Here is a 72,089-nt window from a genome sequence, read left to right as displayed (position 1 = left end):
AAGTCATTACTACTGTGCTCTTGGGGAATGCCAACACCTGTTGATGCTTTATTTTTCGTTAATTTAGCCACTATATTGAATAAATACCGGGGGTTATGTTTGTTTTCTTCTAGAAGAGATGAAAAGTAATCAGATCTAGCAGTTTGTAATGCTTTTCTGTAGGATAGGGTATTTTCCCGCCTGTATCTAAAGTGCTAGAAAAGAGAGAGTCCATAGTTTCTGTTACATCAAGTTTTTCTGCGCTGTTGGATATGCTGAGGAATTGAGATAAATCAGGAAGATTACTTACAAAGCAGTCTGTTAGAGGTGATGGTTCTACCATACTTGTAACAAGGAGTAGAATTTACAGTTTTAGCTATATGGAGTTTACACAAGACTAGATAATGATCTGAGACATCATTGCTTTGCTGCAGAATTTCAACACCACTAACATCAATTCCATATGACAGTATTAAATCTAGAGTATGATTTCGACAATGAGTAGGTCCTGAAACGTGTTGTCTAACCACAATAGAGTTCAGAATGTCTATGAATGCTGATCCTAATGCATCTTTTTCATTATCGACATGGATATTAAAATCACCAACAATTAAGACTTTATCTGCAGCCAGTACTACCTCAGATAGAAAATCAGCAAATTCTTTAATAAAGTCTGTATGGTGCCCTGGTGGCCTGTATACAGTAGCCAGTACAAACATCACTGGGGATTTATCACTAACACGTGTTTCTCTAGATAATGTTATACGCAGCACCATAACTTCAAACGAGTTATGCTTAAAACCTGTCCTCTGAGAAATACTGAGAATATTGCTATAAATTGTAGCAACACCTCCCCCTTTACCTTTTGGACGTGGCTCATTTTTATAGCTGTAATCTTGGGGGGGTGGACTCATTTAAAGTAATGTACTCATCTGGTTTTAGCCATGTTTCTGTCAAACAGAGCAAATCTAGATTATTATCATTGATCAAATAATTTACAAAAAGTGCTTTTGTAGAAAGGGACCTGATATTCAGTAAGCCAAGTTTTATAAATTGTTTCTCTGTATTGTAAGCATTTTTTATTTGTTGAACATCAAGTGGATTGTTTCTCTTACTTTGGTTTGGATGTTTTCTGTATTTTATAGTTCGGGGAACAGACACAGTCTCTATAGTGTGATATCTGGGTGAAGGAGTCTCTATGTGCTGAGAATTAACTGACTTCTGTGACGTGAGGCGGCTAGCAGACGGTTGGTTTAGCCAGTCTGTCTGCTTCCTGACCTGGGCCCCAGTTAGTCAAGTACAAACTCTAAGACTATGTGCCATATTTCTAGAGAGAAGAGCGGCACCACCCCAAGAGGGATGAAGACCATCTCTTTTCAACAGGACAGGTCTGCCCCAAAAACTCGCCCAATTGTCTATGAAACCTATGTTATTCTGCGGGCACCACTTAGACATCCAGCCATTGAGTGACAGCAGTCTGCTATGAATCTCATCACCCCGGTAAGCAGGGAGCAGATCAGAGCATATTACAGTGTCTGACATCGTACTTGCAAGTTCACACACCTCTTTAACATTATTTTTAGTGATCTCCGACTGGCGAAGTCGAACATCATTAGCGCCGACGTGAATAATCTTACTGAATTTACGTTTAGCATTAGTCAGCACTTTTAAATTTGCCAAGATGTCAGGCGCTCTGGCTCCCGGTAAACAATAGACTATGGTGGCTGGTGTCTCTATTTTCACGTTCCGTACAATAGAATCGCCAATAACCAGAGCACTTTCATCAGGTTTCTCAGTGGGTGCATCACTGAGTGGGGAGAACCTGTTTGATGGTTTGATCGGGAACGGAAGAGCGGTGTTTTAACCCATGACTATGCCGCCTCACAGTCACCCAGATGCCCTGCTGCCGAGGCGCTGAAACCGGAACCGAACAATGTACAGGACTCCCTGGGCTAGTCGCATCCAAAGCAGTATCTACAGCCCTCACTTTCTTACTATCCTCAACTAAAGTTTGGATGCGTGTCTCTAGTTCTAAAATCTACTCTGTCAGCCTAACTATATCCCTGCATTTATCACATGTGAATCCCTCGCAGCTGACAAAGAGAGATAAACTATACATGTGACATGAAGTGCAAATAACAAGAGAAGGAGAAGCCATTACTCACCGTGATAGAGGAATGATTTACTTACCACTGTTGTTTGATGAACTTGTGAGTTCAAACGGAGCGAGAGAGAGATGAAAAGGAGCGAGAAAAAAGAAAACAATAATAGTCGCGAATAGAAACGCGAGTGGAAACGCGAATCACAAGCTAACCGGCTAACGAATGCTAATGCATGGCACACGCGTTGCATTTGCGGTTTTAGATTAAAAGCAAACAATCAAATTAGTCAGATTAGTTTGATAGATAATATCAGAAATATGGAGGGAATTAAGTTATATTTTATCACTTTAAACAACAGAGAGTGAAAGTAAAATTCAGCAGAAAGCGAAGCTACACGGAGCTACAATCGCAAACCTCTCAGCAGAACGGTAGACAGGAGCCAATCCATGTTAAATAAAATCTATATTCACATTATAACCACTTTATTTGTTAAAAATGTTATATTGTTGCAATTACATTCCATGATACCTATGCAAATTTTTTTTTACGAATGCAATCTCTTAAACTCAATTAAATATGTATTTAAAAAAATGTAAATATTAATAGTGAACAGAATGAAAGGTGTAGAACAAGCTTTGGGTGGAGTAGTAAAATATATGCAGAAAAAAATACAAGTAAATAACATCAAGATGAGCCCAATTCCTGAAGTTGTTATTCAGGAATATGAACCATGGGTGTATGTAATGTCTCAAATAGATTTGCATCTGTTAGAGGTTAAAAAAACAGAAAGAGAAGCTAACTTGACTTCTATATTTTCAATATATACGAGAACTCAATACCCCCGGCATATACAAGTGTATACAGATGGATCAAAAGATCGTCAAATAACTGGGGCTGCTTTTTTAGTCCAAAACAGTGGTTACCAGGGGATCAGTGGAGTAAAGCGAACTTCTAATCATTTGTCAGTTTATACTGTAGAAATGATAGGAATGCTGTTGGCATTGCAGTGGGTAGAGGAACATAAACCTGGGAATGTTTTAATTTGCTCTGACTCAGTTACAGTCTTAAAGAGTTTGAGATCTTTTAAATCAAGTCACCAAGATATTCTCTTTGGTATGCTACAAATACATTCAATAATTGTTCTAAATGATACATCAGTCAGTTTTATATGGGTCCCAGCACATATAGGAATAAGGGGACATGAAGAAGTGGATAAATTAGCAATGCAAGCATTACAGAGAGAAACAATAGAGACACAAGTAAATCAGAGATTAAGGTTTTAATCTGGAATAAAGTGAATAAAGAATAGCAAATTAAGTGGAACAATAGGGAAAAGGGTAGATTCTTTTATAGTTCAATAAATAAAGTAAATCAAAATATAAAATGTATAGGAAAGTCAAGGAAAGTGGTCATCTTTAACAGAATATTATTAGGGCAGTCAAATTTAAATAGCAGGGAAACATCCAAATGGATTATGTGAATACTGTAATGTTATAGAAACAATACCTCATGTATTTATTGAATGTAGGAAGTATGAACAAGGATTAGGGAAAAATGGAATTCAGGATATACATTTTAAAGTTTTAATAAAATGGTCAAGTGAAGTAAATAATAAAGCCTTCTATGATTTTATTAGAGAGACGGGATTGATAAATAGAATATAAAACTCTATTCCACACTTCGGAGCAGAAGGTGGCGGCAATGCACCTATTTACGTTGGTTGCCAGCCACTAGTGATGGGCGATACCACTTATTTTATTTTCGATTTCGATTTTCGACATTTATGCTGCAGCGCCCGGGGAGCAGTTGGGGGTTCGGTGTCTTGCTCAAGGGCACCTCTGTCGTGGTATTGAGGGTGGAGAGAGCGCTGCATTCACTCCCCCACCTACAATCCCTGCCGGCCGGAGACTCGAACCTTTGGATTACGAGTCCGACTCTCTAACCATTAGGCCACGACTTCCCCAAATGGCACAACTTAAATCTAATATATTTAATATGTCTAATGTACAGAGCTGATTTCTCATCACAACTCTGTATCCAGCACAACACTGGGCTAATGTCTCTTACAAACTTCCACTTTATGTCCTCTCGGCACTCCTGTTAAAAATACAGAATGCGCGTGTGTTGGTCCACTAAATATTTGTCATACTAAATAGTATTTACCTCATCATTTTGCATACAAGAATATTTATGATTTTAAACCACAGAAATCAATCACTACAGTATCTAGAGAAATGCTCCCACCGTTCCTCCAGACCTTTCTTTACTGTTGAAACAGCAGCAGGACCCCCTCGTCCCAGCAGAACTGCTCTCCCACATGGAAAGAACCTATATGAGGATATATGCGCATATATGAAACCTATATGCAGTATATATGCACATATATGATAACATATATGCTGCATATATGCGTATATATGCCACATATAGGCAAAATATGTGCATATATGTGCAAATAAAGGCCATATAGGTCTCCTGTATTGCTTCTTTATATCCACATATAAGCCCTATATGTACATGTAAATTTCGACATTTTGGGCTTTTATTTATGTTGTCTAGCAGCTATGGATTTTAATAATTTTACTAATATATAGGTAAACATATAGGTGCATATATGCACACATATATATACATGCATATATGTATGCATATATGGGTACATATATGTGCATATATGCACATATATTATAGGAAAACAGCCAATTTTATATATGTCACATATATTAAAAACATATATCAAAACCTATATTAAAACATATATGTTTATATAGGTTATTTCCGTGTGGGCTGCATCAGGCTACGAACAAAAATACATAGAATGCTGCAAAACATGACAAACAAAGATTGACAATAATTATGTGATCTTTCCATTAATATAGAATAATACAAAGATAATTTGTCACAAACACAGAGTTGTCCAGCAATTCATAGTGAAATGATGTGGTTGCTCAACCAAGTTACTTTGCAAGGGTGCTGTGATCAGTGTATATCATTAAAAATATCATATGTGTGTGTGTGTGTGTGTGTGTGTGCGTGTGTGTGTGTGGGGGGGGGGTGGTAAGTACATATGTGTGAGTCGGTGAGATGAGTGTTAAAAAAATTGCACATTCAGTCAACATTCATTATATGTTGTAAGAATCAGTGCACTAATAAATATATAGTGAATGTGCAATTTTTTTAATAACCCTTTTTTTAATAATAGCTACATAACACTCTTACCTACTCGTATACACACTCTATCCCTCTCACATATGTATTTACTTCTCCACACACACATGATATTTTTAATGACACTGATCACAGAACCCTTGCACAGTATCTTGGTTGAGGAACCACATCATTTCACTGTCTTGCTGGATAACACACACACACACACACACAAACAAACATGCATACATATTTATATGTTAGTGATATCTAAGTAATAACGTGTCTGTGTACAGTTCAAAACACATAAGCATGCTGAACAGTTATTTACACTGTTGTTTGTTTTACTTACCAACACAGCAAACTTCTTTTTAACGGTTTGCAAACAATTAGACTTATCATCTTATCAATGCGTTTTCCTGTTTCAAAATAATAAGAATGTGATGTATTTGGACACAGACGTGGCTTGTATTTCTCTGCATCCAGATCATTATACTTATCACGAAGTTCGACGTTGTCTTTCTCCAGTCTTACGATTTTCTTTTCCAGTTCCTCAGTTTTTCATTCAAATTCTTCATCTGTTCACCGTGGAATTCGAGGGAGCTGATTATAGATTTTAATAGAGTTTGAATTTTCAAGTACCGGTTTTTCAACTCCTTGAATTCGGCGCAAAGTTTCTTCGTGCATGGCCTCCATTCTCTGCATGAATCTCATTAGCATGGCATCACTTACTGAAGGACTGTTGGAACTCGGTTTACTTTTTTTTGCAGGGTTCGGTTCAGGTGTATCGGGTAAAAGCGCGAACTCAGACTGTCCAACAACTGCATCCAATTCACAAGTCAACACAGCAATTTATAGCAAAAGCACGTGGATTATTATTAAGGACAATATATTACATATGGACAAAGATGGCGGCGCGAACACATCGCGAGGCTCAGCGTCTTACCAGATTTTGGAAAATAGTGTTAATTTACCTGGTTATTTCATTCGTGTTCTCGCGATCCAGTTATGCGAACTACAACTATAGTAAACAGTCACTTTTGGACATCAACAAACAGTGTTCCAACATAGTTTTAGATCATCCTTTTGACTTCAGCGAACTCCCGCCGGAGCTACTGAGATCACCGCGGACAAGCGGATCACTCGTACCGACCGGAAGTGCTCGGCGTCGGCGTCGAGACCGTAAACAAAGACGGGGAAAGCGTGGAGGGCTGCGTGCTAAGCTAAGGCTAAACCCACATCGACCAGCTCTGCCCAGCATCTTCCTTGCCAATGTACGGTCTCTGATGAACAAGATGGACGAACTAAAGATCTGGACCCTCACACAGAAACGGCTTATGGACTGTAATGTTATGTTCTTCACTGAAACATGGCTCTGCAACGATGTCCCAAACAGCGTGGTGCATATGGATGGACGCTCTCTCTTCAGGGCTGACAGAGTAGCAGCAACCTCTGGTAAAAACAAGGGTGGTGGAGTATGTATTTATGTAAATAAATCATGGTGTAAAGACTCTGTCATTGTTGATACTTACTGCTCTGCTGAGCTGGAGTTCCTGATTATCAAGTGCAGGCCATTCTATCTACCACGTGAGTTCACTTGCATTGTTGCTGCTGCAGTTTATGTACCTCCGGACGCTAATGCTAACGTGGCTATGAAAGAACTCTGTGCTGCTATTAGCAAATTACAAACCCTGCACCCGGATGGAGCCTTTATTGTTGCTGGGGACTTCAATCACTGCACTCTTAGATCTGTTCTCCCTAAATTTAATCAAAATGTCTCCTGCACTACAAGGGGACATAAAACATTGGACCACGTTTATACTAATGTGAGTGATGCCTACAAAGTCACACCCCTCCCCCACCTGGGTCAGTCTGATCACCTCTCTTTGTTCCTGCTCCCCAAGTATACCCCGGTCATCAAACGTGTGAAACCTACAACAAGGACTGTTAAAATCTGGCTGGAAGGTGCTGACTCCACTCTTCAACATCAATTCCAGCACACAGAATGGAGTGAGTTTGCTGCCCAGGCCACCACAAACTCTCAGATTAACATTGACACTTACACCAACTCTGTCATGGAGCACATCAACAGATGTGTGAGCAGAGTGACTACACAAAAAAAAAAAAAAATCTTCCCCAATCAGAAGCCCTGGATGAACAGAGAGGTTCGCCTCCTGCTCAAAGCAAGAGATGCAGCCTTCAGGTCTGGAGACCAGGAGGCTTACAGCTCAGCCAGAGCCAACCCGAGGAAGGGTATCTGCCAGGCCAAACTCACACACAAACAGAAGATTGAAGAACACTTCAACTCTTCAGACCCCCGGCGTATGTGGCAAGGCATACAATCTATCACAGGTTACAAACCACCTAACTCTGTGCCCCCCTTCAGCTCTGCCTCCCTCCTAGACGAGCTCAATCACTTTTATGCTCGTTTTGATCAAAATAATGAGATCTCACTCAAAGCTGAGCATCAACCCAGTGATCTGCCTCTCACTCTCTCCACATCAGATGTTTACTCCACTCTGCGTAAGGTGAATGCACGGAAGGCAGCTGGCCCTGACGGAATACCTGGTCGTGTGCTTAAAGCCTGTGCGGAGCAGCTAGCTGAGGTCTTCACGGACATTTTCAATCTGTCCCTGGCCCAAACAACTGTCCCCACTATCTTCAAAACCTCCACCATCGTACCAGTACCGAAACACTCCACTGCCTCGGTCCCTAATGACTTCCGTCCTGTTGCACTCACCCCCATCATTGCCAAGTGTTTTGAGAAACTGGTTGCATCCCACCTAAAATCCTGTCTCCCTGCTACACTGGACCCATTCCAATTTGCCTATCGCCACAATAGGTCAACAGAGGACGCCATCTCAACAGCGCTTCACTCTGCCCTCACCCACCTGGACAGTCAAAACACACATGTGAGAATGCTGTTCATAGATTTCAGTTCTGCATTCAATACTGTAATCCCCTCCAAGCTGATCTCCAAGCTCAGCCATCTTGGAATCAGCACACCCATCTGCAATTGGATTCTAGATTTTCTGACTAACAGACCTCAGTCCGTCAAGTTAGATAACCTCTCCTCCTCCATCATCACCCTGAACACCGGCGTGCCACAGGGCTGCATACTGAGCCCTCTCTTGTACTCCCTCTTCACCCATGACTGTGTTCCTGTTTATGGCTCCAACACCATCATCAAATTTGCAGATGACACCACGGTGGTAGGTCTGATCAAGGATGACGATGAGTCAGCCTACAGGGATGAGGTGCAGCACCTGGCTGTGTGGTGTGCCACCAATAATCTACAACTAAACACCCAGAAGACAAAGGAGATCATTGTGGACTTCAGGCGGACTAGGAGTCATGCACACACACCCATCTACATCAACGGAGCTGTAGTGGAGCGTGTGTCGAGTTTCAAGTTCCTTGGCATCCACATCTCTGATGACCTCACCTGGTCCCATAACACCTCCACTCTGGTCAAAAAGGCACAGCAGCGCCTTTACTTCTTAAGGAGCCTTAAGAAAGTTCACCTGAATCCCAGGATCCTTGTGGAATTCTACCGCTGTACCATTGAAAGCATACTCACGAACTGCATCTCAGTATGGTACAGCAATAGCTCCGCATCTGACCGCAAAGCACTCCAGCGGGTGGTGAAAACTGCTCAACGGATCACCGGCACCCAGTTAACTTCCATTGAGAACATTTATCATAAGCGCTGTCTGGGCAGGGCAAGAAACATCATCAAGGATGCCTCTCACCCTAACCATGGACTTTTCACCCTCCTTCCATCCGGCAGGCGTTACAGGTGCCTACGCTCTCGCACTAGTAGGCTCAGGAAGAGCTTCTTCCCCGAGGCTGTAACACTTCTGAACGCCACACCACCAATCTAACCTGCACCTGCTTATTACTGCACTGGTCACAGTACTTTACACACATGCATTTGCACTACTCGTATTTTGCACAGACTGCACATTGTCAAAGTTATTACACTATAAACTGTCTAAAGTTGTTACTGTACAAGCACAGTAAACTATTTCTATAAAATATTGCACTACTGCTATTTTGCATAGAATACATTGTTCTATCAATACTTTGCACACTCATCCAGCTGTATTTATTTATTACCACTGTTCTCACGTTTCTGCTGTTCATAATGTGTATATATAATCTGTAATCTATATAATCTACATTGCTCTGTTCATAATGTACATACAATCCCTACATTGCATTCCTATTTATATTCTGTATATACTCTGCTCAATACTGTATATAGCAATTCCACTGTACATTCTGTAAATCATATCTTCACTTACTCTGCACTTATATGTATATAAAACACTATATTCTTGCACTTCTGGTTAGATGCTAACTGCATTTCATTAGCTCTGTACTTGTACTCTGCATAAATGACAATAAAGTTGAATCTAATCTAATCTAATCTAATTATTAGCGACTAGCTGGCAAAAGCGTCTTCAGTAGAGCTCAAATAGCAAAACTATGCAAAGGAAAAAAAGATAATTAAAGGAGGCTACTTAACTCATAAACTGTATCTTCCAGTTAGTTCTGAACATGAACTGTTTTAAAAAACCCGGGATCTGAGCAAAGTTTTTAAGAGCTCCAGCAAACCTGTCTTGCTACGACGCCATCTTGGCCACCCCTTCGTCCATCAATTATGATCATTTGCATTCAGCCGCAAACATGAGGTGCGAGCGGTCACGGATGCGGGAATGGCGCGTCAAGTTTTTTTTCAACTGGGATGGTGCCCTCCCCCCGGGAGTTGGTGCCCTACGCAAACTGCGTACTCTGCGTATAGGGAGCGGCGGTACTGGCCTTAATGAAAACCCAGTCCAGAGCATTCAGAACCTCAGACTGGGCAGAAGGTTCACCTTCCAATAGTGACCCTAAGCACACAGCAAGAGTGGCTTATACACAACGCTGTGAATGTCTTTGAGTGGCCCAGCCACAGCCTGGACTTGAACCCAATCAAATATTTCTGGAGAAACCTGAAAATGTGTGTCTGCCCCCATACAACCTGAAAGAGCTTGAGAGGTGAAGAGGTGAGGAGACAAATGGCAGATAATTGCCTAATGCTGATGAGCAAAGCTTGTTGCATCAAACAAAAAAAGATACTTATGCAATATACTTATTTCATTTTTTTTTAAATAATTTTACGAAGTTGTGACAATTCTGTTTTTGCTTTGTCAATATGGTGCATGGAGTGTAGATTGATGTGGAAAAAAAAGTAATTTAAAGGGGACCTATTATGGAAAAATCACTTTTATAAGATGTTTGAACACAGTTGTGTGGCCGCAGTATGTGAAAACAACCAGCCTATAATGCTACAAATCCACCAACTCATTTTTTAAAAAAACCAATAAATCATGAACAGTCTCTCCAAACGAGTTGTTTCAGATTCCCGCTCTGTTCACGTCACCGAGGGGAAAAAGTCCCACCCATTTGTGACACTCTCTGCCCTATTAGCATAAACGCAGCCCTGAGTGAGAAGCTGCAGTCCACCATTACTGGAGATATATACAATGTCAAGTGTTGTGTTTTGGGATGCACTAATGAACATACGAGTCGCCATAATCTCCACTCATCTAAGCCAAGGACACTGTGGTTAAATTTCACTTTCGAAGGAAATATCCCGGAAAAAAATGGGTAACGTCCCCTGTATGTTTAGGAATTAATACCAATGCTTCGTGCACGAACATCAGCTCCAGACAAAGTAAGTATCATGCGTTTTTTTTTCCAAATTGCCTTTCTGAAAGAGCTTCTTGGCACTCTGTAAGGCTAATTGCTAAAGCTATCATTGTCTCTGCCTGTTTTCACTGATGCTGCCTTCAAGTGCTGCAAGAATGATCGCGAATAGGAATGATAGTTAAAAGTTGCGTATGAAAGCAATGTGAGTTGATCGTTTGCAGTTGTCGAGCTCATGATCAGAAGTGGGACTTATAAAGTTTGTGATAGCATGAGACCAGCTATGTTGTTATTTTTATCCCGCCGTGCTTCCCGTCTGTGTAATTCATAACTGCGAATTTATTATGCACAGTATAATCAGATGACTGACTTTGAAACCGAGTAGTTTTCTGTAACGATAACAGGCCTGTATTAATAGTGGAATGTTTATTAGCAAAGGCTAGCACTGATAATGCAAAGCTTGAGCTCTTGAAGCTCTCTGGGAGCAACAACTCACTCGCATTTAAAGCAACATACTCAAAACAGCGCGTTTTGGCTCATACCCTAAAAGTGGCAATTTTAACAAGCTGTACAAATTTATCTGTGGGGTATTTTGAGCTAAAACTTCACATATACGCTCTGCGGACATCAGAGACTTATTTTACTTCTTGTAAAAAGGGGCATAATATGTCCCCGTAAAAGCAGTTTAACATAAGGCAGAAACATAACAAAACGTGAAAAAAATGAAAAGGTATTGTGGCGGGGTGGAAGAATCACGCAACAAGGAGAGCTCAAATTAAAGGCCCCGAAGGGTGGCTTTATTGACACACGTGCTCGTAGTGGTGTGAAGGGGTGGCTGAGGTGTGGCGGTGCTCCTCTGGTGTGTGATTCGGGCCCTGGTGCGGTGCGTCTGTGGGGTGCTCCTGGCAGGGCAGGTTCGGTCACTCGCTGGGCTCTGGGAATCAAAGAGAGAGAGAGATCGGCACATTAGTCCTCAGCTTCTCGGGAGAATCAGTCTCCCTGTTCTGCAGCCTCTCCTGGCTTATCTGGCCTGGGGCTGATGAGCCTCAGCTGTGGCCGATCCGGCCATAACGAGCAGGTGCAGGTGTGGCTCCTCCGTTTCCAGGGCAACGCTGATGAGTAAGCGGGATGCCCGTCACACTCCCCCCCCCCTAAGCGTTGTCCTGGTCCTGGTGGAAACATAAGACGAGATTAAGGGGGAAATTGGGGGTGGGCGGGGAGTGACCCCTGACAGACCTGTAGAGGCTGACCAGATCCGAGAGAGCCCGTCGGCGTTGGCGTTGGAGGCTCCGGCTTGATGTTGGACGGTGAAGCAAAAATCCTGGAGCGCGAGGAACCACCGCGTCACCCTGGCGTTGGTGTCTTTCGCCTTTGCCATCCACTGGAGGGGCGCGTGGTCGGTGAGCAGGGTGAATTTCCTGCCCAACAGGTAGTAGCGCAGCTCCAGGACTGCCCACTTGATTGCCAGAGCCTCTTTCTCCACGGTGGCGTAGTTTCTCTCGGCCTTGGTCAGCTTCCTGCTGATATACAAGACAGGGTGTTCCTCACCTTCCTGGACTTGGGACAGGACGGCTCCCAACCCTGTCTCGGATGCATCCGTTTGGAGCAGGAAGGGGCAGCCAAAGTCCGGGGCCCGGAGGACTGGCTCTTCTGTCAAGGCGCGCTTGATCCGGTGGAACGCCTCCTCCGCCTCTGGAGTCCAGGCGACGCGTTCGGGCTGCCCCTTCCTGGTAAGGTCTGTCAGAGGGGCGGCTACGGAGGAAAAGTTAGGGATGAAGCAGCGATAATATCCCGCCAACCCTAAGAACGCTCGTACCTGGGACTTGGTGGCCGGTCTGGGGGCGGCCTGGACGGCCTCCACCTTCGGTTGTTGCGGCTTGATGAGGCCCCGTCCGACCCGGAATCCCAGGTACTTGGCCTCGAACAGCGCCAGATGACATTTGTGAGGGTTGGCGGTGAGTCCAGCCCGTCGAAGCTCCATCAGCACCCTCCGCAGACGGACTAGATGGTCCTCCCAACGCTCCGAGTGGATGACCACATCGTCTAAATAGGCGGCCGCATATTGCTGGTGGGGCCGCAAAATGACATCCATTAGCCGCTGGAAGGTGGCCGGTGCCCCATGAAGGCCAAAGGGAAGGGTCCGGTACTGCCAGTGGCCACCTGGCGTGGAGAAGGCCGTTTTCGGCTTCGCACTGTCAGTGAGAGGTACCTGCCAGTACCCTTTTGTGAGGTCCAGAGTCGAAATGTACCGGGCCCTTCCCAAGCGGTCCAACAGTTCATCCACTCGGGGCATTGGGTAGCCGTCAAACTCTGAGACCTCGTTGAGTCGCCGGAAATCGTTGCAGAAGCGGAGGGTGCCATCGGGCTTCGGGACCAGGACAATTGGGCTGGACCACGGGCTGCGGGATGGTTCGATCACCCCTAACCTCAGCATCTGCTGGATTTCCTCCTCAATAGCCTGCCGACGGGCCTCTGGGATGCGGTAGGGCCGTTGCCTCACAATGACTTCTGGCGGCGTTTTGATGTCGTGGTGGATGACCTGGGTTTTCCCGGGGACAGGGGAGAACACATCCGAGAACTGACCGATCAGGTGTCGCAGCTCAGCCTTCTGTGCCGCCGACAGTTCGGGGTTGGTGTCGATCACGACGGGTTCTGTTGTGGCGAGGGCGACGGTTTGTCTCTGGTCCCCCACCCACTTCTTCAGGAGGTTAATGTGGTATATCTGCAAGGGGCTCCGTCTTCCGGGCTGTCGTACACGGTAGGTGACGGGGCCCACTTTCTCGACCACCGTGTACGGGCCCTGCCACGTGGCCAAGAACTTGCAAGCGGAGGTGGGGACCAGCACCATGACCTGGTCGCCCGTCTGGAACTCCCGAGGCTGAGCTGCGCGATCATAGTGGCGTTGTTGGGCCTTCTGGGCTTGAACCAGGTGCTCCCGGACTAAAGGCATGACTCGGTCAATCCGCTCCCGCATCTCGGAGACGTGCTCGACGATGGACCGGTGCGGGGTGGGTTGCTGGTTTTCCCAAGCCTCCTTAGCGATGTCGAGCAGTCCCCGAGGCTGACGACCGAAGAGGAGCTCGAAGGGGGTAAAGCCGGTGGAAGCCTGCGGAACCTCCCGTATACCAAACAGGACGTAGGGGAGCATTTGGTCCCAATCCCTCCGGTCTTCTGCTGCCACCCGCCGCAGCATCCGCTTCAGGGTTTGGTTGAACCTCTCTACGAGCCCGTCGGTCTGGGGATGGTATACGGAGGTCCGCAGTTGCTGTACCCGGAGCAGCCGGCAGAGGTCAGCCATTAGCCGGGACATGAATGGTGTTCCCTGATCGGTCAGGATCTCCGTCGGGATGCCAACCCGGCTGAACAGCAGAAACAGCTCGTGGGCGATGGATTTGGCCGTGGCTTTTCTGAGGGGGATGGCTTCCGGGTAGCGGGTGGCGTAGTCTACCACGACGAGGATGTGCTCATGTCCCCGGGCCGACTTCGGCAACGGCCCCACCAGATCCATCCCGATGCGCTCGAAGGGCACCTCGATGATGGGCAGCGGTATGAGCGGTGAGGGGGGAGGGGTTTTAGGTGACGTCTTCTGGCACGTGGGGCACGCCTGGCAGTAGCGCCTTACCTCGGCCTCCAGGCCGGGCCAGTGAAAGCGGTCCCGGATGCGCTGGGTGGTATTAGCTGCGCCTAGGTGTCCTGCCAGCGGGTCAGCGTGCGCCAAGTGCAGGACCGACTCCGTCTTCTGGCGCGGAACCACCAGCAACTTCTTCACCTCCCCCCTTCGCTCGGCGACACAATAGAGAAGGCCGTTCCCCACGACAAAGTGGGGGAGTGGATGTGGCTTCGGCCGGGCGTCTTTCCCTTCCAAGACACGCACCTGGGCCCAGCAGTGCTTCAGTCGGTAGTCCTCTCGCTGGGCCCGGCCGAACGAGCCCCCTCCCGAGACCTGCTGATACACATCATAGAAGAGATTAGGATTTTGGGAGGGGGACTCACCTTCTCTCCCACTGTCGGAGGCCAGGAGAACGGGGCGGCGCTTGGGTCGTTGAGCCGGCTGCCGTCCACGGCGGCCCCCTTTTGGGTTGGCAGGCTGTGTGGCGGCACTCAACAGGGCGTTAAACCCGGGCCAATCTCGTCCCAAGAGGACGGCCACAGGCAAGCTTTTCACAAGGCCCACTTCGACAGGCCAGGTTCCGACGGTTGCGGCGATCGTGACGCGCCGTAGGGGGACCTCTCGTGTATCTCCGTGGGCGCAGGTAATGGGCAGGACCCCTTTTGTCTCGCCGCGAGGAGGGAGCATCCCAGCCCTGACGAAGCTGACGGCACTGCCCGTGTCGAGTACCACCTTGAAGGGACGGCCGTTGATCTCGACATGGACGGTAGGGGCTCCCTTCGTTGGGTCCTGGTGTAGAACACAGCCTGCCACCCACGGCCGGGCCTTAGGAGGTGATGATGCGGTCGGCATGGACTCATCCTGGGGTTCGGGGGCCGCCGTCCTTTCTACCGGCCGCAAGGTGCCCTCCGGCGCCAGTTGCCCTGGTGCCACCCTTCGGGGAAACGGTGGCACTCGCTCCCCAGCTTCGCGCCGCTGGGCGGCCTCGGCCAGCTCGATCGCCTCCACGACTTCCAGAACGGTGGTAGGGTTCCTCATACCGACGGCCTGTCGGTACATGCGGGGCAGGGCGCGGAGGAGGCGATCGGTAATGACGCGTTCCGTTACCTGAGCCGCTGTAGGAGAGCCTACCATCAGCCAGTGCTGGGCGAGCCGAGAGAGCTCCGCTGCTTGGGCGCGCGCGGGCCGCCGGGGCTGGTACGTCCAGTCATTAAACTGCTGCGCTGCACAGACGGGTGAGAGCCCCACTCGGGCCAGGATTTCTCTCTTCGCCTCGGCGTAGTCCGCCGCCGTGGCCGTAGGCAACCCGAAGAAGGCCCGTTGGGGCTCGCCGGTGAGAAGGGGCGCCAGCACTCGCGTCCAGTCATCCGGGTCCCAGCCCTCGGCGGTGTTTTCGAACATTTGCAGGAAAAGCTCGACATCGTCCTGGACCGTCATTTTTGGTAGTAACTGGACGGCTCGGGCTCTCGGATCTGGCAACGGAACGCGTCGGGCGGCGGCGGTGCGAAGCTCGGCGATCTCTTGGTCAGCCATGCCCTGTCGAGTGGCCAGGTGCTCGACTATTTGCTGCTGGCGTAGGCTGACCTCAGTAAGTTGGCGTAGCAGCTCTTCCATCGTTGGGGGAGGAGTGCGCACCTTTCTGGGGAAAAACAGAAAACTGTGTAACGTGAGGGCGAAGGAGATCACTTGTTGGGGATATCTTCCAACCACCTGCCCGCATTCTCCACCACTGTGGCGGGGTGGAAGAATCACGCAACAAGGAGAGCTCAAATTAAAGGCCCCGAAGGGTGGCTTTATTGACACACGTGCTCGTAGTGGTGTGAAGGGGTGGCTGAGGTGTGGCGGTGCTCCTCTGGTGTGTGATTCGGGCCCTGGTGCGGTGCGTCTGTGGGGTGCTCCTGGCAGGGCAGGTTCGGTCACTCGCTGGGCTCTGGGAATCAAAGAGAGAGAGAGATCGGCACATTAGTCCTCAGCTTCTCGGGAGAATCAGTCTCCCTGTTCTGCAGCCTCTCCTGGCTTATCTGGCCTGGGGCTGATGAGCCTCAGCTGTGGCCGATCCGGCCATAACGAGCAGGTGCAGGTGTGGCTCCTCCGTTTCCAGGGCAACGCTGATGAGTAAGCGGGATGCCCGTCACAGTATGAATACATTTGCAAGGCACTGTATACCCGTGTTGCGGGGTGGAGCACGAGTTCATCTCAACATGCATTGGCTCGTTTAGTTTACACTTGAAGATGATAGGAATCTCAGGTGAGAACCCAATTCATTGGTGTGTTCTGACGTGATGTCTCCGTTCCCTCATTCAGGGAAGGGCTTTCATAAGTAACTGTGATGCTTTCACCTCTGATATTATAACAGTGATTAAGAAATAAAGTTACGCGTTGACCATTGATCATAGTCATCATGGTGCACGCACTAAACTCAGTCAACCTCAGTGGATTGAACTAACTCAATTCAGCTGTTCTGAAACCAGAAACTCAGAGTTTCATCTAAGTCAGGGTAAGTCAACTCAGAGTTCAAGTTTGAATTCAGAGTTGGGTAAACCTCCTTATAGAAACAGACGAGTGCACTACCACTGTCGTGAGAATTTGTGCTCTGCATTTAACCCATCCAAGTGCACACATACAGCAGTGAGTAGTGAACAAACACCTGGAACAGTGGGCATTTGCTGCAGCACCCAGGGAGCAACTGTGGGGTCGCAAACATCAAAGCATGTATAATCCTTAATTAAACTTCTTAATGTTCAATTAAAAAGAAATGTATACCTGTATGATATTATGCTGTACCCATATTGGACAAGCGGTTAATGCATGGATGGAAGATTCAGATGCAGACGAGGGATTTAATTCGGCACAACCCTCACAGGGCATTTAGAATAGGTTCTAGCCGTTGAGTGCACATCTGCTGTACACTTGTTATTGCGGTGCATTATGGGATTGAATAAGTGCACTTGCTAATGTCCACTCTGGTTTCAGGCAGCGCTACAAATGGCTGTTCCCTCAAATAGTGCCCTATATAAGGGTACAAGGGGCAATTTCAGACACAGCCAAGGTGTTATTATTGGGATACGAGGGCCCTTGGCTCTACCATCGGAGAAAGCATAACAGTCAACTTGGACCATTTGTGCCTTGATAACTAATTATGTTACAGCCTTGACGCCTTTGAATTTCACTCAGAATTGTGCGACAGTCAGCGGCTGTTTACGGATAGCATAGGAATGAATGAGAAGTGTCGTAAACTGAATCCTATCTGCCACAAAAAGTCAATTGTTTCATGCCAAACATGTTGAAGATTAGCAGTCAATTCTTGAAATGATGTGAGGAAACTCATACAGGTTTGGAACAACTTGAGGAACTTGAGGATGAATAAATAGAGACATTTTTGGGTGAAGTATCCCTTTCATTTTGCCTCCTCCATTTAATTTAGATTACAGCTCAATCCAGACCAACAGAGGGCAACTTTGTTCTTTTGTTTGCAATTCTGAGAATAAAAACAGAGAAATGTTACTGTTTTTGTTTTTTTATAATTCTCAATAAAATTTGGTCTAAGAACCTCTAAATCTAGAAAGACATCAGACCAGTTTAATTAAGTCTACAAATTCCACAATTACACAGTTTTAGTTCAAAAGCATTGTCATTAGTCGTGTTATAACATTTTAAATTGAATACATTTTGACGAGATGTGGTTCTAAGTGCAATGAGTACTGCTAACTGGATCCATTCATTCACAAACCGAACATCGTTTAAAGGGATCCTGAGAAACCAATGATACTATAAACACATCCTGTACGTTTCACTGCAACTCAAAACCTTCTCAGTCTAAAAACAGGGCAGAAAATAGCCTATTACTTCTCAATTGTTTTGTGATGTAAAAATCTTGATAACATTATAAGTGGACCTCAGAGAACAGTACAAAATAAAAATACCCAGTTCATAACCCCTTTAAGCACTTTTATTTATTTTTTTGTTCATTACTACAAAATATGCATTATATTTCCAGACTTCAATACTGTTAGGAGCCAGCAGCTGGAGATCCTCTTCTTACTCGCTCAGGGACAGGCTCGCTTCATTTCTCTGTTTCTACTACATCCTGTTAGATGTATTCGTTTCGACTCGTTTGTGGAGGTTCTTTGAGTTATAAGTATATATGGTTATAAACGAACGTTTAGGGGCATATAACATTACGTCTGATTGTGTTTTGTTTTTTCACTTTACCTGAATAAGCCACATCATTTGAGCTACTGTAGCACAACCCTGCGCAGTTTGATAATCGCAATAATAAAATAAATAATAATAAATTAGAGATTTTTTTTTATATATATATATATATATATATAAATTAGAGATGTGCACTGAACTCAACGGAGACCTCCACGTCACACGAGCTTCCGGTGTCCACACTCTCAAACCGCAGTGAATCACGGGATACGAGTTTTTGCCCCGTTCCTGACACAACACAAGGCGTTGGATTAAACTACATCTCCCACAAAAGCCTCTCCTCATTCCAAGGAAAGCCCCGTTCTGGCAGCTCCTTCAGTGAATACAGCCGCTCCTCCGCTCCATGTTACTGAGAGAGGAGCGGAGCGGAGGGGAATACAGCACACGCTCCTCTAGCCCTGCACAGAAATCACACCCCGGCAGGAGTCTATTAGCGACGGCGGAGGAGAGCGCGATCATGCGGTGCGCGGACACCAGAATCTGAGCGCGTCTGCCGTTAAAGATGATGAGCGCGGAGCAGCAGCGCGACTGGACGCGGGCGGAGGTGCAGCGGCTGTCCCAGGAGCTGGCGGAGACCACGCGGGAGAAGATCCAGGCGGCGGAGTACGGGCTCGCGGTGCTGGAGGAGAAGCAGCAGCTGAAGCAGCAGTACGACGAGCTGGATGCAGAATACGAGAGCGTCCGCCAGGAGCTGGAGCAGCTGCGAGAGGTAACTGCGACACCGACGCGGCGCGATCATCGCGCGTCGAAATGCTGTCATTCTGTCGAAACCGTGGCTGAAATGTGATGAAATGACGCCATTGTGTGGCTGATATGATGAATGAGCTCGTGCTGTTCAAATACTGGATGAGACACAAAGCTGGGAAATACTGTCCCAATCCGAAGATTCCTTCATCCGGTCCAGTTCTTCAGAAATGTGTCACTTTCTTATGATGGACCACGGCTCTGTGCCTGCGGCGGTCGCTGGGAAGAAAAATAAATGTTTTCTGATGGTCTTAAATTCATAAATCCGATTCAGTTTCTAGTAGTAAGCTTTGTAGTGCTCTCTCTCTCTCTCTCTCTCTCTATATATATATATATATATATATATAAACCCTGGAGCACAAAACCAGTCATCAGTAGCACAGTTTTGCCAAAAATCATTAGCATATTAAGATCATGTTCCATGAAGATATTTTGTAAATTAGTAATATGCATTGCTAAGAACTTCATTTGACCAACTTTAAAGGAGATTTTCTCGATATTTAAATTTTTTTGCATACATCAATGGAAAGTTTATCTATTCAGTTTCAGATGATATCAGATGAAAAATTGACCCTTATCACTGGTTTTGTGGTCCAGGGTCTGGCATATTTTTTTTGGGTTATGACTATTTTCTTAGACGTGATGTTATAGGGTCCTTTGGAAATCTGTAACCCTGATAGCACACGTACATCACAGAGATGTCTATTTGACGTTTGTTCATCTGCAATAACGCAAAAGGACGTTTTCAAGCAGGTGTCAATTAGACATCTATTAGATGTCTTTAAGATGTTTCTGATTTGTAAAACTGGTATCTTCCAGACGTCTGTCAGATGTTTGTACCCAGCAGATGAAGCACCTTGCATATGTTCGTGTGCGCTCTGGGTTTTATTGACAGGGAAGCAGTCATTGTGTAGCTGCTGTAGTGTTCATGCAGTGAAATGAGCTCATAGTACTTCATTGTTATTATTTCACACAGGCCATCAATGGTTTAATTTGTAGACTGTAATTTTTGCAGCTCATGAGAGAGAGGCCTGCTTTTGAATTTTTTGCGGGAGTCTCTGTCCCCGCCTTAACGGCCAAGCAAGTTACGACCTAAAGAGGAATGTGGAGAACGTCTGTCTCTCATCAAACAGAGTTTGCCTGAGAATAACACTTGATGTCAGCTCTGTGTAGTAAATGCTGCTCCGTCTGAAAGCACGTGAAAATGTCATGTTTTTACTCCAAACTCACTTCATAACGTCAGTCGAGTGTTTGAAATAAATCCCTCTGTGAGATGATGTGGTTTCTTACACAGAATAAGGCACACAACATATTTCAAAGTGTTCTAAGCAGTGATAAAGGCATTGCATTATTATATACCTTATTATAATGAAAATAATAATAATGAGAACTCAGATAAATTATATATTGTCGTAGTCGTGTGTATTAGTCACGCTGGATCAATGAAAGCAGTTAAATCTGTTTATTCAGCTAGCTCTATAGGGATCTCTTGGGGTGTATTTGGAGTTTCTCTGGCCTTCAGTTGGAGATTTACTACTGATCACAGAACCCTGCTTCACTGACAAGATGCGCATCACAATCACAGCTTCTGCCTAATCACGATTGTGATTTCATTTTGATTTATCGTGCAGCCCTACACTGAGATATAGGTTAGACTACTGTGCGCGCTCATTTAGAGTTCACGCTTTCCCTGCATGATTTAGTCTATTAAAATGCATTCACAATTCCCCCAAAATTGAAGATAAGGGGCAAAAATGCCCCCATATGACTTGTCTTATGTTTACATCATCTGAAAGGCTATAGCACAGGATCAGTGCTGTTTTTCTCCAAATATAAGCACTAAATGTGATATCGATTTTGTATAACAGTTCAATAAATTAATATTAAGTGACTTAAATTTTAGACAATACAGCTCCTATTTCTGTTGCTTTTCACCAACGAAAACAGTTTTTTTTAAACAAAGCCATAGATGTGTTTTGCGTCTCGGAGGCACACCCAACAGTGTTTCGTTCCTGAATGAATCAGCCGTTTGAGTGAACGACTCATGCAGTGATTTGGCGCCACCTACTGGCCAATTTAAGTTTTATATTTAAAGTATATCCCCCTCCCCAAATCATTTAAAACGGTGCTATTGAATGTTTTGTTTTTAAAAACATCAAAACATTATGTATTTGTAGCTGCAGGTTAGCTGCACTCATGTCCTGCATTGAACAGTGTGTAAATGCATCTAAACGACTCTTCAGATGCAGATTCTGCCACCTCTGCAAACACATTTTATTGATACTGATTTCATTTGATTGGTAGCAGTTCTATAATATCTTACTATTTGAACTGAATTTATTGATAAGAATTTGAGACAAAAGTTGATGCATACATTTAAAAAAGTTAGAAAAACTGGTGTCCTTATAAAGGTAAAAATGCTCATAAAAGGTAAAAATCAGTTTATGCTTATTGGAAAAGTCACAAACTAACCATGGCACAGAATATGAGGAATATCAAAAGCTTTGCCTAACCTGCCAAGATACCAGCACAATAACACGCTCCGCAAAATATCGTTTAATTATCAACAAAATTTGAGAAAATGTTGAGATATAATTTTTTGTCATTATCGCTCACCTCTAGGCTGTTTGTGATTTTTGGGACATCAACATTTGGGCACCTATTCAGTAAACAGCCAGCATAAGTCAGCAGTGAGATGACTTGGTCAGCCTGTTAAAGTTTAACAGCTGAGAAGCAGGCTCACAAGCTCCCACTCCAACCTTGTTTTGAATGCACATGATGAAAATCAGTGGAAACAGGTTAGTGGGGCTTTAGTGCTGGCAGTGCTACACTTGGCAAGCCAGCTATCCCACCCTATAGCAGAACAACAGGACCGCGGTCGCTAAGAGCGTTCTCTTCAGGCTCTTTCATACAGCGTGTCTGTTTCTTGAGGGTGCAATCGAAAACAAATCTGCTTAATTAGTCATTGTGTTGAACAACTCAGGATTGGTCCTGTTGCTAGCAGGTGTCCCACATGGCAAACAGGTTGTCCGTCAGTGTGGGAGGTTTATAGACCGTTTGTTTGGAGCTAACAGCTGTTAAAGCACTAGTTGATATTCTGGGGAACACTGTGCATCCATACCAGCCCTTTGCCCTTGTTGGAAACGTTTCCTTTGTCAAAGCAGAGACCAGGAGACGTTGGGATATCTTTCTGCAGAAGTTACTCTTTATTGAGAACTCGCTGTGCGTCGCTGTAGTCATCCAAATCTGACTCAAACAGTATACATTGTAGTTTATATACATTTCAAGGGGGAGGGATACATAAAGGTGAAGACACTCTGAACAAAGCATGTAAATTAAATACATGAGTCAGCTCGTTTCTTGATCTCATCAGCATAACAGTGCCATTCAAATGCATAGGTGCTAATCCAATCAACCTGACAGTATCGCCCATACCTTCACCTTAATTTGGGACAATGACACTGTTCAGGAGGTGCATAAAGACAAAAGGTTAATGTCAGACACCTGGATTGCTTGACTTAATCTTCTTTGAATATCATCATCTATGCCTCAAATGCTAAATTCAGTCTACTAAACTTTCTCAGTTTATATACTATTGTATTGGAACCTAAATTAAACATTTATTAAATTTGTAATAAAACAACATGCATGCGGTTTTGATAGACATCAGTCGAATACTATCATGTGGCCAGTTGTGACATTGCTAGGAAGCCATAATCAATATAAACTCCATGTTCAGTCTAACAGATTTTCTTCAGCTATTACTCATTGTTTTTATTTTGCTTTGACATAAAGTCTCGCCTGCTGAGTTCTGCACAAACGCCGCCCGCAGCATAAATATAGCAGAATATGTACTAGTTGACGCATGTCTACCATCACATGGTAAATACTGTTAAACCACCCAGCCCTAACCTGGGGTAAACTTGGGTTGGGTGATATGGCAAAAATATCACATCACATCATTTTTTTTATTTTGTTTTTAGGCTGAATCATGATTCACAGTCTCATCATGATTTTTTTCTCATGTTGGTTTTTAAGCCTGTTTTGGAAATTAGTGAGCAGTACAAATTAATATCCCAAAATATAGCCCTACAAGGCGACAAAAAAAAAAAAAAAAAAAAAAATGACAGATAATTTATGCCAAAGAAAGGGTGGATAATATAAGAAATCTTGCATCACTTAATTTTATTTAATTATTTTAACTTGATTAAAATAAGAACAAAGATGCAGAATACCAACAATTGGCCAAATACAATAAACAAATGCAATAAACAGCTTTTTTTTTCAGGTACAGTTGGTCTATTTAACAGTTGCATTCAAGGAAGAAATTGAATCAAATTTAAAAATCACACTGCATAAATTAAATATACTTTGATTCTTATTAAAGCTGCAGAAGTTATTCAGTCAAAAGCAATGATTTTTGCAAGGACAGCAGCAGGTATATTAGGCTGCTATCACTTTAAGTCTTAAAGGTGCAGTATGTAGGATTGACAACATAGCGGTTGAACTAGGTATTGCAGTCCAAATTAAAAATATTGGAGATGCTTTTTTTCACCCGGACCCTCCTCCTCAGACTTGACGCGCACGCAGGTTGCCAGATTAACGACACCAACGGAAACGACGATGAGTGACATTAAATACTTTGTGTTTTCCGCCAGCTGGCAACCCGGGGTGCTGAAATACAATTGGGTAAACTGGCAGTGGGCGGGATTCACAAACCATAACAAACACAGACATTCCGGCCGGAACGCACATTTTCAAAGGAGAATAACTGACTGTAGCATTGCTTTTCAGATAAACAAGAATGCTAACTTAGCATGTTTCTTAAATATCTGCAAACATATTATGGTATTTTTATGCTTTAATAGAGTCAAAATCCTACATACAGCACCTTTAATGCAAGGGTCCAACATAATGTTTTTTTCCCTTTCCCAATTAAGACATAACCTACTATGTTTATGTGAACCTTGTGTGTTTCTGACAGTTAAAGCACAAAAAGACATGAAAGAGTGAGTGTGCTCTTCAGGTGTGTGCGCTCAGAAAGCCACGTTTGGAAGGTTTAGAAAGGCTTTAAAATGTGTGCAAATAATACACTTCCATGATGATGAAGAGCTGAAATGTGGCATGAGTGTATCCACGATAGAGATGATAATCAAAAAACGGCCCTAGAACTGCAACTGATAGCGCTGTAGCACTGATCTCTTTTGCAGAGATATTTTAGTCATTGACATTTAGTCATTTAATATGTTAACATGTCACAGACCAGGAGGTTTAAATAAAATATCTACGTATCTAACTAGTGAAGAGGGAAGGTAGGTGATTTGAGAAAAGTTGCCCTGACCATCACATCAACAAAATTGGACACGAGGTGAAAGAAAGTAAAAATACACATGATAATAATTGTGCTGAACTATACTGTACTTTCATGGGGTACCCTAAAGTAATTAATTAAATTCAGCATTGTTAAAAACAATGAGCCTGAGCTCACAGGAAACACAGGAAACTCTCTCACCCTTAGGAAACACTTCCTCCTCCTCCGGCCGGCTCAGAAGAAAGATCATGGGAACAATAAACTTACTGAGCTGTGCTGCTGTGTGCCTTTAAAAGCGCAGCTGTTCTCTGCGGCAGCATCCTGACTGAAACAGAACCTCATAACAAGCACGTGATTAGAAACGACCTACATGAGTTACAACAACTTCGTTTTCACCTCAGCATTTTTTTATTCTAATGTATTAAATATAAATTTGAGTATATTATAGATAAACGTTCCAGTTGATACCGATTAGATGATTTTGTGAAGTCCTCTTATTGTCCTCTCCAGTAATTTAGCATTTTCTGTAAAAAAACAAAAACAACAACAACAACATAAAATCTATAACAGTTTTCTGATTAATATGGAAGAAATGCTTGTTGCATGTAGTTAGGGCACAGTTGTAAGACTTAAAAAATGCTGTCATACATTTTTAAAAACAACCTCTGTACACAATATTTAATATGACAACACGTGCAGCGCTCATTAGAGAGAGCAGTTTCTGCACTCCAAGCTGAAGTTTGGAGAATGATGATGTTTCATTCTTTCTTTTTCACTTTTGTCACATTTGGATTTGTTTCATATTTGATGACGTTTGCAATGATTTTTGCTATTTTCCTGTTTATTACTGTGAAGCTGCTTTGAAATAGTCTATTTTATAAAGCACTATAGAAATAAAAATGACTTGTTGCTGCAGTGGTTCTATATGATTTTATCACACTTTTGAACGCAGAGTTTGCATGGTATACCGCATGTTTCCTCTAATGTTTGTATCCTCCTTGCGTTGCGCAGGCGTTTGGACAGGCCCACTCCAACCACAAGAAGGTGGCGGCTGACGGCGAGAGCCGTGAGGAGTCGCTGATCCAGGAGTCGGCATGTAAGGAGGCGTATTACGAGCAGCGCATGCAAGAGCTGCAGTCCGAGCTGCGACAAGCACGTAACATCCTGACCAACGTCCAGTCCGAGAACGAGCGGCTCGCCACCATCACTCAGGAACTCAGAGAGGTCAGTCAGAGCACTGGGTTTGGATGCTGAGGAATACATTAAAGTGATTAGAAGTAGGCCTGCAACAAACGATTATTTGGATAATCGATTAATCTAACGATTATTAGAACAATTAATCGACTAATCGTTGACTATTTCACTGATTAGTCAGTAGACTTTGATTATTCAGCTTTTGTATTTAGTTAAAATATTGAGTTATACATATTCTAACAAATACATAAAGGTATTTAGCTTTTGAAAATCATATTATGTAATTACAATTATTATACAATTAACAAATAAATATATTTGGCACACAAAATGAGATTCCAGATCTCTCTTATTCACCATTTAATTAGCTAGATGAAAAAGTAACTGAATGACACATCATTCTGCTGAACATCACACATGGTCACATGGATAAGAAACAAAAGTAAGTGAAAAGACATATCTCTTAACCTGTTAGCCTGCACCAGAGCGACCTCGCACTGAACGCTCTTTGTTTGCATGTGTCATTGTTTTCTAATAGAATAAATGAAACGGGACAAAGTTAATCTTGTCAAACTCTATATCATTCTGAGGGTCTAAGCCTCAAGCATCGACGACAGATCGCTGTTTTTCGATGGAAAGCTTATAAGGAATGAGTGGCACAAATTTGCTACATTTGTGTAAGCAGTACACATCCAAACACGCAGAGTAAAAAAGCCGTACGTACCTTTATCATTGTAATAACGAGCCACAAACGCGTCCACTGCTGAAATCCCAGTTTAGTTAGAGAGGTAAGGGTCCACAGAACAACATCCCAGCGAGCACTTTTAGTCCAGCGAAACAATAACGTTGTAATAAGGATGAATATTCCTTTGTTTACGTTTCATTTCTTCAGAGAGTTATTGTTCGCGTCCGTTATGGAATAAATTACGCTCAAAAACAGCGTCTTGGTGGTAAAAAAACAAAACGATTTTGTAGAATACGGTCTTACAAACATAATGAGACCGTCTACGGAAAAAAAAGTCTCAGAAAAGCGGAATATAGATTATTTGAATTTGGCGCTCCCTCCTGCCGGCAGTGACGCTTCTGTGACGCACGCTGTCATCTGAGCGGGGCATAACTTAGCGATCTGCTTTATCCATAAAAAACTGTTTTTTTTTTCTTCTACATTTTTTATATGTGTGTGTGTGTATTGTGTGGGGAATGTGGCCGTGTCTGCATGATTATAATCTGTATGGACGCACATCAGCGTGTTTATTAGCGACTCTATGACGGCTATCATTGTGATTCATTGATCAGCTATTATTGATTATATGGCCCATCTGTTTGATTATAATCTGAATGGAAGCACATCAGCGTGTGTTTACTGACTCTATGACCATGTCTGGCAATATCACTTCACGTCTGGCAGTGATATTTATCATTGTAATAACGAATAACGAAGAATACTTCAGTATACATACTATATACAAAGCATTTTTTTCTATTTTTTTTCCTTTTTTATTACTCAAATAATTATTTTTGTATTTTTTAGTGCTCAAATAAATCTGTCTATTATTTTATAATTGAAAAACTATGCAGGAACATGTATAATGACTAAAATAGCTTGTATAATTCTGCAATCCATTTGGTGGTTATTTTTCCTCAAACAGGGGGGTGGGGGGGACTATAAATAGTTTCAGAAAAAATATTGCAGGAATCTCATTTTTCATGGTATCTTCTTCAAATTTGAAATATGAACTGATGAGACACATGGCTTTCGATCCATTACTTTTCTGGATTGCTCCAGGACTTATTTCATGTATTTGTATATGAAATAAAAAAACATTCAGTGTGGAAAAATATTTTTCAAGGCACGTCAGTGTCTATAACTTTTTATCTTTTTGAGCATTATCAACTCTGGATGATAGATAGTAAAGCCCAGAGTCTCTTCTTTCCAAAGATACCTAATTTGTTTGTGTAAGCACACTTTGTCACAAACTGTTACCATTTTAATTCAGGTAGGTTATTTTCACCTGCGAGGCCCTAAATGGGGTTGAAGGTTAAAGTGTTAAAGATATGTATAATCTCTTAAAATACCTTGTATGGTTATGATAATCAAAACAGTCCTGAGCTAGATCGAGCTTTGACCTTTGTAAACCAAACAGCGCCGCCACACTGGTCAAACCTCATTATTGCAGAATATGAGATCAAACAGCTGCTCAACAACAAAAATATTTACTGACAAATTTTTATTTTTGACGTTATTGATAATGTTGACTAATCATTTCAGCCCTAATTAGAAGCTTTAGTATCTGCTATAGCACCAATTTATTTTGTGTTAATATACAGGTGCATCTCAATAAATTAGAATGTCGTGGAAAAGGTAATTTATTTCAGTAATTCAACTCAAATTGTGAAACTCATGTATTAAACTACTTCAGTCTGTGTGCATTGAATTTATTTAAGTCTTTGGTTCTTTTAATTGTGATTTAGGCTCACATTTAACAAAAACCCACCAATTCACTCTCTCAACAAATTAGAATACTTCATAAGACCAATAAAAACAAAAACATTTTTAGTGAATTATTGGCCTTCTGGAAAGTATGTTCATTTACTGTACAGTGGTGTGAAAAAGTGTTGGCCCCCTTCCTGATTTTTTATTTTTTTGCATGTTTGTCACACTTTAATGTTTCAGATAATCAAACAAATTAAAATATTAATCAAAGATAACACAAGTAAACACCACATGCAGTTTTTAAATGAAGGGTTATTTTTATGAAGGGAAAACAAAATCCAAACCCATATGGCCCTGTGTGAAAAAGTGGCCATGTGAGTTTGTACCCCCCCCCACCCCGTTAAAACATAACTGTGGTTTATCACACTTGAGTTCAGTTTCTCTAGCCACACCCAGGCCTGATTACTGCCACACCTGTTCACAATCAAGAAATCACTTAAATAGGACCTGCCTGACAAAGTGAAGTAGCCCAAACGATCCTCAAAAGCTACACATAATGTTGAGATCCAAAGAAATTCAGGAACAAATGAGAAAGAAAGTAACTGAGATCTATCAGTCTGGAAAAGGTTATAAAGCCATTTCTAAAGTTTGGGACTCCAGCGAACCACAGTGAGAGCCATTATCCACAAATGGAGAAAACATGGAACAGTGGTGAACCTTCCCAGGAGTGGCCGGTCGACCAAAATTACCCCAAGAGCTCAGCGACGACTCATCCAAGAGGTCACAAAAGACCCCGCAACAACATCTAAAGAACTGCAGGCCTCACTTGCCTCAGTTAAGGTCAGTGTTCATGACTCCACCATAAGAAAGAGATGGGGCAAAAATGGGCTGCATGGCAGAGATCCAAGACGAAAACCGCTGCTGAGCAAAAAGAACATAAAGGCTTGTCTCAGTTTTGCCAGAAAACATCTTGATGATCCCCGAGACTTTTGGGAAAATACTCTGTGGACTGACGAGACAAAAGTTGAACTTTTTGGAAGGTGTGTGTCCCATTACATCTGGCGTAAAAGTAGCACAGCATTTCAGAAAAAAGAAAAACAGGTACTGTTTTACCAACAGTAAAATATGGTGGTGGTAGTGTGATGGTCTGGGGCTGCTTCAGGACCTGGAAGACTTGCTGTGATAAATGAACCATGAATTCAGCTGTTTACCAAAAAATCCTGAAGGACAATGTCCGGCCATCTGTTCGTGACCTCAAGCTGAAGCGAACTTGGGTTTTGTAGCAGGACAATGATCCAAAACACACCAGCAAATCCACCTCTGAATGGCTGAAGAAAAACAAAATGAAGACTTTGGAGTGGCCTAGTCAAAGTCCTGACCTGAATCCTATTGAGATGCTGTGGCATGACCTTAAAAAGGCGTTTCATGCTCAAACCCTCCAATGTGGCTGAATTACAACAATTCTGCCAAGATGAGTGGCCAAAATTCCTCCACAGCGCTGTAACAGACTCATTGCAAGTTATCGCAAACACTTGATTGCAGTTGTTGCTGCTAAGGGTGGCCCAACCAGTTATTAGGTTTAGGGGGCAAGCACTTTTTCACACAGGGCCACGTGGGTTTGGATTTTGTTTTCCCTTCATCATAAAAAACTTCATTCAAAAACTGCATGTTGTGTTTACTTGTGTTATCTTTGAATAATATTTAAATTTGTTTGATGATCTGAAACATTAAAGTGTGACAAACACGCAAAAAAATAAAAAATCAGGAAGGGGGCCAACACTTTTTCACACCACTGTATATGTACTCAATACTTGGTAGGGGCTCCTTTTGCTTTAATTCCTGCATCAATTCGGCGTGGCATGGAGGTGATCAGTCTGTGGCACTGCTCAGGTGTAATGGAAGCCCAGGTTGCTTCGATAGCGGCCTTCAGGTCATCTGCATTGTTGGGTCTGGTGTCTCTCATCTTCCTCTTGACAATACCCCATAGATTCTCAGTGGGATTCAGGTCAGGCGAGTTTGCTGGCCAATCAAGCACAGTAACACCATGGTCATTGAACCAGCTTTTGGTACCTTTGGCAGTGTGGGCAGGTGCCAAGTCCTGCTAGAAAAATAAATCATCTCCATAAAGCTTGTCAGCAGAAGGAAGCACGAAGTGCTCTAAAATTTCCTGGTAGATGGCTGCGTTGACTGTGGACTTCAGAAAACACAGTGGACCAACACCAGCAGATGACATGGCAGCCCAAATCATCACTGACTGTGGAAACTTCACACTGGACTTCAAGCAACATGGATTCTGTGCCTCTCCACTCTTCCTCCAGACTCTGGGACCTTGATTTCCAAATGAAATGCAAAATTTACTTTCATCTGAAAAGAGGACTTTGGACCACTGAGCAACAGTCCAGTTCTTTTTCTCCACAGCCCAGGTAAGACGCTTCTGACGTTGTCTCTGGTTCAGAAGTGGCTTGGTAGCCCTTGTCCTGAAGACGTCTGAGCGTGGAGACTCTTGATGCACTGACTCCAGCTTCAGTCCACTCCTTGTGAAGCTCTCACAAGTGTTTGAATCAGCTTTGCTTGACAGTATTCTCAAGCTTGCGGTCATCCCTGTTGCTTGTGCAAATTTTCCTACACAAATTCTTCCTTCCAGTCAACTTTGCATTTAATATGCTTTGATACAGCACTCTGTAAACAGCCACAGCTTTCAGTAATGACCCTCTGTGACTTACTCTCTTTGTGGAGGGCGTCAATGTTCGTCTTCTGGATCATTGCCAAGTCAGCAGTCTTCCCCATTATTGTGGTTTCAAAGAACAAGAGATACTCTGAATTTATACTGTAGGGATGATCATTAATTGAAACTCAAATGTAAATATTCTAATATTTTGAGATACTGATTTTTGACTTTCATCAGCTGTAAGCTCTAATCATCAAAATTAAAACAAAAAAACTTTTGAAATGTTTTACTTTACATGCAATGAATCTAAAAAAAAGTTTCACTTTTTGAAATAAAAGAAAAAATGAACTTTCACGACATTATAATTTGAGATGCACCTGTGTAGTGGATAAAATAACAGAATATTGATGAATCAAGAGAAGATATGGGAAATGTTTGTCCTTGCATATTAAAAACAATATATAAACAATGTAAACATTATAAACCCTGACACTAGGCAGTTCTTTAACACCACAATGGTGAACACTGTTAATGCAAATTAGCTTTTATGAGGTGTGTAATGGTACACACATTCAAATTATTTCCATTTTACGTTAAAACTCGTCTTGACAGCAGCCGAATCTCTGTTAAACTTCACAGATTTCTATGAAGGAGCACCAACATCCTATCAAAATAACTTTGTTGAAGAGGGCTGTACACAAGAAATCTCCAGTATTAGTTCAACCAAGTATTAGTTGAGGGGTGTGCGACTATATATTGCTTATGATAGTTTCGTAATTGTTGTTTTAAAGATATGCAAGCTGATATTGTCGAGTATATCACTCACTTTGCAGAAAACAAACAAAAACATGTATTGAGAGTCCAAAAGCAGTCACTGCGGGATAAAGCCTGTTAGAATGCTCTGATAATTCAAGTTATGAAAGCAAACAAATATCCCTGTATGGTTTAAAAAATATATATTTGTAAGATATGATATAGTTGTGTAATATCACATAGCAAGAGTACTATTTTCCTGAATGTTAGTTTGTGAGCATAATCACGAATGTGATATTACTTTATATAACACTTCAAAAAAGTCAATATTGAGTGAGTTACATTTTAGACACAACATTGTTTTTGTTTTTTTCCTGTTACACCAATGAAAATGGATCCAAATAAAGCCGAACATTTGTGCAGCCTGAAATGTTGCTTGCACACGCTGAAAAAATGCGGAAAACCCTAATTAAATCTGAAACTGTGAGCTGCAAATGCATTACATATTAGCAAGTTTTATATTTATATTTAAAAATGATGTTTATAGGGGTCGGGGGACACTGGGGGGCCTCTGTCTACGCCACTGACTGGACGTGCCATACCTTGCCCAACAAACACAAACTGTGTTAAAACTGAATGTGAGGAAAGATAAAGACTGAAACCCATTATATAATGCTGTATGAATGCACAGTGCCTAGTAATGTCTACCAACAAATGACTTGCTGTGCTGACCAACTTTTATCATTTACTGAATTAAAAAAAACTTTACATAGGATTTAATAATAATAATCCTATGTTTTGACACTAAACCAGTATCTGGTCTACAATGTTTTTTCTGCTTTACCACAGAAAAAGATACAAATATAGGATTAAAAGGAAATGAGGAATATAACCCTTTATATTAGTAAAATCAATGCATAAATAAATAAATAGACAGATGGTCTGATGTGAGGATTTGGGAAAAGAAAGAGATTGTGTGTTTAATGGCACAGTCCTCTGGACAGGATTAATGAGCCAAAGGTGAAATGAAACTTGTTTTGAGCAAAGACGGAGAGATCGAGAGGGAGGCGTACAGATGGAGAGATAAACAGAAGGAATCAGGTCAAAGGATAAAAGTGTGGTGGTGGATTAGAGCGAGGCATACAACCATTCACAGCCCTGTACGCCGTCAAGGTGTGAGTAGAGGGCTGATTCAAAGCCTGGGGTCAGTCAGTTAGATCATTTTCTGGAAGACATGAGTACTTTTATTCAGCAAAGATACATAAAATTGATCCAAAGGGACCATAAAGAGATTTTCATTGTTACAGATATGTCCAAATAAATGCTACTTTTTTTTTTTTTCTATTCATCAAAGAATCCTGAAAACATGCATCACAGTTTCCACAAAAATATTGGTAATAATCAGAAATGTTTCTTGAACATTAAATCAGTATATTAGAATGATTTCTGAAAGGTCATGTGACACTGAAGACTGGAGTAATGATGCTGAACATTCAGCTTTGATCACACGAATAGATTACATTTTAACATGAATTCACACAGAAAACAGCTACTATAAATTTGTATAATATTTCCCAGTATTGCTGTATTTCGGATCAGAAAGCGCACACTCACCAGCTGCTTCTGCTTACAGAACAGTCAGATGGTGGAGCTGCAGAGGTCTCGTCTGCGCGACGACATCAAGGAGTTCAAGTTCAGAGAGGCTCGTCTGCTGCAGGACTACAGCGAACTCGAGGAGGAGAACATCACCCTCCAGAAACATGTTTCTGTCTTAAAACAGAGCCAGGTAACATTCAGCTGCCGTCTGTAACAAATATGAGTTCCATCAGTGGAGTTTCTGCTAGAGACAGTGATAATGAGGCAGTAGTCACAGTTAGCTGGTGTGTGTGCGTGTGTGTGTGTGTGATATCTTGTAGGTTGAGTTCGAGGGCCTGAAACATGAAATTCGTCGTCTGGAGGAAGATGCCCAGTTTCTGAACAGCCAGTTGGAAGACGCCATCTGTCTGAAGGAGATCGCTGAGAGGCAGCTTGGGGAGGCGCTAGAAACCATCAAGACTGAGAGGGAGCAGAAGGCAAGAGATGATTTTCTTTCTTTTTTTAATGTTATTATGATTATTATTGACAGCTAGATATTATGGGTAGTGTGACCTCTCCATAAGGTAAGCTGGAAATCAAAAACAGGTTCTATTAAAATGAATAAACACTGGAAACAGTTGAATACTGGTGGATGACATTTTTTCTTTGTTACCTTGTCTTTCCACCATCAAACAGAGCCCCCCAGTGTGGTCTAAGTGAAGTGGATGAGTCTTATGACCTGGTTCATTTTACCAAATCTGTCAACAGTATTCTTAGGCTGGAGAGACTCGTCAGGGTTTGAGCGTTAGGTTGTCACATGTTTACTTTTACCTCAGGAAAGCCATTCGATGACTATAAACTCGTTAGTCCACTACAACAAAAGTGTCTAGATTTTGCCAAATGTATGCTGTTACATATTCCTTGTATTTGCACTTAATCTGTTGTCTTCATTATTTAATAGGTTTGATTAAATCTGGAATGAATACAAGTTTCTATTACAGACCCTTTTTAAATGTGTGTATTTCAACAAGTCGGTTGAAACCTAGTTATATCATTAAAAGGTACTGCCTTGTGTGTAGTTAGACGGTTGTGTTTTGGTAAAGATGTAATTTTGCCGCATCACTAGTCAAGTCACCTTTATTTATATAGCACTTCATACAATGGTAATAAACAAGAAAAAGAAACAATGATGCAAACTTTTTTGTCTCAAATATGAGGCAAATTCTGCTGTAAAGCAGGTCTTAAAAGACTAAAGTGTCATTATTTAGATCAAGTTAGTTCAGAGCAGTCAAATTGATAATACTATTGAATATGAGGTCTTAATATTATAAGAATATCATAATCTTTGAACAATACTAAACATACATTTTGTACTAAACTCATCTAACTGTCAGTGTACAATGTTTACAATGTAAGTGATATATAAATGGGCTTGACGAAGTGAAATGAATGTAGTATAGTCCCTATTATTGTGGGGATGGGGTGCTTTCATTAATGGAGACACAAAGGAACTGGAATCAGGGGAAAAAACTTGGGATTTCCCTCACTATCTAAAGGTTTTGCATTTTTAGGCATATTTCTAATAATTTGATTAAAGAGAATGCAAACATTGCACATTTCCATCAACAAACAACTTGTGTGTGCCGTTTAGTTTTCTGTGTTTGGACGGTTTTGATTAACACGAGGAAAACAGTGCTATTTATATTTAAGGCCTTGACATGAGGGTGGTTGAAACCACCAAGAACACCTCCGTAGTTGCTTAGTAACACGCTAAAACCCACTCAGAAAACCCTAGAAACCAAATATCCACCACCCACAGCACCCAAGCGCCATGGCAGTGAGATTTCTTCAGACAGTGTTTGTTTCAGATGAAAGCCTGCTGTAGGCGTCTGCCAGTCCACCCTGAGGTCTGATTTAATGATATTTGTTGGTGCCCATTACTACAGGCCGCCTTAAGAAAAGAGTTGTCGCAGTACATGACCATCGGAGACTCGATGTACCACAGTCCTTTGAGCATCTCCCTCGATGGGCTGAAGTTCAGCGACGACACCTCAGTCGAGCCCAACAACGACGAACCCCTCCACGTCTACGAGAATGGCTTTGACAAGATCGACAACAAAGACAACCGTGTTTCAACGCCCAAAAAAGGAGAGCTGTTCCACCCTTCCTCCAGCCTCGTGGACAATCTGCTGAATGAGCTCAACATCTCAGAGATCCAGAAGATCAAACAACAGCTGCTGCAGGTAAGATGTTGAGCTGTTCAGTCAGGCACCGTCATTAACAGCCAAGTTAGGCTACGATATCTGCTGTTGACTATGCCAAAACATATTGCTAACCCAAAGGCAGAAATGTGGCGTACTATGGAGGCATGTTTATAATATACCAAGTAGGGATGCAACAAACGATTATTTGGATAATCGATTAATCGAACGATTATTACACTGATTAATCAGTAGACTTTGATTGTTCTGCTTTTGCCGTTCAAATATTTTGACAATATTCAGAGATAGTCTGAAATAAAACAAAATATGTCTGGTCGATCGGTGCATCTGTACTCCAGTGTATAAATGAGACTAATCATTGTTAAAGCTACTAAGTTGCGCGCGCTGTTCACACAGAACAGAACACAGCGAGCGAGTACTACTGAATGGAGTTGTCTTTCACGCAGAAATGCTTTTTAATCGCTTTAATTTTTAAATTCAGGCTTTAATTAACACATGCAAATTATAAAATATCTTGACGACGCTGCAGTGGCCGATCGGGCAAGGGACAAATCTGTCTACTGTCCCGAACGTCTTTCAGGCTGGCCCCGGGCCATCGGGCAGTCCTTATTGTCGAGCCTTGTAATAGTTAGTAAGGTAGTTGTTGATTAGGGATGTAGAATAAGGCAATAATATATGCTTAATTACTACTAATAAATGGCTAAAATTCTAGTAATATGCATGCTAATAAGCAACTTGTTAAGAGACCCTAAAATAAAGGGTTACCGATTGTTTTTTTTCCCACGAATAAAAAGATTTTATCAGTAGCTAGCCAGTTTTATGACAGAAAATCAAGTTGTAATTCTATCTGAAAGCGACACTGGCTCTGGTTTTTCATGTTTAATGCTGTAAAACTGCTTGATTTAAGGCTATCTACTACATAAAGTACTATATATTGTTAATAAACGTGAGGTGACTGGACTTTACTGGAGTACTGAACAAACATCCACATCGCTGAGATCAGATGCTTTCTTAACTGCTGCTTTCTCACCGCTGTCGGTTCATATTGTGTTTATTTCATTATTGAGAGGAAAGCGCGCAGCATACATTCACATATTGATCCAAACACCGCTCCGCAGCTTCAGGTTGGGCTGTGTTTGCTCTGAAGAGCTGTGTGTGTCGTCTTCTCTTGAGTTGCATCCAGGAGGGCTGAATTACAGTCTTGCTCTACAGCGCCACACTGGTCAAACCTCAGTATTGCAGAATATGAGATCAAACGACTACTCAACAACAAAAATATTTACTGACAATTTTTTATATTGCCAAAGTTTTCGATAATGTCGACTAATCATTTCAGCCCTAATACCAAGTCTGTAAGTTGCATAATCTGTAGTTCTGTGTTTGATTGGCTGACAGCTGGACTGTTTAAATCCTATTAGTGGAAGTTGCATTGAGCGCCCGACACAATGAGCTGTCAGTTCAGCCATCTGTCAGGAGGTCAAATTAGAAACTCTGACCTCTTACGGGTCGTCTTCATGCATACTGCGTTGTCCAGTGGTGATGTCCACTCCGTTCGCCAAAACCATCGGATCAATATGAGAGCGCAGAATCCAGCAGCACCTTCTAGCCAGTATGGTAATCAGACCCTCATGACCTTTGAACTGCTATTGATCAATCAAGAAATCCATTCCAGACACAATGAAAGAGCAGCTGAAACGACATGATTTTCCATACGAACATCTCAAGAGAACATAACACCCAAACATCTTCTATTTTTGCATACATTTTTCATTACAAGAGATTTTTTGTTAGTAACGTATGAAACCCCTTAAAAAAATCAATTAAGTTACAATAAAAGACTCATGCTTTGAGAATGTGAAAACAGACATTTTGTGCAAAAGGTTTACATTAATAATGTCACAAATTAGTTTATTTCAGCTTAGAAATCACAGAAGTTTAAAAGTGAACAATCGCTGTTTTACATCATAACAGTTCTGAGTCCCAAGATTTTAATATGGTCTCAGACACAAAGGAAAAAAGGTCAGCTCAGTGCAGTACCATGAGGTTTTTGTATTACAGTCTCACTGTAACTGACATGAACAAAACAGACAATTAAACTGTTAACCGCAAACCACAGTATCGAGCCAAAAGTGAATATTGGTAGACTCCCATCTCAACAGCCAGATTTTTGGGTCGTGCCAGTACAGGTTAACGCAGATCACACACCGCTGCTAGTTTCAGCAGGTCCTGTAATTAATGTGTGGAGCGAATGTGCTTTTGAAGGAGGTTCAGCTTTGACTGAATTATAAATGAAAGTTACTGCAGATTTTCCGCCAGTTTCTGCAGGTCCACAAGCGCAGATTATATGAGCTGAAAGTCTTCAATGTCATGGCATTAATTGTTGCATACGATCAATATAATAAATTGTATAAAATAATATCTTCCTTCCAGTACAAATACCTAAACATCCCTAAATTATGATGCATTTAATACAAAATGAAGAAATGGCATCTGAGAAACTGAACAAAACAAGAGCAAATATCTGTGCTATGAAAATTACTGTTAAGTTGATATTTCTGAGCGCATTGGCAGATATTTGTTCTGGTTTCAATCATAAACTCACTTTTGGAAGCAGAGTTATTCAAACCTTAACCTTTTTTATTTTTTTACAGTTAATTACAGGGTAATGGAGATCAGTGGAGATTGTTAAACCAATCATAACATTTTTACTTGGTCTTAAAAGGGATTTAAAATTTGTCCTGCAATACCTAAATACAATACATCAAAACTCACTGAAATCAGTTTCCCTGGTGTGTTGTTTGAAGTATTATTATAATACTAAATAATATTCATCCCATCCAAAGAGAATTCATCACATTTATCCCATTCCACACGGTGTCTTTCCAGGTGATTACTGTGTAGAAGTCAACAACACAACCTATATGAACTCTGAGTGGACCGCATTAGTGTGGTGCTAATGGAAAAGATTGATGTGGCGTGTCTCCTGTTGTTCAGGTGGAGCGAGAGAAGGTGACGCTGCTGTCTACGCTGCAGGAGTCTCAGAAGCAGCTGGAGCAGGCTCATGGAGCGCTCTCGGAGCAGCACGAGAAGGTCAGCCGTCTCACGGAGAACCTCAACGCCGTCCGCAAACTCCAGGCCAGCAAAGAGCGCCAGTCCGCTCTGGACAACGAGAAAGATCGCGACAGCCACGAGGACAGTGAATACTATGAGGTGGACATCAACGGCCCCGAGATCCTGGAGTGCAAGTACAAGGTATGGACATATGAGTTCATCTGTGGCACAAGACGTAAAGAAATGGTGAACCAGTCCATAAATATATTTTCATTCAACACCAAAAATATATCATTAAAAATAGACGATTTAGTGTACTATATGTATTTTGTTCTTATTTTGAGCACTAGGCTGAAAGACAAAGAGCCCTTTGAACTTTGATTGGAGAGTTGCTAGCTAAAATATTCCACAAACATTCACACTTTAGCCTTATATGAGTTTATCTCTATCAATATTATTTGTTTCTGTTCTGCATTATTGACATTTGGATAAGACACCAGACAAACAGATTTCTGCAACCGCTTTTACCTCAAATCACAAAACCTAAGATTCTGTATTTCTCAAAACAAATCAAATATCCAGGGAAATGCAAACACTTTATTTAACAGTTATCCATTAAATAATACATCTTTATGGAATTAATCTCACTGTATTTACCAGTTTCAGTAATTCAATTCCACCATGAAAATCACATTTCCTTTCTTTCTTTCTTTCACTAGTTCACAGTTCAACAGTGACGTCCCTAGTAAAATAGTAATATATTTAAAATACAGTTATTTTATACTAAGTATAGTTCAAATCTTTTAACACAATTATTGACATTGCTTGGGGCTTACTGATATAAAAGTTCATTTGGAGTACTACTAGCAAAAGTGCACATTTCTTAATATTAAGCCTAAAATGTGTTTTAATGTCACTATTGATGAGGATTGTATGATCTTTAGATAATATCGTCTTTAAATGCAAGATATTTAAAGTGTACCTAAAGTATACCTGCAATAGTTCCACTTTAATGATTTAAATGGACTTCAGTATATCTTTAGTATCTTTAGTTGGACTTCAGCACTACTTCTGCATAATTAAAGAGCATTAGGTACAAAATTAGTTGTTGCCATTTAGCAGACTTTAAGTATACCAGTTTAATATACTAAAAGTACAATTGCTGGGTATTTTTATTGAGCACATAAATATATAAATGTATTTGTAGTATACTTGGCACAAAATGTATTTCAAATGCATTTGAGTGTATTTTTCACTAGGGGTTACATGCTGATTTGTTTGATGCCACAGGTTGCTGTGTCTGAGTCGAGTCAACTGAAGGAGGAGCTCAAAACGTTAAAGGCAGAGCATTCAGCCTGTCAGTCTCAGTATAAGGAGGAGCGGGCGCAGCTGGAGAGCCAGGTTGCATCTTTAGACGCGCAGATCACTTCTCTGGAGAGCAGCAGCAGAGCCGACCGCGAGCAGCTGGTGCGGCTGGAGAAAGAGCTCCGTCAGGCCAGCGAGGTGGCAGGCGAATCCCAGGGCAGCCTTAACATCGCACAAGACGAGCTGGCCACCTTCAGCGAGGAGCTAGCCAACCTCTACCATCACGTATGCATGTGCAACAACGAAACGCCCAACCGCATCATGCTCGACTACTACCGCGAAGGTAAGGCTGGCGTTAATGGCACGCAGACCAGCCCTGAGGGTCGCGGACGCCGCTCTCCCATCCTGCTGACCCGCGGCCTCTTCCCCAGCGATGGAGCTTCGTCTCCGGTCTCCTCCGTCCCGTCCCTGGTGGCTGATCCCCGCAAAGAGCCCATGAACATCTATAACCTGGTGGCTATCATCCGTGACCAGATCAAACACCTGCAGCTAGCGGTGGACCGCACCACTGAGCTCTCGCGCCAGCGCATGGCTTCCCTGGAGCTTGGTCTCGGGGCAGACCGAGACCAGGAGGCCAGCGTGGAGGAGATCCTCAAACTCAAATCGCTCCTCAGCACCAAGAGGGAGCAGATAGCCACGCTGAGAACCGTCCTGAAGGCCAACAAACAGGTCAGCGTTTCCCCCTCATCGCTACACTGATGGTACATTACAGCAGTGGGTCTTGGCTAGTGTTTCTTCATCATGACTGTCTTTTTACTTTAAAATGACACCCGGGCCTCCAGAGTCATGTTTTCTGTTTGACTCTCTGAAGAAGCTGTCTGACTTTAGACTACCTGAGTCAAATGTTTTTTTTTACTTTATTTATAGGCATTTCTATTACCAGGAAAAAACTAATAATTATAATTGCAACAAAAAGAAACAAATATCCCAGGATATCCTCCCATTTCCCCTTTGTGCTGTTTTAACAGCAGAAACAAATAGCTAAGAGTTCAAAGACAACAGACACTGTCTTCAGAACAACAAACCGCAGCAACGTACATATGTTGGGCATAAGGTACATACATGGGTTTAACAATTAGAAAATTAAAAGTCAAATGTGTTTTTAAAGGAACTAAAAGATAAACAGCTGTCAAACACAGCAGATCTTCCCTGTTTTTTCTTTCAGTGGACAGTACTGTTTAACGTTATTAACACATTAGAGTGAATAATAAACATGGATGAATGAAAAATATAAAAAGCAGCACATAGTTGATGGTAATATAAAGAGATATTAATTAAAAGCGGATTTGTTCACCAAATTGTCTGTCTTGACGAGTATTAATGTAAACACAATCGGTTGTCTTTTAAAGTGAACAAACTGTTTAGGGAAAACAGTTTGTGATGCGTGTCACTGCGTCTTAATATTAATGAAACAACAGCAACATCCATATATATTACATATAACATATAACACTTATTTTAGGAAATTATCATCGCAAAACCAGTCATTTTGATCGCAAAAATTGTGAAATCCTGGAGGGACTGATTCCTCAACTCGATTCCTCAGCTTGATTGCTTGATTGCTTGATTGCTTGTCACGAAATGTAAACTATATTAACATCCAGCTTTAATCTGATAAATGCACCTGTCAGTGTTGGGGAAAGTTGCTTTTAAAAATAATGCATTACAATTAGGGATGGATGGACCGATAAATGGATTCGTGTTTTTCCGAATGCATCACGATTCTCTCTTAAATCGATTCTGAGCTTAGTTTTTAACAGCAGAGGTGAATCGCAGAATTGATTTTGCAACTCCAACCCTTATTACAATATTACATTACTTAGTTATTTTTTTTTATGGAAAGTAATGCATTACATTAATTTTGCTTTACTTCCTGCGTTACTTGATGTTTTTTTTTTTTTAAGAAAAAACCCAAAGTTATATTTTTGGCAACTTTAAAGGCCCTTTCACAGCAAAAGTTTAATGATTAAGCCTCCGACTGAAGGAAATGCCTCTGCACCTTACTCCTGATTTCTTTCATCTGTCAATGAAGTACGTGTTACTTATTTGATATTTTGTTGTAAATTTAAACATAATGTTACTTTACTAGTTAATTGAAAAGTAATCTGATTACGCAACTAGTATTACTTCTAATGCGTAACTCCCAACACTGACTATAAGGCATGAAGATATTAAGATATTATAAACATTAACAAGCTGCTAATTGCCCGTGTGTTTGTTGTTGTTTTCCAGACCGCTGAGGTGGCGCTGGCCAACCTGAAGAGCAAATATGAGAACGAAAAGGCCATGGTGACTGAAACCATGATGAAGCTTCGCAACGAGCTCAAAGCCCTAAAAGAGGACGCAGCCACTTTCTCCTCACTCAGGGCCATGTTTGCCACGCGGTACGAGACGCACACACCAACAGACATTTTTTTTGGCCTTTTGATACTCTCTTGTATTTCCTTCTCTATTGTCATAGTGTTTGCAAAGTTTAGAGAACAGTTTGATAGATGGGGCACCTGGAGCTGATTTTCTGGTGCCTATAAAATGAAAAATATAAGGACAGAAACTAATAACAATCATGTTTTCATTGTAGTCCTGATCATAGACGTGTCTTATTACTTTAGTATAAAGTAAAATAATTAATATTCTTACTATGAAATATTTATTTTTTTGTATTTCTCTCTTAGAGATAACTATTATTATTATTATTCAGATTGTTTAGCTTTCTAAAAACATTAGTTTTAATGTAATGTGGACTGAGAAACTATCACAACTATAAAGAGGCCACTTTAAAGTCCATGTACAAGTCAATGCAAAGATTTTTTTAATTCTGGTCAAATTTAGTCACTGAAAATGTTGCCCTCGATCAGAAAATGTGCACCTGATAAATTTAACTTTAAAATATACAAAACCTTCTTCCGGGATCATGTTCCTGCACACACATTCTCACAAACTCTTGTGGGAATCACTGTTGAGACGGTTTGTAGCAAGTAAATGAGATTTTCTCTGTGCCAAAAGCAAACTGTGGCTGTCCATTTTCCATGTAGGTCATAGGGGCCCTTCCTCTCTAAGTTGGCAGTTTTTGACCAGATTAAGATCATTTATGTCAATAGACAAAGGTTTGGCTTGTGAGAACAGACTCTGTGATTGGGACCAGTAAAACCAGTGTCTTAGGTGCAGGTATGGATCAGAGTAAATCTACAGTTAAGTTTTTCCAGACAAGACTGTAAGCCGTGACCGCATATGGTGCCAAACCTGACTCTCCTGACACGTGAACACCATCAATGACTTCTCTGTGCTTCACGTGTTTCAGGGAGGGAAGGAGGAACGGCATGCATGTGTTAAATTGTTTCTCTTATCCTCCCTCAAAAGAACATCAAGCTCTCTCTCCCTCTATATATATATAGATTCGAATATGTTCTGTATATCACTTTTCCTTGTGAAATACTTGATATAGATGTGATGTAGAATTGCTGTGAAATAGTCTTAATAGTGTGCTTAATAGTCACTGTACAAAAAATGTAACGGTCCTAAAAATAGGCTTATTTTCTTATTATTCTTGTTTCTTTTTCTTCTGTTCCCACCAAGGTCCCAGCGAGGGTTCAGATTCATACATACTGTTAATGAACAAAACGATGAAACCGTTCTTTCGCTAACGCTCGTTTTAGCACACATTATTCAGTGGGAAGATCTCATCAGCAGCTGTGTTCTGCGGCCCCTTCCACAGGCCCTCAGCTGCTCTGGGGTTCCAGGTTTTGTATTGGCCTGATCCGTGGGGTATTAATATGCTAATAAGGGCAGATTGTCAGACGGGGGGCTGAATTCTCTTTCCACAGTCTCAAACATCTCTAAAATCACAGCTCAAGCTATTCAGTCATATTGCACCCCAAAATCAGAAGTTAAAACAAATATACGTGTGTTTGTGTGTGTTTTGCATATCATGATGCCTATCTTGGGACTACTGAGATTGTGAGAGCTGCTGTACTTATTGAGTGTGTCTAGCTGGGTGATCTCAAAACATTTTCACCTTTTTTGTTTTGTATGGTTCATAGTTGATGTTTTTTCAATTTTTTTTCGCTTTCGCACTCTCTCTCTCTCTTTGTTTTGTTTCTCTATCTTCTCTGAGATGTTCTTTCCTGCATTGCTAAAAAGCGGCTGAGGTGAATGTGTGTCAAGACATATTTCACAATAACAGCCTCACGCCTCCTTTATCCCGCGGCTCCTCGCTCTCACACGCACTCATACAGAGCAGATGGGTTCTCGCGTGACCCCCGGCCTCTTTTCCCGGGAAAATCCTGACCCCTGCATTTAGAGGCGATTGTTCCCAGGGGCCGATCTCTAATGAAGCTGCACTGATTTCAATTGTGAGGTGCTGTGTCTTTATGTCTCAGACGCACACACATTAGTGGGCTCGCGGGAGTTGGCTAGACTGAGGCTTGTTCAAAGTTCATGACTGTGAGAAACTGAGAAATGCTACACAAACAAGCAGATCTACCAATGATGGGTAACCATTAACATGGCATTTCTTGGCTCTGATTTGCAGCAACTGTTTGATAACTTCCATCAGTTTTCAATAATGAAAATTATTACTATTAGTTAATCACAAAAACACTATCCTTCCAAGTAACATAGTTCATTAATCATACACTTGACTTGACAAAACTAGATCGTTCACATTATAATTCAGTTTAATTGGATTTTAGAGCCAGAACTATCCAGAAAGTACTATTCTAAATTCGACCTTTCAGATTCTCACAGCTGGCCTTGAGAAAATCACAGGTTTTATGTTTTATAATGACTGTAGGGCAGTAATTGCGTGTTTTGTAGTGATTATGGTGTATTGGGTGGTGTTTAGCGTGTACTGACACGCACTGTGCTTTAAGGTGTAGAGATGTAAGTGCAGTTTAGGGAAGGTGTGGCTCCGTAATCGTTCTGTCTGTTCCATCATGTGTGAATGGTTTAATATCCATTCCAGAAAATGCTTGAAACTGATGATGAAGATTTGACAGAGCAGCTATCAAGTGTTAACCAAGTGTTATACAGAGTTTTAGGTTATTATATGCGGAAGTTTTTGGTCCAATAATTAGTACCTCTGTTTTTCTAAATTTAGCAGTAGGGAATGTACTAGTAACCCAGTTTTTTTATATCAACTATGCATTCTGTTAGTTGTAAATTGATATGTTTTATCAGGCCACTAAGCAATATAGAGCTGAGTATCATCAGCATAACAGTGAAAGCTAACTCTGTGTTTCCTGATGATATCTCCCAAAGGTAACATGTAAGGTGTGAAAAGCAGCAGTCCTAGTACTGAGCCTTGTGGTACGCCGTACTATACTTGTGATCAATATAAATCGTTATTCACTGCTAAGGATTGAAGCCAGCCGGATAAGTAAGATTTGAACCATGCAAATGCAATTACACTAATACCAACATAATTGTGTAGTCTACTCAAAAGAATGCTGTGGTCAATAGTATCTGTTGGGTTTGCTGTCGGATGCTGAGGTTTGAGTTAAAAGCAGGAATAAAACAAGAACGTTGTGTTTTTTTTTTGTTTTTTTTTGTTTTTTGCCTTCAAACCAGACTTACGATTTCAGATGGCAAAGTTTAAATCCTGTCTTGCTATTGTGCTTTAACAACACGTCCTGTAATCTTTAAGAATTAGGTCAGTAGGTAAAGAGGAGGCACCTTTAGTGGCTGTTCGAACACATTTGCCGTTTACATTACGAAAGCAGTCTGGTCAAATGTGTTAACTTTTCAGGCCCCTTTCACACCTTAGTTAGTATTGTCCACTTGTGATCTGATCGACAAAAAAGGCTTCTTAATACCAGGTGTAAACAGGGCCTTATGGAAAATGTTACCAAAAAGGAATGTATTTTTTTGTAGTACTAATATATCGACCATCTCTCTGTCTCTCAGCTGTGATGAGTACGTGATTCAGTTGGATGAGATGCAGAGGCAGCTGGCTGCTGCGGAGGATGAGAAGAAGACGCTGAACTCCCTCCTCCGTATGGCCATCCAGCAGAAGCTGGCGCTCACCCAGCGCCTGGAGGACCTAGAGTTCGACCCCGAGCACACCCGCCGCAGCGGAGCCAATGGCCGCTCCAAGACCGCCGCCTCACGCGGGAAACCCAACCACTCCCACGTAAGTCACCCTGCCGCCGCTGCCACCTGCGGGGGTCGAGGCGAGCCCAACGGCCTACTGGGAACGCCGGTGGTGTTCTGCAGCGAGAAGTACAAGATCTACTGCGACTGAAGCTGCGTGGGCCTCGTCAGCCGTTGTACAAAGCTCCACTCACGCGCGCTCTTGCTTGCTGTGTGCTAACCCATATGATGTGTCCGTGTGTTTAGGGCTAAATATGGTCATGCCTGTTAGCATCCTCGTAGTCAGGTGCATGTTGTAGTGCTAGCTAAGGGCAGAATGATATAACGTTTAGTCTTATAGGTGAAGTGTGTTTCTGCTAGCGGCACCAAACCCAATTGCACAATTTTACTGCTCAAGGCAGCGTTTTTAGATTAGACGTGATAGAGAGAGCTAGCCATAGGATTGTTGAGTTGTGGTCACAAGTCAATAGCCATTCGCCCTTTCCTCTGTCCATCTCTCTCCTGCCTCTGAAATCAGCAGCCCGTCCAATCAGGTAACTCGTGTTTACACAAGCAAACTAAATATGCAAACCTCCTCCCTGCCTTGTTGACGTGCAGGAAAACTCACAGAAGTGTGCCATTTTTGTTTTGTTTTTGCGAGAAAACAGAAATAACAAAAAATGAAAATCGACGGGTTGGAGAGTGTGTGTGTTTTAACGATGTCACTCGTGAGGCAGGCGGGAACGACGCGTGTTCATAAATCAGTATGCGCCACGAAGCCAGTGGGCTTCTGGCTTGCTTTTTCATTTGATGTCTGGCTGCAGAACTGAGAGCTTTAATATGTCTTAGACTCTATTACGTTTACTAGAGCACACGCGGCTTTACACGGTGAAGTCATGGTGAAGGGCTTGCCACATGCTGTCAACATATTTCCATTGCAGATGAAACATTAGAGAGGCCTTATCTGTCGTTTCTGTGCTCTAAATAGCGTGGCCGTCTCATTTCAAGACGAGAAGGACAAACTGATGTCTCTTTTTGGCAAACAAAAGATTCAGAGTTTCAGGCTTTCATTCTCTGGCTTGCTTAAAACATCCTGAATCAGCTTTTCATAAGATCATGTATTCCTAGTTACACTCCACCTTCGCATTAGTAATCTGAATATGATATGAATCTCTCATCTCCATATAGACCACATTCACCGTTTTGTGTTTGCATCACGTGAAAGATTGACAACTGAAACGGTCGATGCCGAGCTAGGGTTTTTAGACTAACTGAATTAAAAGTTCATAGTCTATTTGCAAGCTAATGTCGATTAATACATGAATTTCTGCAAATGGGCTAATGAATGGGCTTCTCTGAATCGCTGTATTTGTAAAGGAACTTCAAAATGATAGCAGTGTTAAATTAAGATTACATGCGTCTTTCACATTCTGTAAGATTCTCTAGTCCAGTTAATCTAGCAAGGTCTGTTCCCATATGATCTAGTGGTTTGGATTCCTGGTTGTTACCAGGCCGTCCGGGTTCGAGTCCCGGTATGGGAAGGGATGCCTCTGGCACTGCCCGCACTCATCAGATTATTGACGTTCATTTTGGAATTTAATTGACCTGTCACAGAAAAAGAGTCTCATTTGGTTGACATGTCTAACAATCAAAAAAAAAAACTGGTTGGTGTGACATTGTCCAAATTTTAAAATAGCCAGTTCAATGGTTGTCTTCAGTTACCAATGAAAATGAGCAGTCAGGTTACCCAGTTAGTCTGCGTTTCGCCAAGAGGAGTTAAATATTTCATCATTGACCGGTCAAACACTTTGTACAACTCATTAACATTCACTACTTATTTTGCTTGACCTGGTGAGGGTGAGGTTTTGAGTTCTTGTGAGACCCTCTGGCTTCCTGCATCCTGTACTACTTCTCTTCCACACTCAGTGACACAACACCTCACATGGGCTGTGTTTGGCTTCTGCTGACTAACCCGGGTTTTCCATTGAGTCCTGCTGGAACGCCGCTTGAGCAGATGCAGCCGCTGCGTAACGTTAACCGCAATGCTAACGGCTTTTATTTCTTTGTTCCGACTTGCAGTAATGTTCAGCCAGAGCTGGAACTCAACATTGCACCACTGCCTACAAACCCAAACGGTCTTGGACCTACGAGATTCTTACACGCATGGGAAGCCAGAGGTCACAAAGTCCTGAAAACTTTAATCCTTACAATTCAACTACAAAAAAAAGAACATGGGCTAGTGTTCTTTTCATCGATGTTTTGTAACCTTTGATCTTTTAATATAAGGTTATATTGCTTTTTATTATATTAGACTATATTAGGTGTTCTGGTTTGAGTCTGTTCACGTATTTTACACTACTATTTTAAAAGTATTGGATTTCATTATGTACATCCTCTGTAAGCAGAGCTCAACGTTATCATAACTCACATGATCCATATTCTCCAGTTCTGTCATCTTTATGAAATGAATCCATAAGATTGTGTTACTGAAATGTTTTTCACATCGACACATTTTACAGCCACGTTTTAATCTATTTATTATTACTGTTATTTTGTCTATATAGGAATATTTCAAAGTGAACAAATAAAAACAAAAAAGTGGCTTAATCTAATCAGAAGGCTTTGGTTAAACAAAACCAGCGAACCGATTTCAAAAAAGAAACTGAATGGACTTTTTCGTAACTTCACAATAAGGTTCAAATAACAAACAGTGCAGCATTTATTAATCTAGTATCATTATATAGGAATACGTTTTATAACGTTGTGTAAATTAACATTAGGTTAACGTATTATGATCAAATGTGAATTAACAATAAACGAGAATATTCATATATTAATAACCTGGATGAATTAAGAACTGTACCTTATTATAAAGGTCATTGCACACTGAGGCCGAAAGTTTTGTGCGGTTTTCCGTTTTTTTGTATTCCTCATCCTTTCCTTTCAAAATACATGCTACGGATGCGAAAACGCAGGAAATTGAACCTGATCCCAAAAATGTTATGCATGAAAGTATCGGAGGCAGTGTGTAGACGTGATTGACACGTGTGGTCGTATTTATTTTTTAACGTGCGAAAATTTTCGGACTCTGTGCAATGACCTTAGTGTTCGCAATTTAATTTCAAGCACCTTCGCTCAAGCTTTACGTGGATCACTGACCTTCTGCATTCAGTACAAGAGGAAATGAATTAATTCCAAATTGGAATGCTGTAATTCTCTCTGTCTATCGTGCCAAGTGTCGGTACAGCGTCTGGGTTGGTTAAAAGGATCAGAAGCGCCGAGACGAGGGTCTGCCCTCCTTTACCTTACCCTCTGCTTCTTTTTTCGTTTATGATCTTCATTCTGACCATTAGTGCCTTTTTGTTCTTCGAAGAGAGAATCCTAGCTTAGCGTTTAGTTTTTGTATTTTATTTTTCTCACTCCTTAAGAAAGAACAGCAGATGACTTGTTTTAAACTTAGCAGCAGCAATAAGTACAGAAGACATTCGTTCTGTTTTCAAGGGTGTGAAGATATCAGTTATTAGAGAAATAAAACAGATTGTACAGAATTCGTCAGGTCAGTGATCCTAATAGCAACTTCAGGGGTTTTAGAAAACGTTATGTTTCGGCAAATGTTTGAAGCCAGAATTATCGTTTGCCTCGATATGAACAAAAATTGAGACACGAAACCTGTGGTGTTTTGTTGTGGAAGACTGGTGTTATTCTAGCTTTGTATGGTGGGGTAGCTGAGGTCATGTGATATTGATAGTATTGTTAACAATTGTGAGAGAGCTTGTGTCCTCTTTCTGTCCAATTGTTTTGTTTTTATACATTTTTCACATATTTCACAAATTCAGGAAACAGAAAACATGCTGCATCAACAAGCAAATGGTGCCACGAAAGTCACTTTTTGTTTGTTGAGGCGTAAAATGAATAAATACAGTCAGCAAGTGAGGAGAAACTAAACGAAGTGCAATTAAACCAAAATAAAGTTATGTGTTAACTGAGGTTTTCTGTTTGCTGGAAGTGATGGCATTGTGATATTCAACTAGCTGTGGAAGCTTATTATTGGAAACTCTTATTATTGTTCCAGTATTGATCTATAAGTTTGATACCTTTATATGAAATAACATTCATTTGTTTGTATTAATTTGAAATGTCATCAGTACTGAACTTTATAATGTGCATTATTATGTCATATGCATGTTTTTTTCAGCTATGAGACTTATACACAGAACCGAAAACAAACGTAGAACTCCAAAGACTTGGAAAAGACAAAAAACAGAAGAGAGAAATGTTTGGTTTTTAATTGGTCCCTTGCTCTTGAACTAACAGAGTTGAAGTATTGTTTTCTAGAGGTTTGTCTGTGTAGAAGTAGTCATGCTGGCTCAAGTCAGTAAATGCAAATAAAAAGTCTCTCGGCATTTGTCCTGTGTGTGAATTTCTTCTCCTTCTGCTGTGTCCTGTCCGTTTGTCTCAGGACTCCGTGTCTCGTTCTCCAGTGTAAAAGAGACCGTTTCCCAGTCCTGTATGATTATCTGTACATGAACATTTCTGTGGTTTATTGATTTAATGGAGGTAAACCGTATCCTTTATGCTTGACACAGCACTTGGTTGTGAGCAGAGCTGGGCAGAACTGGTTGCATGTAGTCTGTATCACATAATCCGTTCCAAAAGTACTTGTACATATTATATTACATATTATTCAGACAATGGCAGTAATTTAATCATTTGATTTAATAATTGAATTTTTTTTTCCTTTTACCTTTCTGAATGAACCTACCACTTCACACACACACACACACACACACACACACACATATATATATATATATAATATAATAATTAAATATATTTAATCATATATTTTTTTAATCGGTATGGTACACCATAATTCCATTTAAGTCTATGTGATGTCAAAACTAATCAAAATACATGACCTAATATGAGTAATCCCTATTATTTTACTAACTTCAGTTTTCGTCATGTGATTTGTAATCAGTATTAGACTGCAGTTTGGAAGTAATCTACCCAACACTAGTTGTGAGAGCCACCATCCCAACCCTGGTTCTCACTAAATGGTTGAAAATGATGGTAACCATCTTGCAAAAATACCAAGGTGAAATGTTGCTATTACCAGGGTGAAAAGTTGCCTCAGCACAGTGTGAGAAGCTGTTTCGTGAGTAAAGCCTGAAGCACAGAGCCTAGTGAGGAGAGAGCCACTGGTGATGTCATGCTGGAAGAGTCCAGGGGGCCCAAGATGACGCTGGAAGCACAGCTCTCTCTCACACACATATAAGTGACCCTGGAGCACAAAACCAGTCTGAAGTTGCTGGGGTATATTTGTAGCAATAGCCAAAAATTTTGATTTTGTCTTTGCCTGCTGAAGTAAGTCTAATTTCATCATAATTTGTGTTAAAGCAGTCAAACTGGGAAAGCAATTAAAGTTGCAATGAAACAGAAATAGTGACAGATCTTTTCTTCCCCATATTGTGACGAAGTGAAAATGATGACATGCTCGTCTTCTGTTGGGTTGTGGCCCATCTCGAGCCAAGGCAAGGGAAACACTCGGTATGGATGTACACAATCATTATTAAAAAGTCAAAATTGCAAAGTAAGTTTTGTTCAAACAATTGTGAATTTATTACTATCTTGTAATTTCTACTTTATCGCATAAATAACTACATTGAGATTTTGTCCATTTCTGCACTTTGAAAATGCATCAGTAAAAAGGCTATAATATCCCATTCGTAAAATGTGGTTTAAATATGTGGTATTATCAATATCCATAATGTTATTACCATTTAAAAAAAAAAAAAAACACTGGATGCAAGACTGATCCAGGTTATTAAGTAGAGCTGTGTTGACTTCAGTCAAGAAGCAGATCCATCATGCGCAGCGATGAAGAGCACAGGGGATGGAGACTGTGCTCACGAGTTAATGTGCATGATGGTAGTGTTTTAATCATTTTGCATTGTGCTATTGGGATTTCACTACCACTTCTATGAGAAATAAATACATTAAAACACTTTTTTCATTCTCTCACTCAAACACAATTACAGGCACAGCTGCATGTCCTCATAATGTAGGGCTAGAGACTTGAAACCTGAATACACACACACAAACACACAATTTAGGGACCAACAAACACAAAAGCAGTGTCTGGGCACAGCTTCCTTTACGTCAGGTCTCTAATTAGCATCATGAAGGTTACGGACGTCATTTAGATATTCCTGGAATGGTCCAGGGTTGAAGAAGGCCTCCTCCAAAAACAGCCTCCGCAGCGTCTCATCAGTCTGCAATAAGGAAAGGAATATAGATGAACTGCTGTGCTGTGAAAGTTAGAAGTACTAACTTGTGTAAAGGCCATCAGACCATTTATATCCTTACACATTCATATCTTCATTTATAGCCTTCTACATCCTGATGATGAAGAGAGGAAAAGCATAAACGGGTTTGGTGAAGCATGTACTTTATTTACTAATAAAAGACATGGTTGATTCTGATAGTGGAAGTTGCTTACAAGAATTATATATACAGTATATTTTATAACAGTACATTAAGATTTAATTTTATTTTACTTTTAAATATTTGTATGTGTAAAAAAAAAAAGATGCTCACATTAAAATTGTACTTTTAAAATCCAAAGGACATTATACCTGGTTTCAGCCACATTTTCTCCTCTAGAGGTGTGTGGATGCAGTCAGGTACGTCACTCTTTGCCATATATATCACTGTTGTGATGGTGAACATCTTCCACATGACTGGCAATGCAATGGGCCGCTACTTTGCAACAGCCTCCTCTCATCTTGAGGGATGTGCACCAGTAGAGGAGGTTTATGATGCTTTTTGTCCAGTTACTGCGTCGTTTGGGTTTAGGGACCGGGAATGATGCTTGAACAGAGACGCTCTTTCTCTGAGTTCGCGCGATGCACTGGCAGCCCACATCCCTCGACAGAGGCTGGCAGACAACGCCACGAAACACAGATCAGTGATCGGACATGCATTCTTAAAATATACAGGTGGAAACAATGCACTGATTATTAACATAACCAAGCTATCTAGCAGGGACCTGCAGAGGGTTCCTCAGGGGCAGGGGCTCAAATGTAAAATAGGGGCCATGTAAAAAAAAAAGTTTGGATACATTACTATTTTATATTTTTACAAGAAGTCACATATGGTCATCAAGCATTTATTTGATCAAATATTTCATATACTTTTCATGCAATTCTGATTTCTTCTCAATGTTGGAAACCTGTGATACTTCTTTTCCAGGATTCTTTGATTAATAAAAAATAATATAACTTTTGTAACAATATACATTGAAAAGCTTGAGGTCAGTATTTTATTTTAATTAGTTTTCATTCAGCAAAGATTTGCTAAATTGATAGAAACAGTGATAGTAAAGATTGATATTGTTAGAAAACATCTCTATTTTGAATAAATGTTGTTCTTTTTAATGTTTTATTTATCAATGAACCCCAAAAAGTATCACGTGTTCCAAAAAATAAAGCGCACAGCTATTAAATCATATAAATGATATTAAATCAGCATCTTAGAAGGATTTCTGAAGGATCATGCGCTGAAGACGAGTAATGATGAAGAAAATTCAGCTGTGCATCACAGAAATAAATGATTTTCTAAAGTATATTAAAATAGATCAACTTTTTTTAAATTGTAATAATATTTCACAATATTACAGGTTTTTCTGTATTTTTGATCAAATAAATGGAGGCTTGATGAGCATAAGACACTTTCATAATGCTGCATAATTATCAGAAATGGAAACATGATCAGGTCCTGATTTCTCCGGCCTACACGTCACACAACAGGCCTGTGGCCCCTGGGCTTCATCAACTATGAGTTTCATCAAATAGTAAACAGTGCATCATACATAAATACATAATATATGGATGTTTCATTAAATCCACACTAGTTTTTATTATTGATGAAACAAGAGTTTAAAATATAGTTTGGTCGACCCACTCACTGAACCCTAGGTTATATGATGTTTCTGAACATAGAAACGCCTCAGATCGACAGACTTCTGCCCAGCGTCACCGGAAATCATCTCAGACACCGGATATTCAGCTCAGTGCTTTTCTGCCACCATCTGGATAAAGTGCGTGGAGCGAAATAATCTCCTCCTGAGACCCTGAAAAAAAGCTTTGTGAATTTAGTTTGTTTTTTCATGTCATTGCATTGTTTAGAGCATAAGAAGAAAATGGAAAAATAACATTTTATTCAATGCTATGCTATGTCCTCTGTAGACATGAATAATAAAACGACATGAAAAGGCAAAAACAATGGGACTTTTTAAAATCACCAATCAATTTTTAGGTTTCAGGTTTTTTTTTTTTATACCAAACTTTGCATAAGGATGATTCTCAACTATGTTATAAAAGATATAACAGAATGATTTGATATAGCATTTTGCTTTATGCAATATGTGTGTAAAATTGCCATTAACTGGTTTTCCCATTAAACACAATGTTATCTATACACTGCATCTAATTTGCATATTAAAGTGCTGTTGGGACAGCATGTTGAAAAATGAAGTGTACTAATGGGAGTAATAATTGGCCAGATTTTCATAATGATATCTAATATTACATAAGAATATTGATATAATTTGTATTTTTCGTATTCAACATGCTTTAGTCCTCTACAGTGGACAAGTATGAAATGATGTCCTGTTTCACAACAGAACGTCATATTTTGATTTGAAACCCCATAACATTTTCCTGAGATGTTGATTTATGACCAACCATTTGAAAATTAATCATTTAAATGATCATTGCAAAATATTATCATATTTCCATAAGGATGTACAATTGTATCACTAAATTAATGTCAGGAAGTGACACCTCCAATCATTTGGTGTCTCTGAAAACCCAGAATGTGCTCTTTACAGGACATCCAGACTTAAAACAGAGAAATTCACTCAAATATAATGTCCACTATATATAGGATAGGATATAATAATAAGTGTATTTGAAATTAAAATCCTGATTTCAACCATGTTAATCCTGTCCTGGACCAGTTTTAAGAAGATTTTAGTGTAGTGTTTGTAGAAATGTGTCTCTGCATCAGTGTCTCAGCAATGGATGCTCTGCAGTGAATGGGTGCCGTCAGAATGAGTCCAAACAGCTGATAACAACATCACAATAATCCACAAGTAATCCACACCACTCTCCTTATGATAGAGGACGGTTAAACCTACCAAACCTAAAACTGGGCAGCCCAAATTAGAGCAGCAATGTTTTATTTTGAGAAAGATTATCCTCCGACCTGGCTATCTATAGAGACTCACTCTATTCCAATTCCTTGTACATTTATAAATTCTAAATATAAATTCAATTTTCATCAGATGTTAAAAAGTTAATGAAGTGTACTAAAATCCATCTACCAGAAATACTATAACAGTTTGGTTTGAGGCTCTTGCTCATCTAGGTGAATTACCACAACTCATGCTTTTCACCAGATCCAGGTTTTAAAATCTGGTCAATTCAAGGTATTAATAAGGTGTCTGATCTCTATAATGAAGGAAAATGTATGTCCGTTGAAGAAATTAGGACAAGCTTTGGAATTCTGCAAAAGCACATTTTCAAATATTTGCAATTACAGTGGGGGAAAAAAACCTGCTGATTTTGTACGTTTGCCCACTGACAAAGAAATTATCCGTTTATAATTTTAATGGTGGGTTTATTTGAACACTGAGAGACAGAATAACAACAAAAAATCCAGAAAAACCCATTTAAAAACAGTTATAAATTGATTTGCATTTTAATGAGTCAAATAAGTATTTGATCCCCTTATCAATCAGCAAGATTTCTGGCTCCCAGGTGTCTGTTATACAGGTAAGGAGCTGAGATTAGGAGCACTCTCTTAAAGGGAGATAATCTCAGTTTGCTACCTGTATAAAAGACACCTGTCCACAGAAGCAATCAATCAATCAGATTCCAAACTCTCCACCGAGACCATGGCTGAGACCAAAGAGCTGTCCAAGGATGTCAGGGACAAGACTGTAGACCTACACAAGGCTGGAATGGGCTACAAGACCATCGCCAAGCAGCTTGGTGAGAAGGTGACAGCAGTTGCTGTGATTATTCACAAATGGAAGAAACACAAAATAACTGTCAATCTCCCTCGGTCTGGGGCTCCATGCAAGATCTCACCTCGTGGAGTTTCAATGATCATGAGAACGTGCGGAATCAGCCCAGAACTACTCGGGAGGATCTTCTCAATGATCTCAAGGCAGCTGGGACCATGGTCACCAAGAAAACAGGGGACAGGACAACTGCACCGCATCAAAGGGACGATGGACGGGGCCATGTACCGACAGGGCATTGAAAATGGGTCGTGGATGGGTATTACAGCATGACAATGACCCAAAACACACAGCCAAGGCAACAAAGGAGTGGCTCAAGAAGAAAGGTCCTGGAGTGGCCTAACCAGCCTCCAGACCTTCATCCCATAGAGAATCTGTGGAGTGAGCTGAAGGTTCGAGCTGCCAAACGTCAGCCTCGAAACCTTAATGACTTGGATCTGCAAAGAGGAGTGGGACAAAATCCCTCCTGAGATGTGTGCAAAGCTGGTGGCCAACTACAAGAAACGTCTGACCTCTGTGATTGCCAACAAGGGTTTCTGCACCAAGTACTAAGTCAAGTTTTGCAAAGGGGTCAAATACTTATTTTACTCATTAAAATGTGAATCAATTTATAACTTTTTTGAAATGCATTTTTCTGTATTTTTTGTTGTTGTTATTCTGTCTCTCACTGTTTCTTTGTCAGTGGGCAAACGTACAAAATCAGCAGGGGATCAAATAATAGTTTTCCCCACCGTATGTAGCTTCATTCTATCAAGACAAGGCCAAAGTTTGGTTGAGCCTCCTCTTTCTAATTTGGAAAATATTACACTTAACTGTTTGAAAAGTAGAGGTCAGATATCTCTGTTATATAAACAGTTTGTGGCCAAATCTAAAGAATAATTTATTGACAGACATGGCGGTCTGACCTGCAGGCAGATATAACTGAGGAAGAGGCAAATAGCATGTTTAAAAGCCCAAACTCAGACAATGAACACTCATTTGAGACGGCTTCTATATAAATGGTTGAGTAGAAAATATATCACTCCAGTTATAAGTATTAAGTTACATCACTTCAACATGAATATTCCTGATATATGCTACAAATGTAAACAAGAGAAGGGAACTTTATTCCATTGTATGTGGGAATGCACTAAAGTTAAAATATTGAATATTGTAAGTCAAATCATTGGTAAAATAATTCCTCTAGATTCCAGGTTGAGTATATTACATATGTGTCTTCATCAGTTTACATCTTGAGAAGACAAAAGCTGAAACAAATCCATCAAGACATTTTTAACTTCAAACCTTTGCTCTTGGCTAAAATACAAGACCTTTATCCATAATTTAGCTTTTTCAAACATGCAAACATCTTGATGGATTTGTTTCTTAAAAACACGCAGTTTTCACTTCTCCAGATGTTTACTGATGGACTGGAGTGGTGTGGAATATTGTGATGTTTTTATCAGATGTTTGGAGGCTCATTCTGACGGCACCCATTCACTGGTGAGCAAGCGATGTAATGCTACATTTCTCCAAACTCACCTGTATCTGAGGCCAAATTATTTCTAATATGTTATATATATATATTTGTTTTTACCTTATTTTTACTTGGTGGGACCTGAATATCAATATTTGGGTGTCCTAAAGTTTGTTTAGCCAATATATGAACAATATCATTACCCTCCACTCCCGCTACAGCTGTGTATAACCTGATGTTGGATCCGTAGAACCATCTGTAAATATGTCAAGAATTGAAAAATATACCAGATCGAAATTTTGCTAAACAACAATTGTTGTTATATTGTTATTATTAACAATTATTCTTTATTTTTTCCTGCAGCTGACCATGAACTTGTTACAGAAAAATCAAATAATCCTGGCTTTATTTCCCGTTACATCAATGGGATTACCTGAATTGTCCATATTGACTGGTAGCAGGACATGCTTGGACTCAAGGTTTCCCAGCAGAACACGGTCCAGATCTAACATTGCCTCCTCCACATTCTTCCATTGCTCCATGGTCCAGTTCTGATGCTCATGTGAACACTGTAGGTGCTTTCGGTGGTGGACAGGGGTCATAGGGCACTCTGACAGGTCTGCGATGTGACCAGCATTATGTTTTTCAGTGATTTGTGCTACAGTAGCTCTTCTGTGTGTTCGGAGCGGACTAGCTTTTGCTCCACGGGCCTCATTTATAAAATGTTGCAAAGAAACCATCCTCAATTTGATCTTATGATCATCTCTCAAATATGCGTACGTGTGATTCATAGAATGATCTTGAACTTGTGCACAACTGAATGGTTTCAGCTCTCTGCCATGTAAAAGACTCCTAATTAATGTCATTAACATAAATCAGCGAGCTGCAAGAGCAGCTTATGTTTCCAAAAACCTGCAGTACTCCGTCAAGAACAAGTGTATGTCTGCTCAGACCTTGACGTGACACTAAGCACTTGTCCACAACAAAGACAGCTTTTGCAAATATGAGCGCTGGCGTGGATTTAAGCGCATGCACACTCTAAGATCATATCTGTGCGTACGCACTGCCCCCTGTGTGCATCAACAAGCCTGGCGCCCATGACCATGGAAAAAAGGATTTAAACATTAAACATGCTTGGAGGCAAAAATCAAAGTCTTGAAATACAGAAGCAGATTTTCTTTGTCAAAGTTTCACTATAATACAATGCAAACAACTAAATTACAGCAATAGTTTATTGAACTCAAGACAAACCATTGTAACAGATCATCCTGATGCATTCGAGAGATTTATTTTGTTATTTTTTACATGAAATGAGTATGTAGCCTTGCAGCTGCCGCAACACTGAATGACGACTTTCATTTGTGGTGAGGTTTTACAATTCCCCATGATAAAAGCAAACCGTACACACAAAAAAGGAACGAAATTTCCTTTCAAGACAGCTTTTTTTTTTTACATAAACCTTGTGAATTTAAAAAAAAAAACAATTCCTGTCAAACAAACAATGAACTAGTAGTGCAAGCAGAAAAATTCATTCTACTTTAAATGATATGCTAAATATCGTGGCTTACGTTAAATGATCTCGTTGTGTACACAAACTACAGTCCTCCTGCTGTTGATACAGAGAACAGCAGAATGACATCTTAAAGTAGCTTTAGTTCAGAAACACTGAAATGTTGATTTGATGCATCGCACTTTAAATAATCTATTTCATATTTCAATCTGTCTGCAATTTTAAAAAGCAATACATGGCACCATAACTGTATACGCTGATGTTTATAGAGTCTACTACCTGCACACAATAGTTCAACTGTGGTATCAAGAGAAAAAAAAAAAGTTTAACTACTAACCTTTATTCATTTTCTGGCTAAATTAAACAACCAAGTTTGTAAGAAAAGAGGAAATAAGTGCACATCCTACTCAAAATCCATATATGCCGGGAGCTCAAAGAATCCCATTGCTGCAAACCACAATACTGATCATTTAACAGTAAAACACTATTGAGACTGGGATACCGTATCATATCCATACGTCTAAGGCAGGATCATAAATCAAAAGCAATTCTCCACAGAGTCAATGCTTCGTATTGCACAAGACCCTTAACATAATTACGCTGGGAGTCATAGAGAGAAAATGACTGAAAAAAAAAGAGATTGGCAGATGAACATAAATAGGTTTGAAATGGGAAAGCTCAGCGAGAGAGCACACAGCAGCCTGGGAAATGCTGTTCATCAGGGCAGCATAAGAGTCGATCAGTAGTCAATGTAGTGGATGTAGACAAGCTTCACGCTGAATCAGAGACGGCTCCAGCTGGCACCTTTTGTTTTCTCAGTTTGCGGCTATAACTTGATGTTGTTGAGGCCTTTAGAGAGACTTTGTTTGTAGGCCTCATGGATAGCACTGAGAAAATGGGCGTCATTCTGCAAAACAAATATAGGCAGACAATTGTAGACAAGAATAATTTGATGGATGAGTCTTTCTTGACTGTTGGTTTGTGAGCGTGCGGGTGTCAGTCTGTACCTTTATGAGATGTATGAGTGTATCTTTAAGCTGGGTACGACTGTACAGGGAAGAGGGCAGGTCTGCTGTGGGAGACGTCGGGGAGGCAGGGTTCTTCAGCGGCTCGGCTGTCTTTGTCATCGAATGCTGGAACACACTAGGAGATAGCAGCAGTGAAGACTCCGCCCCCTGGACAGCTGGCCCCGCCTTCACATGACGAGAGACATCAATCATAATGGCCATCATGTCAGTATACTGCCACCAAACCTGACAATGCTTTCAAAAGTGCACTTACTGGAACGGGCTTGGCCAGAGTCGAGGACTGTGTAAACGCATTCGCCTCTTTACTCTGTCAAAGACAGGGAGAGATCAAGATACATTTCTAAGCTTTATTTTAAATGGTGCATGTTCTCTTTGTTTTCCATTAACGCATGTCAAAGTGAAAAAAACACAATGCGTGATATTCATTTTGCATTAATGTTAATTAATACAAATTTTAATGTGAAGAGAATACATTTCATTAATTGTATTTTGGAGAGTCGTTTATAATTCTTGGTTGAATTTTGTTGTAACTGTTCTTCTATTTTCCTAATAATACCTGGCAAAAGGACTACCATTCGTGTTAATTTGGGTACATTTGCATTCATAAATGTTGATTAATGTACATTGTCCCTTTTTGTGAAATAAATAAACAGATCTAAATCATAAAAACATGCTCAGTCTTGCCTGTTTACTTTGTTTACAGTGAATGGGCATTTACACGTACAAAAAAGAACTTAATTAAAAAAAAAACTAAAAAGCTACCCCAGCATAACGCTATATTTGTCTGAAAGAAAGAGCCACAGCCAGCTGAGGTTTGAAAAAGTAACAACAGTAATGCAGCATATTATTTTCCATAAAATGCAAATAACGTAATTAGCTATATTTTATGGAGTAACATAATACTACTCCAAAAAAGTAACTTTAGCCCAAAACTGCTGGCAAAAATTTAGTACATGGACAGCGTAGTCTGATTCACAAATTAATTGTTTTAATTAATTGGTTCTTTTAAAGAATAAAAAAAACACACATACCATGAAAACGCTGCTCGGTGTATTCACCTGTGCCGACAATGCAGCCTTTCCCGTGAAGGGCCCTGGAACTTTGCAGGCGGATTCTCTGAAGCTCTGTGGGGTGACCAGCGGGCCGGGCATGAACCCAGGCAGTGACACGGCCATCCCATGCCCATCTGTGAGAGGATTCATGTACGCAGGAGGAAGTGGACCGGCCGAACCTCGACGCACAGATTGGCTGGTGGACCTGCTCTGACTCTCCTCCGTATTTGAAGCAGCCGGTCTTGGGTCTCGGGTGCCACATCCCTGGAAGAGAGAGACCAGCGCCGGGCCTCCTGGGTCAGCAGAGAGGCGAGGAGCGAGGAGAGGCTCCACCGAGTGAGGCGCAGGGGCAAACGCAGGCCCACGCATGCGGTCTCCCACACTGGAGCTTGCTGACTGGGGCGCTTCTTTGGGCAGAGAGCTACCAAAAAGCTCTTCCACGGTGATCTGTTTCACTACTGAGTGACCGGACTGTGGAGAGGAAACAAAAGCAGATGCATGTCACAAATCATTTATTCATGAGTCGATCACACACTGTGACGTGTGTTGCAAATCAAGCTCACTTTCTGACAGTAGTAAAGCTACAAAATTAATCATCTTTTCAATAATGCCTTTTTGGAATAGCCTTTCTGGAAAAGATTAAGCATTATACTTAGTGTCAAGTCACCTTTCTATAGCAATTCATATAATACAACCAATAGAAGAACAGAATCAATGATGGAGACTCTAAAAGACGCATCTCATTCAGCTCAAGACAGTTCAGTTCAGATACAGCTGCGCATTATTTTATTTTCATTGTGACTTCGGCTTCTCTTGATTTAATAAGCATAAACGTCTGTGAAATTTGCCTGCTGGTTATTCACCATAAAAACATATCATTTTAATATGGAATCTGTGTTATCTTGTATTGTTAACAAACCTCCACAAGCTTTCTTGGTTGCAGCTGCAGATGAGCATTTCTCCCCCCATAAATTTAATATTTTTGACAGTGTTTGACTGAATCTTTCCAATCTGGCAACCATGTCTCTACATTATGGAAAAAGCACTGATAAGCTGAAAACACTCGAGATCATTAAACTCCAACTTAAATATTTGCCAGTGAGGTACTCTGTGCATGGTGTGTATTTGCTTATTTAAGCAGTGTAACAATACTTCATACATTACATCCTAACCAGTCCATTACAATAGTTTGTTCACGGTGTTCAATGATCAAAAGCACCACTCACATTATATTACACTAGATTTTCCCTGAATCAAATGTTATTGAAGTCACTGACCTCACCCTTTTGACAATACACATTGCTTTATCATATTTTAATATTGATCGTTGACTTGAGTTTAGCAGGTGTCTGAAGGGACCTGTTCTTTAAGGGAAAACACTTCATGACGACGGTAATGTCCTTAACAGAGGGTTTCCTTAACCATAGGACTTAGTTTTTTCTTAACTTAAGGGCTTTGCTGCAATGATTAGTATTGCCTACAATAGAAGAGCAAAAACAGTTTCAACAGATCTAGTAGAAGTGAGATTAGCAGCACCTTCTCGTGTTGAGCGGCTGTGACGTCTTCTCTCTTCTCCTGTGACGGCGCAGCTTCAGCGCTCAGCTGAACATCTCTCTCAAACGACTGACTCTAAACACACAACATACAAACCCTGTAATTCCAGCATTCAAAGTCTATTATCACACTAAATTGCCACTTGTGCCTCCTTAAAAAATGTTACAATAAGGACAAAGCATTAAACATGAACTCTTTGGTTAACAATTACTCGAACATTTCTCAGTTAAAACAAAAACGTATATATACTGTCTATACTGAAATTGTATAAATGGTTTCAAACACTCCCTCGTATAGTTGTGTGGGTATAGCATTAAAGGTTTGTTTTCAATATGTAGCCAATCACAGACAGTATGTTGAGCATGTGAACACAATGGTCAATACATTTACATTTAGCAAAGCATCTTACAAATGAAGACAATAGAAGCCAACAAAAGAGCAACAATATGCAAACGCTGACAAGTCTCAGTTAGCCAATAAGAGGCATTTACCCAACACTGTTCTGCATGCTCACGAATGCTTTCATTATAACCTAATGCAACGTAAATGAGAGATTTACCGTGCGGTCTAAACGCAATCAAACCATTTATTATTTGATTATAACAGGAGTTTTCACAAGATTGCAGAACTTCAGAGCTTGCACTGAACTGAACGACATGCTTACTTTCTGTATATAACTCATTCACAATTTGAATACAAAAATATGTTATGTTTAGGCTGCTGTTTTTCATAACAAATACCATAGAGCTATATACACTCTTAAAAATAAAGGTGCTTAAAAGGTTTTTTACAGAGATGCCATTGAAGAACCATTTTTGGTTCCTCAAACAACCATACAGTCAGAGAACCATCTCTTTCTTACCTTTTTATAATCTGAAGAACCTTCTTTCACCACAAAGAAGCGTTTGTGAAACAGAAAGGTTCTTCAGATGTTAAAGGTTCTTTACGGAACCATTTAGACAAAAAAAGGGTCTTCTATGGTATCGTGAAGCTACCTTTATTTTGAAGAGTGTAAACCATATTGCTAGAAGTCATATAGTACATGTTTACCTGTGGTTACACTCCTCTAAACATGTATGATACTATAAAGAACAATATTTAATGGATGATATAAAACAATCAAGGGCTGTAGTCATTTACATATTTTGATATAAAAATTGGGTTTTTGCAATTGTGACAGATCTTGTTGATTAACTCAGAGAAACTTCACCAAGCATTCCTGTGAGAGTAAATATGTGATATTATTAGCAAATGCCCGTATTCGTGAAATACAACAGCAGCATTCTTAAATTACTATTGTATTAATACTGATATTGTGATACAACCACTCCCTCTAAACTGGGAAAAGACAAGACAAAGTTGATGACAATGATAATAATAATAATAACCAGGTCTATGTGCTTTCAGTTTGAGCAGTAATCTTGCTGTGAGAGTGAACAACAAATACAGAAGTGAAATGAGACGTGAGGGTCGTCATACCCTTTGATACTCCTCTTTAGCCTTGCTGAGCAGCTCCAGGATATCTGTGGGTCTGGTCTGAACGCAGCCGTTCGTCCTGCCGCCCAGGCCTCTGTCGGGAGACACTCGCAACGCCTCCTGTTTGATTATCCTACACACACAGAACAACAACTGGAACTTAACTACAGGGACAACACAGATTCAGCAGCAATTCAGGCTTCTCATGTTAAATTGATCATTTATAATGAGCAGACTTTAGAGTTCACCCGTCCACATCACTCTAGATATCAGGCAACCGGCGTTTTCCTGATGGCAGCCGAGTGTTAAACACGGATACTCACTGTAGCATGAGCTGTGCAATCCTCTGGCAGTCGGCCTTATCGTAGAACCAGATGCTGTAGATGCCCACTGACACACAGAGAAACACACACAATCAAATAAAGCTCAACTGCTCTTCCACAGGAGAACAGTGCTGTGGCCAGGTGTACAGTTACAGTAAAACATCAGTCCAATAAACTACCAAAGATATGGGACCACACTGGAGAACATTACCTGTTTTACTAAGCCAAAATCCAAGAGCCAATTTTATTTGTATAGCACTTTTACAACACATTGTTTCAAAGCAGCTAGACAGAAAATCCTGATGTTAATGCTTATAATATCTTAATATTATCATGCCTTATAGTCACATTTAGCAGATTAGAGCTAGACAATATAATATTGTTTACATTTGGCAAAGATGTACACAATCAAGCAGTTGAAATTGGCTATATAATATTGCTTTATATGCATGTACTCCATGCATGCGGATAAAGTTGCAGGCACTATATATTTATCATTTCACAACCAACAAAACTGACAGTGACATGAAGGTGTTAGTTATAATATTCAGAAATAATAAGATTAGATAGATCAACTTTATTGTCAGACAATGTCTGAACTTTGTCTTGCGTAGCAGTGTTTCTTTACATACAAACATTTCACAATAGACAGACGCTATAACTACAAGAGAATCCACGATAGGAAAAAAAACAGGATTCCTGGAGTTTTCATTTAATGTGTACCTTATTCAGTTCTAGGACAGCCTGATGTACAGACTTTTTTTTTCATTTTACTCGATTAAATCTTGGGAACTTATATCAACATTTATGGTAGAAGCACAAATTCATTATACAACACATGACTAGGGTTAGAAACAATATTCTTGGACAGCCTTTAGAAGTTTTTATAATAAGAGGCTGTCCTGCTATCTTTGAATATATATTCCTTAACTTTTCATAAATATGAAGATCTAATATTTGCTTGATTCTCTGTAAAGAAACACTTTAACCGTGTAAATCCTGACAAAATAGTCTGAAAAATCTGTTTTTCTAAAGGAACAGTTTATTGGACGTTTAGACAAAATATAAAACGTAGTGCCGTCAAACGATTAATCACATCCAAAATAAAAGTTTTTGTTTACATGTGTGTATATAAATACAAACACATGCATGTGTATATTTAAGAAAAACATGTTTTGCTTATATGTTCAATATATTTATATATAATGTAAGAATATATTGAATTCAATAATGAAATGCCTTTAACTGAAAATGGAGTTTAATCTTGTCATTTTACATTATTGACACTATTTTCCTGTTTTGATATTGGAACGTTGCTTTGACACAATCTATATTGTTAAAAGCTCTATATAAATAAAGGTGATTAAGATTAAATAAATATATACTATGTGTGTATGTTTTCAAAATATTTACTGCATGTGAGCATTTTTATATATACATAATAAATAAACAGTACACATACATATATTATGTAAACAAAAACGTTTATTTAGGATGCAATTAATCCTTTGACAGCACTAATAAAAACATCTAAAATAGTTTGCGATGCGTGTTATTTGTTTAGGGGCATGTTTGATACATCAGGCTTTTATGATTCAAATAGAATGATATAGTGAGAATATGGAGCTCATAATCGAGGAAAATTAAAACACCTACATTTTATTCATTCATAAATAAGTAATTTGATGCAGATGATTAGTTTTACGATCAAAACTCTATAGTTTCAAAACATACAAGGCTTATGACTGAGATGAACAAATAAATGCTCCTCAAAATAATGATGGACGATTTGATCCTGAAGATTTTAATTTCTTTTTTATTAATAAATCTAAGTTACTTGCTTCAGTCCAGTAAGTGTTCATCTTGAAATATTACTAATGTAAAAGTTATTCTTATGTTTGTTTTATTAAAATCCGTAAAGATTTGACAACAAAATGATATGTGAAGCACAAGCTGAAGGTGGACATTTTTACAATGATACAAAAATTTTGATGACAGCTCATGAAAGTCAAAAATCAGTATCTCAAAATATTAGAATATTTACATTAGAGTTTCATTAAATGACCATCTCTACAGTATAAATTCAGAGTATCTCTTGTTCTTTGAAACCACAATAATGGGGAAGACTGCTGACTTGGCAATGATCCAGAAGACGAACATTGACGCCCTCCACAAAGAGGGTAATCACAGAGGGTCATTACTGAAAGAAGTGGCTGTTTACAGAGTGCTGTATCAAAGCATATTAAATGCAAAGTTGACTGGAAGGAAGAATTTGGTTAGGAAAAGGTGCACAAGCAACAGGGATGACTGCAAGCTTGAGAATACTGTCAAGCAAAGCAGATTCAAACACTTGTGAGAGCTTCACAAGGAGTGGACTGAAGCTGGAGTCAGTGCATCAAGAGTCTCCACGCTCAGACGTCTTCAGGAAAAGGGCTACCAAGCCACTTCTGAACCAGAGACAACGTCAGAAGCGTCTTACCTGGGCTGTGGAGAAAAATAACTGGACTGTTGCTCAGTGGTCCAAAGTCCTCTTTTCAGATAAAGGTAGATTTTGCATTTCATTTGGAAATCAAGGTCCCAGAGTCTGGAGGAAGACTGGAGAGGCACAGAATCCATGTTGCTTGAAGTCCAGTGTGAAGTTTCCACAGTCAGTGATGATTTGGGCTGCCATGTCATCTGCTGGTGTTGGTCCACTGTGTTTTCTGAAGTCCACAGTCAACGCAGCCATCTACCAGGAGATTTTAGAGCACTTCATGCTTCCTTCTGCTGACAAGCTTTATGGAGATGCTGATTTCATTTTCCAGCAGGACTTGGCACCTGCCCACACTGCCAAAGGTACCAAAAGCTGGTTCAGTGACCATGGTGTTACTGTGCTTGATTGGCCAGCAAACTCGCCTGATCTGAACCCCATAGAGAAGATAAGAGACACCAGACCCAACAATGCAGATGACCTGAAGGCCGCTATCAAAGCAACCTGGGCTTCCATTACACCTGAGCAGTGCCACAGGCTGATCACCTCTATGCCACGCCGAACTGAGGCAGTAATTAAAGCAAAAGGAGCCCCTACCAAGTATTGAGTACATATACAGTAAATGAACATACTTTCCAGAAGGCCAATAATTCACTAAAAATATTTTTTTATGAAGTATTCTAATGTGTTGAGAGAGTGAATTGGTGGGTTTAAACTACTTCAGTCTGTGTGCATTGAATTTATTTAATACACAAGTTTCACAATTTGAGTTGAATTACTGAAATAAATGAACTTTTCCACAACATTCTAGTTTATTGAGATGCACCTGTACACTTTATAAGGGAAAGAGTCAAACAGGGCTCCTTCTCACTGCAAACAACAACACATCAATGGACGGCTAACAGATGAATGTAAGCAGTGTGTTTACTTACAGTTGCCATTCCTGTACAGAAGGAAAGGGTCCTGGAGCTGGAACTCCAAGTCTTTATTGATGGGCTCCACTAAGTTCTCTGCACTCAAGCGGTTCATAATCGTGAAGCCATGATGGGGAGATGCCGACCTGCAGAAAAACAGTCATCCTTACATGACATCACACGACAGATCGATGTGTTATTAATAATATAACCACTTATCGAGGGCCTTCACAGCTCCAGTCATCCCTCACCTGGCATACACGAATAATGTGCCTTCAATCTCAGTCTTTTCCTAAAGTGAGAGACATGTCTTAGTTTTCAAACAGATTTCATATTTAGTAATAAATAAAAATACAATCGCAGACTGAGTTTTTAGCGATTTAACCGCCAGATTAAAGCTGATAGCGATTTTATTTGCAGAAGTCTTTGTTTTTAGACAGGATGTGATACTAATTTTACTTTGATTAGTTTATTATCAGATGACGCCTGTAATCATACATGTTGTTTATCATGTCTGCTAATTGAATTGAATTAATGGGTAATAAACAGATCATCATAGAGAGATGCTGAGCGACAGCGTTGCTATTAGCAACTGCAGGCTGATATGGCGATGCGTTTTGAAATCTCACCCATTCGTTTGCTTTGGAGCTGAAGGTATAGAGCGCGACCTGTCCGGCGACGTCCAGCAGGTTCACTATGTAGGGATCATGCTGCTGTAGAGCCGCCAGACTCATGAGCTGACCCGCTTTATTCACGCACTCCATCATTACGCTGTGCCTACACGGAACACATTCCAGGACGAACACTTCCGGTTGCCGTTTTCTTATGTCCGTGCTTCGGCCAGGATTCGCTCATGGTTCCGTTCTCACTCGGGCCCAGTAGTCGATAGAACGCACGTTAACGTCACTCTGACATCTGATTGGCCACCCCAGGAGCCACCCTAAAATTTAACATGCTACTGTTTCATTTTGTTTGTTTAATCGTACTGAAAGAAACATTTCTTTTAGCCTCAAACCCAAGGACGCGATGCATCTGGTGTACCTTCAAGCCTCTGCTAACTATTGCGCCACACGGAGTGAAAAACATCCCAGAGCAAAGAGGACACATGCTGACAGACAGCACAGAGCAGGCTACTTCTGATAACAGGAAACAAGTCAAACTCTGTTCCGGAGCTCTTTCGGTTCAAGCGAAGCAGGAGTGCAATCTAATAAACATGAAATAAACATCCATGAACATCCGAGGACACGCTGAGAGATACACTACAGCTTGAATGTGTCTCATGTAATCACTCAGCGTGAAAACATAACATCAAAATTACATTTATTACATTTTTACTTATATAATTACTCTTTTAATTATAATTAAGATATATACGTTACAAAAAACAAAAGTGGTCTAATATGAACATGTATAAAAATCAATTGTTGCTTTTAAGCCTAACTATAGGGTTCCCTATATAGTTTAGATTGGAACACATTTAGAAAACAATAACATCTAATCACAAGCTTGTTAATTGTTCCTGAATAATTCTCACTCCAGGCTGAACTGAGTTGGCAGCCCTGTTTGAAGTAAGTTGAAGCTTTAGGTTTCTTGAACAACTTTTACAAAATTTTTTTAAGTTAAGTTAATGTTAGATCTTTTCTTCCAAAGCCAGTTAATCAGAAAATAGAAATAAGAGAGATAAGTTCCAATAGAATAACATTTGAAGTTACAGAAGGAATGTATAGCTAATGTGAGGTAATGTGAATTAATCAGCAATCATAGGCTGTATTCATGCTTTTTTATGCCAGGTTGGAATTATACACTGATTTTCTGTCATGGCCTATGGACCCGGTAACGCTCTGACCCGGATAACTCTTATAATCCATGAAATGAAAGAGATGGAAAGCGAAAAGTTGGTGTCCCACACATTTATTGGTTGGTACTCGACAACGTGTTCCTCTCATGCATGGGAGATTAACTCTTTCTTGGCGTTACAAACAAAAGTAAAGACAAAATAATAACAAGAAGGCAGAGTGGAATTAGCATCCGTGGTGGTTCTCATTTCAGTCACGTAGACCTTCTACATCATCACCATATAGTCAAGTCAAGCAGGTCAGCTTTATTTATATAGTGCTTTTAACAATACAGATTGTGTCAAAGCACTTAACAGTATCAAATTGGAGGATAGAGTGTAAGTTAATGTATAAAAATAAGATTAAACACTCAATTTTCAGTTAAAGGCATTTCATTATTGAATTCAGAGATGTCACTGTCTAGCTCAGTTTAGTTTAAATAGTATCTGTGAAATCAAATTGACGATAATCACTAGAAATTAAGTGTCCCCAACTGAGCAAGCCAGAGGCGACAGCGGCAAGGAACCAAAACTCCCTCTGAGACAGAATGGAGAAAAAAACCTTGGGAGAAACCAGGCTCAGTCGGGGGCCAGTTCTCCTCTGACCAGGAGATTATTGTTTATTTATTGTTTACTTAATGTTTTAATTAAAATTTTAAATGTATAAATGTATTTATTTTGATTTGTGCAAATTTGAAATGAGAAAAAATAAAAAAAATAAAATAAGTGAGTGTGGTGAATGGATAGTGTATTATAGTTGTGTGTTCCACATTTATTGTTGAGTGTTCATGAGATGGATTGCATGAGGGAAGAAACTGTTCCTGTGTCTGGTCGTTCTGGTGCTCAGAGCTCTGTAGCGTCGACCAGACGGTAACAGTTCAAAGAGGGAGTGTGCTGGGTCTGAGGGGTCCAGAGTGATTTTGCCAGCCCTTTTGCTCACTCTGGATAAGTACAGTTATTGGAGAGTGGGGAGGGTTGTACCAATGATTCGCTCAGCAGTCCGGACTACCCTCCGTAGTCTTCTGAGGTCAGATTTGGTAGCTGAGCTGAACCAGACAGTTATTGAGGTGCAGAGGATGGATTCAATGATGGCAGAGTAGAACTGTTTCAGCAGCTCCTGTGGCAGGTTGAACTTCCTCAGCTGGCGAAGAAAGTACAACCTCTGCTGGGCCTTTTTACAATGGAGTCAATGTGAATGTCCCACTTCAGGTCCTGAGAGATGGTGGTGCCCAGGAATCTGAATGACTCCACTGCAGTCACAGTGCTGTTCATGATGGCGAGTGGGGAAGTGCAGGGGGGTTTCTCCTGAAGTCCACGATCATCTCCACAGTTTTGAGCGTGTAAAGCTCCAGGTTGTTAAGACTGCACCAGACTGCTAGCTCCTTATTCTCCTGTCTGTAAGCAGACTCGTCAACATCCTGGATGAGTGCCAAGAGTTTAGGTATATTAGTAAGGGCAAACATTGTAGGCAAGCATTGATACCTTGAATTTGCCTTGTAAAAATTCATTAAAATGTTACTGAGCAACTGACAAGTAATGCTGATTCAGTGCAGATTTTCCTCCTTTGGACACTTTTGGAACCTTGGCTAACAAGCAGAGGGCGCCGCAAGCTCATGCAGTGCTGTCAGAATACATGCAATTTGTGCGTGTATGCTTCCACACTGCCGACATGTTTGCTGCATTGAGCGGCGCCCTCTACTGTACAGACGTGAATTTACATTAGGCAAGGCAAGTTTATTTATATAGCACATTTCATACACAGTGGTAATTCAAAGTGCTTTACATAAAAGAAAGTGAAATAGACATTAAAAATCAATAAAAACATGGAAATAAAAATAATAAAAACAAGGAATTTTAAAATGATATAGAAATTGATTTAAAATAAATTTAAAGAAAATGATTATACTTAAAATGTATTGCAGTCAGTTCGGACATATAGCACAGTGCTCATTCAACAAATGCACAGTTAAACAGATGAGTTTTGAGTCTTGATTTAAATGTGGCTAATGTTTTAGCACATCTGATCTCTTCTGGAAGCTGGTTCCAACTGCAGGCCGCATAATAGCTAAAAGCAGACTCCCCTTATTTTGTGTGAACCCTTGTTATTTCTAACTGACTCGATCCTAATGATTGATAAAGTTTTATTCAGTGAGCATATCTGCAATGTATTTAGGTCCTAGGCTATTGAGAGATTTATAAACAAGTAAAAGTACTTTAAAATCAATCCTAAATGTAACTGGAAGCCAGTGTAA

The 72,089-nt window shown here is 40.6% G+C and overlaps 2 protein-coding genes across 7 annotated transcripts; one reads left to right on the top strand and one right to left on the bottom strand.

The window, feature by feature from the left end:
• Positions 1–19,044: 19,044 nt before the first annotated feature.
• LOC306849621 (protein bicaudal D homolog 2-like) lies at positions 19,045–50,532 on the top strand. Of its 3 annotated transcripts, XR_013782360.1 has the most exons (11): positions 19,045–19,456; positions 25,814–26,026; positions 33,485–33,637; positions 33,768–33,923; positions 35,373–35,669; positions 38,643–38,900; positions 39,990–40,733; positions 42,297–42,448; positions 45,966–46,191; positions 48,210–49,005; positions 49,236–50,532. XR_013782360.1 is itself a non-coding variant. In XM_079384790.1 (10 exons), exons 1-10 carry the CDS (start codon positions 19,250–19,252, stop codon positions 48,210–48,212), a joined length of 2,409 nt encoding a protein of 802 aa, XP_079240916.1. In that variant the 5' UTR covers positions 19,045–19,249; the 3' UTR covers positions 48,213–50,532. The 3 variants fall into 3 exon arrangements, 2 of the variants coding, with proteins under 2 accessions (XP_079240916.1, XP_079240915.1); XM_079384790.1 differs by having other exon boundaries at positions 48,210–50,532; XM_079384789.1 differs by lacking the exons at positions 48,210–49,005; positions 49,236–50,532 and having other exon boundaries at positions 45,966–47,780.
• An 8,359-nt stretch (positions 50,533–58,891) lies between these two features.
• LOC306849398 (mRNA-decapping enzyme 1A-like) lies at positions 58,892–68,801 on the bottom strand. Of its 4 annotated transcripts, none has more exons than XM_079384375.1 (10): positions 68,633–68,801; positions 68,255–68,295; positions 68,022–68,149; positions 64,620–64,686; positions 64,300–64,429; positions 62,803–62,895; positions 61,246–61,737; positions 60,468–60,521; positions 60,194–60,379; positions 58,892–60,093 (listed from the first exon to the last, which is right to left on the bottom strand). In XM_079384375.1, exons 1-10 carry the CDS (start codon positions 68,768–68,770, stop codon positions 60,013–60,015), a joined length of 1,410 nt encoding a protein of 469 aa, XP_079240501.1. In that variant the 5' UTR covers positions 68,771–68,801; the 3' UTR covers positions 58,892–60,012. The 4 variants fall into 4 exon arrangements, with proteins under 4 accessions (XP_079240501.1, XP_079240503.1, XP_079240502.1 ...); XM_079384377.1 differs by having other exon boundaries at positions 60,194–60,329; positions 68,633–68,797; XM_079384376.1 differs by having other exon boundaries at positions 61,273–61,737; positions 68,633–68,797.
• Positions 68,802–72,089: the final 3,288 nt, after the last annotated feature.

Source organism: Barbus barbus (assembly GCF_936440315.1).
Source record: "Barbus barbus genome assembly, chromosome: 29".
Lineage (NCBI taxonomy): Eukaryota > Metazoa > Chordata > Actinopteri > Cypriniformes > Cyprinidae > Barbus > Barbus barbus.
The sequence above is the reverse complement of the archived record's forward strand: the minus strand, read 5'-3'. Positions and strand labels throughout refer to the sequence as shown.

What these genes read in the sequence shown, in the direction of transcription:
- LOC306849621 (XM_079384789.1), top strand. Translation starts at nt 19,250, where the DNA reads ATGATGAGCGCGGAGCAGCAGCGCGACTGGACGCGGGCGGAGGTGCAG. An exon ending in TCACTCAGGAACTCAGAGAG is followed by an intron (nt 26,027 to 33,484) that starts GTCAGTCAGAGC and finishes TTCTGCTTACAG; the next exon opens with AACAGTCAGATGGTGGAGCT. An exon ending in TCCTGAAGGCCAACAAACAG is followed by an intron (nt 40,734 to 42,296) that starts GTCAGCGTTTCC and finishes GTTGTTTTCCAG; the next exon opens with ACCGCTGAGGTGGCGCTGGC.
- LOC306849398 (XM_079384374.1), bottom strand. Translation starts at nt 68,770, where the DNA reads ATGATGGAGTGCGTGAATAAAGCGGGTCAGCTCATGAGTCTGGCGGCT. An exon ending in GCTCCAAAGCAAACGAATGG is followed by an intron (nt 68,296 to 68,632) that starts GTGAGATTTCAA and finishes CTCTCACTTTAG; the next exon opens with GAAAAGACTGAGATTGAAGG. An exon ending in CACCGAGCAGCGTTTTCATG is followed by an intron (nt 60,522 to 61,245) that starts GTATGTGTGTTT and finishes TGTCTTTGACAG; the next exon opens with AGTAAAGAGGCGAATGCGTT.